Source organism: Onychomys torridus, chromosome 2 (genome assembly GCF_903995425.1).
Source record: "Onychomys torridus chromosome 2, mOncTor1.1, whole genome shotgun sequence".
In the NCBI taxonomy this organism is placed as follows: Eukaryota; Metazoa; Chordata; class Mammalia; order Rodentia; family Cricetidae; genus Onychomys; species Onychomys torridus.
Window position 1 is genome coordinate 161,554,292 of NC_050444.1, and position 71,768 is coordinate 161,626,059.

At 46.6% G+C, this 71,768-nt stretch overlaps 2 protein-coding genes and 1 pseudogene across 3 annotated transcripts in view; 2 read left to right on the top strand and 1 right to left on the bottom strand.

The window, feature by feature from the left end:
• Slc2a7 (solute carrier family 2 member 7) overlaps positions 1–595 on the top strand; it is a 22,762-nt gene extending 22,167 nt beyond the window's left edge. For both annotated transcript variants that reach the window (XM_036179440.1, XM_036179443.1), the window contains exon 12: positions 377–595. In XM_036179440.1, coding sequence (XP_036035333.1) covers positions 377–595 — 219 coding nt within the window. The remainder of the gene's footprint in view (positions 1–376) is intronic.
• Positions 596–17,235: 16,640 nt separating this feature from the next.
• LOC118578031 lies at positions 17,236–20,192 on the top strand (annotated as a pseudogene).
• Positions 20,193–20,346: 154 nt separating this feature from the next.
• Ca6 (carbonic anhydrase 6) lies at positions 20,347–34,447 on the bottom strand. The gene is made up of 7 exons (XM_036178642.1): positions 34,381–34,447; positions 31,701–31,880; positions 27,690–27,838; positions 26,600–26,692; positions 24,687–24,756; positions 23,525–23,682; positions 20,347–20,475 (listed from the first exon to the last, which is right to left on the bottom strand). The coding sequence occupies exons 1-7, from the start codon at positions 34,445–34,447 to the stop codon at positions 20,347–20,349; spliced, it is 846 nt and encodes a 281-aa protein (XP_036034535.1).
• Between the last annotated feature and the right edge of the window lie 37,321 nt (positions 34,448–71,768).

Sequence of the window (71,768 nt, forward strand, 5' to 3'; positions counted from 1 at the left end):
GGCACACAATCTGAAATTCTTTAGTATGCCATGCCCTGCTTATAGAGGAGGTTGCACCTCTGAGTTGTTGGGAAACGGCTCTTGGTTGAAGATCAAAACTGATAGCGCCCAAAGAGGAGCACACCCCTGCTGCCTCCCTCCTCCGAGTCAGCCAGACCCCAGACTTCCAGTGTGGAAAGGACCCAGAGCCTGTGACATTCCTATGAGCCAAACACTAAAGCTGCCTTTTGGAGATTAGGGATGGGCCCAGTTTTCCTGCTGTCTTTTTCCTCTGGGAGTGGGATAAAGTTGACTATGAAGAAAATCCCTGTGACTCACAGAGGCACCGAGTACGTTGTCTGAAGGGTCTCTCTGCCTCTTGTCCCCTCTGCTCTAGGTGGCCATCGGGGCTTACAGTTTTCTCATTTTCACTGTTCTCTGCATCCTCACTGCTGCTTATATCTACGTGGTAATTCCTGAAACCAAGGGCAAGACATTTGTGGAGATAAACTGCGCTTTTGCCAAGAGAAATGGGGTGGAGTTTCCAGAAGAGAAAGAAGTAACGGTGGCCGAGCCTCACACACCCTCTCTGCCTGGCACACAAACATCCTTTTGATGGCTCTGTGGACCCACATGTACTCGGGCTTCCTTCTTTGAGAAAGACACTTGGGGACCAAGCCTTCAGAGAGAGTAACAGCTCTGAGACTTTGGTGTCCCCATGGCAACTGGAAGACTTTGAAAACACAGCACTGACTTTCTTGTCAAGTGGTTAGCTTCCTAACCAAGAGAGGGACGATGTAGGTGGATAGGACCTGATTCTCTGGTTCTACATTAATTCCAAAACTTACATGAGATATACATGCATTTTTTTAAGCTAAAGCTTTACAAGTTCAAGAGAGTCTTAGCTTCATGTTACTATAACAAAATAACTGAGGCAACTAGCTGATAAAATGGAGAAAAAAGATGATTTGGGCTCCTGTTCCTCAGGTTCCAGTCCAAGACAGGGCAGACCCCACGTCTTTAGGCCTCTGACAAATATGACTATCGTGGTGAAAGGGAGTGGGAGAGCAGACTGCTTACATCATGATCCAGGAAGTGGAGAGATGCAAAGTCCCCTTCAGAACACTCCACGATAATCTAGAGACCCTACTGCATCTCCCCCACCTCTCAAGAGTTCTGCCACCTCCCAGCAGCCAGTGGGTTGAAGACCAAGCTTTCCACACTTAAACCTTTGGGGACACTCATCCGACCCATAATATTCAATGTGCTATGGAGGGGTGGGAGATGGCCCAATCAGCTAAGTGCATGCCATACAAGCCTAGGCATCCTATGCCTACATAAACGGCCATGTGTGGTATGTGCTTGTGACCTCAGCACTGGGGAAGCAGAGTTGGCTCCAGAAGCTCGCTGGTCAGTCAGCCTAGCCTAATCAGGGAGCCTGGGGTCCCAATGGCAGACCCTGTCTCCAAAGTCAAGGTAGACCATGTCTGAGGAAAAATGACATCTGAGGTCATATTCTGGCTTCCACATGTGTGCACACACAAATGCAGGTCCACTTGCCCCCACATGAACCACACACACATTAAAAATCCCGATGATTGATGTAGAGATCTGAATTCCAGTGTTTGGTTAGCAAATGAAAGGAACTGAAAGTCAAGATTATAGATGTCACCACCTTCCCCACAAGGTGGCTCCCTGTCCCATCTGTGACTGGAGATCACATCACTATCCTAGTCAGGGTTAGTGGTAGCTGGCAACAGAGCAACACCTACAGCCAATGTTTAGTGTGTGTGTGTGTGTGTGTGTGTGTGTGTGTGTGTGTGTGTGTGTGTGTTTGCCCGCCCACAAGTCTGCAGGGGCCGGAAGAGGGCATCAGATCCCCCTGGAGCTGGAGCTATAGGTGGTGGTAGACTGCCCAACATGGGTGCTGGGAACAAATAGCAATTTCTGTTCCTCACTGATGAGCCGTCTCTCCAGCGTCCCTCCCCCAAGACACCACACACACACACACACACACACACACACACACACACACACACACACACACAAAGCATAGACACAATCATGCACAGAGAGACACACACAGCCAATTTTAGAAAACCATCGGTCCGAGGAGATGTTCTCCCCACAGTAAACCAGCTGATGTCTTCCTTAAGAACAAGATGAGCCCAAACACATGTAAACAACTAAATTTTTAGAATCATAAATGACAGAAGACAGACTTTCCAATAATGTCCTGGGACAATTATATCAAGTTGAAAAAAAAAAAAAAGAACTTTTAAAAATCTTTAAAATTCTGATTTATTATGAGTGGGGTGGGAGTGTGTGTATGTAGAGGTCAAAGAACACTTCTGTGGGTCAGTTCTCTCCTTCCACCTTAATGTGGGTTTTGAGAATTGAACTCATTTTCCCAGACCTTCACAGCAAGCCCCTCTATCTGCTGAGCCATCTCACTGCCCCAGAAGATTAACTTTTTCCCCCCAGGGTCTCACTACGTAGCTCTGGCTGGCCTAGAACTCACTCTGTAGACCAGGCTGGACTCAAAGCCATAGAGATTCACCTGCCTCTGCCTCTCAAGTGCTAGGATTAAAGACGTGTACCACAGTGCCCAGCAGAAGGTGAATTTTTTTTTTTTTTTTTTTTTTGTGGAGCTGGGGATCAAACCCAGGGCCTTGCGCTTGCTAGGCGAGCACCCTGCCACTGAGCTAAATCCCCAGCCCCAAAGGTGAACATTTTTATCTAACCCCATATCACATGTTCACATCAACTCAAGCTGGATCACAGACATAGATTAAAACTTTTCTATTGCTTTTTTAAGATGGTCCAGACTGGGCTGCAGAGTAAGTCCAGGCTAGCCAGGGCTGCACAGAAAGAAGCTGTTTAGAACAATGCTGGGTGGTGGTGGTGGCGCACCTTTAATCCCAGCACCCAGGCAGAGGCAGGAGATCAGCCAGGACCGTCACACAGAAACCCTGTCTCAAAGAAACAAAAGTCAGGAACGGTGTCACACGCCTTTTATCTCAGCACTCTGGAGGCAGAAGCAGGTAGATCTCTAAGCTCAGGGCCACTCAAAACAAAAATTAAAATAAACTAAATATACATACTATATTATTTCAGTTACATAAAGTTCCCAAACATGTAAGATAATCTGTGCTGACAGAAAACAGATGTGTAGTTCCCAGGGGACCTTTTGGGGTGACAGAAACATTCATTATTGAGGCCATCAAGGTGACTCAGCTGGTAACAGCACTTGCCATGCAAGCCTGACAACCTGAGTTTGGCCCCCAAAGCCACTTTAAGGTGGAAGGAGATAAGCTACTCCACAAAGTTGACCCTCCCACCACCTGCCCCAGAGGTGCTGCCCACTCTGAGGTCAAGGTTCCAATGGTACTTAGCTCAGTGCCTTGTAAGCACCCTCTGAGGTCAAGGTTCTAATGGTACTTAGCTTGGTGCCTCATAAGCACTTCTAGCAGGTGTTCCCTAAGTGTCACTCAAGGGGTTTCTGGGGCCACCTGGCTCCATGTTCTAATAGCTGCAACCTTTCCTCATGTAGGCTCAACAAGCACACTGTCCTGGGGTTGGGGCCTAAGCCGGGTCACCATCCACATCTCCCTTGGAAGTAAAGCCTAGGTCTTTGCACTTTGCTCTGAAACTCGGACTCTCTGTCCTTCTGCCCAAGCCAGAGTCTACCAGAGATGTGACTGTGGGTACAGAGCTTCCACAGGTCAGAGGACCCACAGCCTGGGCCTCCCTGAAGCCTGCAGATCTCCTGAGGGTCAAGAAGGATACAGGGCTGGGAGTCGGGGCCGGCTGGCTGGCTGCAATGTCAGCAAGGTCTGGGGTCTAGTAGCTGCCTGCCGAGGATGCATGATAGCCCCTGGGTCTGTGTGAGGCCCCGAGTCCTCCAGAAAGGCTCTCACTGCAGAGTTAGTGACGGGCCACTCCCAGAGCCAGTCTGCATGACAGGGTGTTGGCCAGTGGGTGTTTAGTGCGTTGCACATTAGGATCGTTGCAGGCAGTTCCATTCGGTAAAATGCTCTTTGGGTGGTACCCCAAAACTCCTTATTAGTGTCCTTTCCTGATGCTATTATAAAATACCCTAGCGAAAGCAACTTAAGGGGAGGGTTTTGCTTTGGCTCACGGTGTGAGCGTGCAGTTTGTGCTACTGGTGAAGTCCCAGCAGCAGGAGCAGGGGCTGGTATGGAGCGTCCACAGTCAGGAAGCAGGCTGGAGTCAGGCAGCAGTCAGGAGGCTGCTGGTGCCTCATTAGGCTGGCAGTTAGGTGGGTCTTCCCACCTCAGCTAACCTAATCTAGACAATCTCTCAGACAGGCTCCAAGGTGTGTCTCCTAGGGGGATTCTGGATCCAACCAGATCCTAGCTGACAGTCAATATTAGTCACCACAACTCCCTTCTTAGGGGCAGAGGAGACCTTGTCCAGGTGTCTCGCTTGGGGTTGGGGTGGGGATACCCAGCTGGAGGGAGTTCTGCCCCAACAGGCAGCTAAGATAAACGGCAGTTAGCTGCAGGATGGTCTGCACAACCAGTGTAACAAAGGCTAAGACAGGTTAGCTAGGACAACCTGACCTTTGGTTCCTATAACAGAGTTGGTAATTCTCTACAGGATTCTCCATCAAGGAGATCAGAGTCTATTTCAGCAGTTCTCAACCTGTGGGTCTTGACCCCTCTGGGGGTCAAATGACCCTTTCACGGGGTCGGATATCAGATATCCAGATATTTACATTTGATTCATAACAGTGGCAAAATTGTGGTTATGAAGTAGCAATGAAAATAATTTTGTGGTTGGGGGTCGCCACATGAGGATCTGTACAAAAAGGTGGCAGCCTTAGGGAGGTTGAGAACCACTGGCTAGTTAAACCTGAATTGGCCTCAGCAAGAACACAATGGAGGAACCTTGGCACTGTCTTGCCTTGTCATCTTTGCACCCTTCCCTTCCAGAAATCTCACTGTGTCTCTGAGACATACTCCCCACTGCCACCCAGTGATACATACCCATTATCCCAGCACTCAGGAGGTAGAGGCAGCAGGACCAGGAGTTCAAAGCTGGCCTGAGCAGCATAGCAAGACTGTCTCAAAACACATGTTCCTCATTGTCGTTCAGTTTGTGTGACATCCAGAGAGATTCCACCACCTCTGTCATCACCAGTGCCTAAGGTCCCATCCTCAGCTGTGCCCTGGGACTTGCTCATCAATGGCATCTTCACAGTCAACCTCGCTTTTTGGCATTTGACTGGAATTCTTCTCACTGGCAATGTGACCATTTACACCTGTGCACTGGTGAATGGACAGAATCATGACTGCATAAAAGAGGCCATGGCCTTCTGTCTCGGAGGGACATGTCCCACACCATCAGCCACAGTGGGAAGAGCAGAATAGATGGGGTCCTGGACCCTGTTTCTCACTCCCTTTCTTGCTTGTTCCCATCCCTAGTTTCCATCCTCAAACCAAAAAGCTCCAGTCTCCTTCTGGTGGGCTTGCCTTTTCAGGGGCCTGGGGACATGACTCAGTCAACAAAGTGCTTGTCCTGAGAGCCTGAGTTCTGTCCCCAGTACCTATATAAACAGCCAGGCACGGGCTGGAGGTGCGGCTCAGTGGGTAAAACCTCCAGCTACCAAGCCTAACAGCTTTAGTTCAAGCCTCCCCCACTCCCCACCACACCAGCCCCACCTCCCCACCCACATTCACATGATGAATGGGAAGAACTGACTCCCAAAAGTTGTCCTCTGACCTGCACACACACACATACACACACACACACACACACACACACACACACACACCAAAACGTAATAAAGTATTTTTAAAAGCCAGGGACTATGAGCATCTGTACTCGCTGAGGAGGCAGACACAAGAGATTCTGGGAGTCGCTGGTCAGGAAGCCTAAGCCTAGTTAGTGAGCTCAGGTTCAGTGAGAGAGCCTGTCTCAAAAATTAGGGTGGAGAGTGACTGAGGAAGGGACCCAGTGTCGACCTAAGGCCCCCACATGCATGTGTGAAAACATACACATGGGGGAATCTAAGGCCCCACATGCACATGTGCAAACATACACAGGGAACCTAAGGTTCCCCACATACACATGTGCAAACACACACCCAGTGGGGGGGTGACCTAATACCCCCATATGCACATGTGCAAACACACACATGGCAGGAAGCACATGCTGCTTTCAGTGACAAATCTTTAGGGGGTAATGTTTGCATGTTTATTGGATTTCTTTTCCTCCTCCTCCATTTTCTTTTCTTTTTTTTCTAGCTGACGATTGAACCCAGGGCCTTGTGCTTGCCAGGCAAGCGCTCTACCACTGAGCTAAATTCCCAACCCCCTCCTCCATTTTCTTAGGTGATTTGTGTGTATGTGAGAGAGAGACAGGGTCTCATTGCAGTCCAGACTAGCCTAGAACTCACTGTGTAGCCAAGGATGTCCTCGGGCTCTGATCCTCAAATCGTCTATCCCCCAAGTGCTGGGATCACAGAAATGATTCACCATCCTCAGGATTTGCTGGAATAGTTTAAGCAACAGACATGATTTTTCATGATTAAGTTTCTTATGATGGGTATTTTAAATAATAATGTTTTATATATTAACAGTGCCTGTATTAAACATCTTAAAAATTTTTGGTTATTTCTAATGTTACCTGCCTTATCTATTTATTCAGAGATCCACGTGGCTCCCAAGGAGTGTTGTGATTGCACCTGTCAGACACCTGGAGGGGCTATTGAGCTTAGTTTTTCCTTTCCTGGACAGAGAGAGACAGAGACAGACAGAGACAGAGAGATAGACAGACAGAGACAGAGAGACGGAGAGAGTTATGTAATTATATGAGTTCGAAGCCAGAAGCTAGAAGCCAGAGGAGGGCCAGTTGGTGCTTATGAATGTCCACCTTGTCCCTCCTCTGGGGTCCGAATCCTGACTCAGTCTACCATAAAGATGGATGGATGGTCCTGATGGAGGCTGAGGGTGTATGAAGGTCAATAATAGAATGTGTGCTTAGCATGCGTGATACTCTTGATCCCATTCCCAGCACACATATTAAAACAAAATCAAACCAAGTCAAAATATCAAAAAGCAGCACCCATATAAAACAGCTTTTAGCAAGGCAGGGCCTCCACTGTGGGGCCAGGCCATCTTATTCCATGAACCCATGCTTCAGGGTTCCCCAGCAGGCAGAAGTTTCTATGCCAATCTTTTCTTCCATTCTGAGCTGAGCCCTCCATCAGAGAGAAGGGGACATTGGAGGAAGGTGACCTCGGCTCTGATGATAGGCTAGGGCACTGGGATCAGCTGTCCTGAGGCCAGACCTCATGGGGTTTTCAGCTATGGCCATCAGTGGGTTCTCTATATTGTATACCATGTCACATACAGGAGATTTGTTTGGGTTGATTTGGCTTGATGGGGGTGGGGTATATTCCTACTCTCCAGCATGCTGACGCAGCACCTGGGGGCAGCGTATTATTGTTTACTAGAGACTCATGAGTTGTGGGTCTCCATCTCTCAGCTGCACAGCCTAGCTTTGACTTGCTGTGTTCTTTAAGGCAATATTTTATCTGAATCTTTTGCACCCCTAATCCCAGCTCTCAGGAGGCTAAAATAGGAGAGTCACTGGAGATCAAGTAAAATTTCATCTGAGCTAGGTAGTTGTGGTGCATGCCTTTAATCCCAGCACTCGGAGACAGAGGCAGCAGATGTCTGCAAGTTCAAGGCCAGCCTGATCTACAAAGTGAGTTCTGGGACAGCTAGGGTTATACAGAGGAACCCTGTCTTGAAAAACAAAATAAAACAAGAAAAGGCTGGTGCTGGAGACGGACCTCGGCAATTAGCACTGGCTGCTCTTCCAGAGGACCTAGGTTTGAGTCCCACCACCCACAGCTCACAACTTGTCTGTAACTCCAGTTCCAGGAGATCTGATGCCCTCTTCTGGCCTCAGCAGGCACTGAACACATGTGGTACACAGACCAAAGCACCCACACACATGCAATAAAAATAAATCTCAAAATACATATACATATACATATATGTGTGTGTGTGTGTGTGTGTGTGTGTGTGTGTGTGTGTGTGTGTATTTAATGTCTGTCTGTTTATAGAAACATAAAACCTTGATCAAGGCCAAGGTATAGTCAGTGGTGGAGCATGTGATGAGCATAAGGCCCTGGGTTCTATCCTCTGCACCAAATCATCAACAACATTTGTTGGTTTGTTTGCCTCAGGGTGATGGTTAATTGTAGTTGGAGAGCTTCTCTCCAGGTGCCATCAAGCCCCCGTGGTCCCATAACCCATGTATAAAATAATCACTCAGATGCTTATATTACTTATAAACTGTATGGCCATGGCAGGCTTCTTGTTATCTAGTTCTTCTATCTTAAATTAACCCATTTTTATTAATCTATACTTTGCCACATGGCTTGTGGCTTACCAGTACCTTACATCTTTCTTGTCATGGCAGTGGATGGTGGTATCTTTCTGCCCCAGCCTTCACTTCCCAGCAATCTCCTCCTCCTTGTCCCGCCTACCCTATCTTTCCTGCCTGGCTACTGGCCAATCAGCACTTTATTTTAACCAATCAGAGCAACACATTTGACATATAGACCATCCCACAGCAGTTAATATCACTGTGATTGTTAATCACACAGTCTTGGTGGTCAACTCAACACACCTGCAAAGAGGGAGCCTCGTTTAAAGATTGCCTCTCTCTCTTTGGCTATGGGCACGTCTGTGGGGCATGTTCTTGATTAGTAATTGGTGGAGGAGGACCTAGCCCACTGTGGCAGGTGGGTTGTATAAAGACTCTAAGTGAGCAGCAGCAGGAAGTTAAGCCTTAAGCATGTTCCTCTGCACTTTCTGCTTCAAGCCCCTGCCTTGGTTTCTCTCGATGAACTATAAATTGTAAGCTAAATAAACCCTTTCCTCCCATGGCTGATTTTGGTCCTAACGTTTAACCCAGCAACAGAAAGCTAAGCAGGACAGGGAACGAGCCTTTGGAGATGGAGGCAGGAAGCACGGCTTCCCACTCTTGCATGCAGCACCCTAAGTAATTCCCCTGGACTTTCAGGGACCTCAACTCAGGCCGAACTAGTATTCATGGTTTCAATACAGAAAAGAAGGTTAGGTCTAGCCACTTTATGAAGCAGAGTTGGGCCCCAATTCTGATACCTTAATATAAGCTTAGGTGTGCAGGTTAAGAGAAAGAAAGGGAAACATGGGTGTGGGCTCCCTAAGAGGTGATCTTCAGCCATCTGTGGTGTACAGTGGTCATGTGTAGGATTTGGTGCAATGTGAGGACATTATGTGGCTAAGAAGCCTGAGGTCACCGTGTGGTGCTTGAGGGGCACCTGGCAGGCCTACAGTTGATGGATAAGAGTCTAGCCATGGGGTTATTAGAAGGTAGGATATTTTTATTAAAAGTTTTGCCTGAGATTCTGAGGCCACGTCTGGGGAAGTCAACAAGACCCAAGACCCTAAACATCTGGGCCTTCAACACAGTCATTGTTACTTTAACATGATTTATCTATAGATGAGAATATTAACTCTATGTTTGTAGCAAATGCTGGGTTGTTTTAAATTTTATTTGTTTCCTCTCTGTGTCTGAGTGTATCACAGTTCAAGTGTGGAGGTCAGAGGAGAATTTATAGAAACCAATTCTCTCCTTCCACCACATACAGGATCAAACTCGGGTCCTCAGGCTTGCTGGTAATGCCCTTATATGCTGAGCCATCTCTGTGCTGGAATTCCAGCTTCTCTGTTTGCAAGAGACTTCAACCAGACTCCGGTGAGGGCTTTTCCTTCCCATGGACCCACAATTCCCCTGTCTACCCCACCTCAGTTAATATTAATTGATAACTTGACAGGAATGACAATCATGCAGTAGACAAATTTCTGGGAGAATTTCTAAACTGAGTTAACCGGTGTGACCCATCACGAATGTGGATCGCACTCTAGGAAATCTGTTCAGTGTGTCCTCCACACCCGTGCACCCTCAAAGATGTGCATGCTTGCACTGTGGGTGGGGCTACCTAGGCCTGAAAAGTCCTGTGTGCACAGACTGGAGGGCAGCACCTTCTCCGCAAGGGCGGCTGGGCTGGCTGCCCCTCCCCTCCAGCCATAGGCAGGACCCTCTTGTTTTTACAAATGGCAGGTACACTGAAGGCCTTTCAGAGATTCTGGCATTGGTGAGGGGAACACGCACCGGGTGTGCCCTGGAAGAGCCCTGGCTATTTCTGAAGGATGGCCAGTTGCTCAAGGGCCCTAATGCCCATTCTGAGCTTCCTGCAGCTAGCTCTGAACACTGACACCTCAGGGCCTGCCTTGGGTCCTCCTGGCTCCTATCCCTGAGGCTGTGCCCTCCTGAAGGAGGAAGTCTGCCTGGTAACTTAGTTTCCTCTGACTGAAACTGGCTTCCATTAAAGAACATGACTCCCAGGCACCCCTTTGAGAACATTTTTCAGAAAACAAAGTTGACCTCAGAAATTTGGTTTAAAAAGCGTTACCCTCAAATTATCAACAGAAGTCCCCGTCCCCACCCTGGCTGGTGTTTGGGTTGTTTTGAAACAATTTCTACTATGATGTTTGTAGCAGGAAAAGTGGGAATCGTAAATTAACAGTTATAACACCATTATGTCCACAGTCAGTTTGCCTAGAAGTCACAAAAATATTATTGATGATTATGCTGAGCCATCTCGCCAGCCCCTTTAAAAAAATTTTTAACATGTATTTAGTGGGGGTGGGGAGGAGTGCCAGATAAGTGTGGGTGTCATGCCACAGCACATGTGTGGAAGTCAGAGGACAACTTTTGTGGAGTCAGGCTCTCTCCTTCCATCATGTGGGTTCTGGGATTGAATTCAGGTTGTCAGGCTTAGCCAAAAGTGCCCCTACCCACTGAGCCATCTCACCAGCCCAGAAATTTTAAATATTGAAAACTTTTAGGTGATTTTATTTGAGCTTATTACTTGCTTCTTATTGTTAAAGAATTGGTGCTATTTGTGGGAGACATTATAATCTAATCCAACCATAAGGAGGACAGTTATTTAAACTCTTGCTATGCCCCCTCAAGTACCACACGGTGACCTCAGGCTTCTTAGCCACATAATCCTACATACTGAAAGGATCAAGCAGATGCCATAATAGGCTGCTCAGTCTTCTCTCAGAGATCAGGCCTCAATTTCAGTTTCCTGAGACTTGAGCAAGCAGTTTCTGGGAGGGCCATGAACAAGAGACACAGTCCTTGCAGTAGCTCCCTTTCTGCATGTACTCTGACTGCTCAAGGTTCAGCCACCAACTTAGAGCTGTGTGCATCAGTCAAGAACAGAGCCTGGACCACTGAGCCAGCCCCCACAGTATGTGCAAGGCCAGCCAGCCCCCGTAGCAGCTGAAGGACAAAGCCTGGGACTTGTCCCAGACAGGCTCCAAAATGATAATTGTAACTCCCAACCAGTAAATTCAAAGGTTACATACCCTCACCCAATTAAAAGAGAACAGAGATAAAAAAAATAAATAAATAAACCAATCCTGGGCTAGAGAGATGGCTCAGAGGTTAAGAGCACTGACTGATCTACCAGAGGTCCTGAGTTCAATTCCCAGCAACCACATGGTGGCTCACAACCATCTGTAATGAGATCTGGTGCCCTCTTCTGGCCTGCAGTCATACATGCTGTATACATAATAAATAAATCTTAAAAAATAAAATAGAATAAAAAAATAAACCAATCCGGATTGCACCCGTGCCAAAGCCCCAACTGCCCTGAAGAACTTGCAGTTTTTGCCTTTAAAAAGCTAACCTCACAAAGAAAGATCAAGCTCCTCCCAGTGTCACTGCTATGTTTTAGAATGAGCTTTCCTGCCATGACTTGTAAACTTAAACAAAATAAACCTTGCTGTTGCATTCTGGACATCCACAGTCTTTTGTGGTCTCTTTGGGGTCGTGATCTGGGCATAACACACATGACCACTGTACACCACAGACAGCTGGAGATCTCCTTTTGGGGAGCCCACACCCATGTCTCCCTTTTTGTCTCTTAAATGTTAAAATAGTCTTTATGCTGGCCTGGCTAGAGAAGCATTGCAGGAAAGAATATCCTTCAGGGCTTGGGCAATGGCTCTGAGGTAAACCAATTACCATACCTAAGTGGATTTTTCTGACCCTCCTGCCAGCTTCCAAATCACAACACAAAAACTTATTATTAATTACAAAATCTCAGCTGATAGCTTAGGCTTGTTTCTAACTAGCTCTTATAACTTAAATTAACCATTTCTATTAATTTACTTTCTGCTCCATGGCTATTACCTTTACTCTGTACTGCCCATTCTGCTTTCCTGTTTCCTCAGTCTCTGGCTGGCTCTGAGTCTCCTCCCTTCTTCTTCCCAGCATCCTCTCTGCCCTGAAAATCCTGTCTAGCTATTGGCCATTCAGCTTTTCATTCAACCAATCCAAGTGATAAATCTTCACAGTGTACAAAAAGATTATTCTGCAACAACCATACAAGAATGAGGACCTGAGTTCAAATCCCAAGACCCATGCACTCTCTGACAGGGAGATGGGAGGCAGGAGAATCCCCAGAAGCTCATAGGCCAGCTAACAATGACAAACAACAAAGAGAGCCTGTCTCAAACAAGGTGGAAGGCAAGGACCAACACCTGAGATTGTCCTCTGACCTCCAGGTGTCCTCTGACCTCTGTCTCGGACACCTGCTGTGGCAGGCCCCTACACACACACACACACACACACACACACACACACACACACACACACATGTTCCAAGTGCCTGAGATTGGAACACCATGGCCCAGAGTTCAGTGAGCAAAAGGAACTTAGTAAAAGATGACAGTCTAGAATACAACCAGGGGCCAAATGACATAACCCACAAGTAAGGCTTTGGAATTAATTCCTTATAGTGGAAAACCACTGGAGGGTTTTCAGTAGGAAAATGACATGATTAGGTCTGTATTTCAAGGGAATAAATAGCAATAAAGAATAATGAATACCCACCAATCCACTATCCATTCTCAGCAACAGCTCATTACAAGCACAAAAGTCCTGTGTTTTCTCCAACCACCCTTCCTTTTAATGGATATAACCACTGTTCTGCCTCAGGCATTTTTTTTCTATTATCTTGCTATGTATTTTGCTACCTTAAAATTCCATGGAGATCATGTTGTATTGTTGAACTTTTTATAAATAATATTATGCTGTTTTTCTTGCTGTGTTTGTGGTTCAACATTGTGAGTTTTTACCCTGTTGCTGTGTCTAATTCCATTCCTTCATTACTTGCCACTATGATCTATATGATCATTATTTTATATTAGTCTCTTGACAAACATTAGGTTTTCCCCATTAATATTCAATTATAAGAAATACTGCGTTGAGGGTTGGAGAGTTGGCTCAGATGGTAAAGTGTTTGCTCAAGTTTGAAAACCTAACTTCTAGCCCCAGGACCCACATAAAAAGCCAAGTGTGGTGGCACACTTGAAACCCCAGCACTGAAAAGGCAGAGATAGGTGGGTCCCTGGGACTCCTTGACTGACCAGCATAGACTAATCATCAAGTCTCAGATCAGTGAGAAACTTTGTCCCAAAAACCAAGGTAAGAGGCTGGAGAGATGGCTCAGTGGTAAAGATCTCTTGCAGAGGATCTGGGTTCAAGGTTCCCAACTCCCACATGTCAGATCACAAACACCTGTAACTCCAGTTGCAGGAGATCTAACACCCTCTTCTGACTTCCAAGGGCTTCTACATGGGGTGCACATTCAGGCACACACACATAAGATAAAATAAAATAATAAAATACAAGATGGACAGTTCTGAGGAAGGACACCCTAAGACCTAGGTTGACTACTGACCTCCATCCACATGCATGTGCACACACAGGCACCTGAACACATACACACAGTTGCATGTATATACACACACACACACACACACACACACACACACACACACACACACACACTGGGGAGCTTGGTAAAGTGCTTGATACACAGCAATGAGGACCTAAATTTGGGTCTCCAGCACTCATGTAAAGGCTGGGTGTAAAGGCTGTGCACATCTGTGATCCCAGCACTGGAAGGGAGCCAAGGAGACAGGTAAATCCCCAGGGCTCATTGGCCAATCAGTCTAGCCAACTGGCTCCATGAGAACTCCAGGTTCAATGAGGAAACACTGTCTCAAAAAATAAAGTGAGGAGTTGTTGTAGAACAGTATTTTACTTTTGTTACTTTTGTTTATGTTACATTTGTTTAACTCCTGCAGAAGCTGTGTTACTTTGCATGTCTAATAAAGAACTGAACAGCCAATAGCAAGGCAGGAGAAAGGACAGGACAGGCTGGCAGGCAGAGAGAATATGTAGAAGGAGAAATCTGGGAAAGCAGAAGGAGCCAGAGAAGGAGGACTCCAGTGGCCAGCCACCCAGCTACACAGCAAGCCACATAGTAAGATTTACAGAAGTAAGAGAACGGGGGCTGGAGAGATGGCTCAGAGGTTAAGAGCACTGACTGCTCTACCAGAAGTCCTGAGTTCAATTCCCAGCAACCACATGGTGGCTCACAACCATCTGTAATGAGATCTGGCGCCCTCTTCTGTATACATAATAAATAAATAAATCTTAGAAAGAGAGAGAGAGAGAGAGAAAGAGAGAGAGAGAAAGAGAGAGAGAGAAAGAGAGAGAGAGAAAGAGAGAGAGAGAAAGAGAGAGAGAGAGAGAGAGAGAGAGAGAGAGAGAGAGAAAGAGAGAGAGAGAAAGAGAGAACGGGAAAAGCCCAGAGGCAAAAGGTAGTTGGGATAATATTTAAAATTAAGGAAAGCTGGCAAGAAACAAGCCAAGACAAGGCCAGGCATTTATAATTAAGTATTTATATATTAAGTATTTATATGTGCATAGCACATATAAATAAGCCTCCATGTGTGATTTATTTGGGATCTGGGTGGCGGGCCCCCCAAAAGATCAAAGACCAACCAACAACACAGAGTGACTGATGAAGGTACAAATATCCACCTCTGTTCTTCAAAAGAGAGAGCACAGAAACATGCACATACATATACAGAAATAATAGGAACTCAAGCAGAGAAAACAGTTGATGTAGAAGCCACGGAGAAGCCAGGCGGTGGTGGTGCACACCTTTAATCCCAGCACTTGGGAGGGAGAGCCAGGCGGATCTCCGTGAGTTCGAGGCCAGCCTGGACTACAGAGTAGGTTCTAGGAAAGACGCAAAGCTACACAGAGAAACCCTGTCTCAAAAAACCAAGAAGGAGGAAGGAGGAGGAAGGAGGAGGAAGGAGGAGGAAATAGGAGGAAGGAGGAGGAAGGAGGAGGAAGGAGGAGGAAGGAGGAGGAGAAAGAGGAGGAGAAAGAGGAGGAGAAAGAGGAGGAGAAAGAGGAGGAGAAAGAGGAGGAGAAAGAGGAGGAGGAGGAGAAGCTGCCATGAAGGAGTGCTGCTTATTGGCTTGCTTCTCATGGCTTGCTCAGTCTGATTTCTTTTTGTTTTGTTTTGTTTATAACAATGCCTAGAGGGGGACAAAAGACACCCCCCCGCCCTTGCTAGTTACAGCCAAATGTAGACCCTTCCAAACACCTGGTACTTGGGCCTGTGATCCAATCAACTTCTTATGCAGTCCTGGGTACAGCCACTAGGAAACCTAGTGGGCTTCAACATTCCTGGAACTGAGTACAGCAGATGGTCTAAGATGGTGGCCCTACCCTAAGACGGAGTTTGTACTACCTTCACAAAATCCTACTTCATATTATTGCAGCTTGCAACACCTTAATTTTTAAAAAATAAAGTGGTACAAATGAATAGAAACAGAATTTAAAGATGAAAATTTCCAAAATCACTTTATTACATCTGAATTCTAAAGGGAAGTTTGGCTGATTTATAACTTAGATCAAAGTAAATAATTTTCTTTTTGCCATACTGGGGAATCAAAACCAGGGTTATGGCAAGCACTCTATCACTGAACTGCATCCCAGACCCAAAATATAAATGAATGATTGACAGGAGGTTGTGGAAGGTTTGATTCCTTTGCATGTCCATCCAGATCTGTTCCCATCAGTGATGTTTCACCACATCACTTCTCTTCCATCTGATGTGACTCACTTCCTCTCATGGATGATAATCCCACTGAGTTGACCAGAGACTCACTGGAGGCAGCAAGGATTCCAGAGACAGGACAGGGTGAGCCCACAGGGCCAGCGTGCCTATTCCGGTTCATTAATCATGCTTTCTCTTCTTAATTTTCTTCGGTCCAACATAGTGTGCCAAGTTTTCAAGCTTCTGGTCACTCTTTTTTAGGTACAAATAGGACAGACCAGCTAGAACACATTCAATAAAAAGAAGAATTAAGCCAGGCATAGTGGCGCAACCCTCAGAAGACGGGCTGGTGGGTCTCAGAGTTTGAGGCCAGCCTAGTGTACATAGCAAATTCCAGTCCAGACAGAAGTACATAGTGAGAGCCTATCTGAAAAATAAATAAATATAAGATGAAGAGTAACTGAAGAAGACATTCAGAGTTGACCTCAGGCTTTCACACTCACTCACATGTGTATACACCACACACTCACACTCACACACACTCACATTTGTATATACCACCCACACCCACACACTCTCTCATGTATATATACCACACACACACTCACACTCGCATGTGTATAGCCCACACAACTCACACATTTGCATATACCACCCACACCCACACACTCACATACACTCGCACTCACGTGTGTACACACCACACACTCACACATGCATATACCACATGCACATACTCACACGCATATATAGCACCCACACACACACACACACACACACACACACACACACTCATGTATACACCACCCTCACACACACAGTCACATGTGTATACACCACACTCACACATACACACTCACATGTTTATATACTACTCTCACCCACACGCTCACACACATGCGTATACACATACACACACTCACATGTGTGTACATCACCCTCACATACACACATACTCATGTGTACATATACCACACACACACACACACACACACACACACACACATTTTTTTAAATTAGATTTAAATGATCAAACTTAAAAGGATCTCATGGAAACGGAGAACGCAGAGTGGCTGGTCATAATCTTCCCTGTATGTGTTTGTGTGTGTGTGTTGCTGGAGAAGCAAAGCCAGAGCCTCAGGCATGCACTAGCACTAAGTCACATCCCAAGTCCTCTGTATTCCTTGGTTTCTCCTGTATGGTTAGTTGATACAGTCAGTTACGAAATGATCTTGAGTCTGCCAAAGACAGCAGAGGGGCAGGTTCTATTATTGGATGGCTGAAACCATCTTCTGGGCCACCGGGTGGCCATTCTGGCCAAGCAGGTTCTACTGCGCCAGAAAGTGGTGGTTGTGCACTGTGAGAGCATCAACATTTCTGGAAATTTCTACAGAAACAATTAAAGTACCTGGCCTTTCTCCCAAAGCAGATGAACACCAACCCCTCTCGAGGCCCCTATCACTTCGGAGCCCCGAGCCTCATTTTTTGACAGACTGTACAAAGCATGCTGTCCCACAAGACCAGGCGAGGCCAGGCTGCCCTGGAACACCTCAAGGTGTTGGATGGGATCCCTCCACCCTGTGACAAGAAAAAATGGATGGTGGTCCCTGCTGCCCTCAAGGTTGTGCGGCTGAAGCCCCCCAGAAAGTTTGCTTACAGGGCGTCTAGCTCATGAAGTCAGGAAGAAGAACCAGGCAACAACAGCTGCTCTAGAGGAGAAACGGAAGGAAAAGACCAAAATCCACTATCAGAAGAACAGCTCCTGAGGCTATGGAAACAAGCAGAAAAAAAGTGGAGAAGAAAATCAGCAAGTCCACAGAGGTCCTCAAGACCAAGGGACTCCTGTGTGAGCCCAATAAAGACTGTTTGTGCCTCAAAAAAAGGAAAGGAAGAAAAGGAGGGAGGGAGAGAGGGAGAAGGGAGGGAGGGAGGAAAGAAGGATATGAAATGTTATTATCAGTTAATATGAGCAAGCAGGATGGAATTCTACAGAACTGCAATATTGTGGGCCATGGAACATGGCTGAATGGAGCAGCCCATGGCTATATAAAAGTCTGGGCCTGAAGGAAAAACAAAATGATATATGTTCTCTGCACTTTTATCAGCATGAGGCACAATTCTTGAGACCCCATGGGTGGGTATGAGGAACGAGGCCACACACACACACACACACACACACACACACACACACACACACACACCCTGGGAGGGGAAGCAGTCACCCGGCAGAGTGGGTGCAGATGGAGGACCTCTAGACACCAGGAGGCATCCTAGTCTGGGTATCTAGGATGTGTACTCTCTCCTGAGGGTAAGTTGGAGTCTCTCATGGAAAGCATTCCAGATGTGGGATACAGAACGCCAAATGGTCTCTTGGTATATGTTGCAAGAGTAGTTAAAAAAAATAGTAAGGAAATTTAGCAAGGAAAATGGAAACCTGGAAAATCATGGAACACAAAGATGGATCAGTGAATAAGTCCAAACATTCTTTGTTTAGCCTACATTCACGTGAATCACATGACAGACATCACACTAGGAATAGGGATCGCAGGGTCAATGCTGTATGTGGACTGGCTGGTTTTGTGTGTCAACTTGACACAAGCTAGAGTCATCAGAGGAAGGAGCCTTAGTTGAGAAAAAGCCTCAATGAGATCCAGCTGTAAGGTGTTTTCTCATTTAGCAATCAATGTAGGAGGGCCCAGTCCATGGTGGGTGGTGCCATCCTTGGGCTACTGGTCCTGGGTTCTATAAGAAGGTGGGCTCTGCAAGCCATGGGAAGCATGCCAGTAAGCAGCACCCCTCCATGGCCTCTGCGTCAGCTCCTGCGTCCAGGATGCTGCCATGTTTGAGTTTCTGTCCTGACTTCCTTCAGTGATAAACAGCAATTCTGAAATGTAAGCCAAGTAAACCCTTTTCTCCCCAACTTGCCTTTTGGTCAGCGAAAGCAACAGAAACTCTAACTAAGACAAATTGTTACTGGTGTAGTGGGGTGTTGCTGTGACAGACTTGACCATGTTTTGGGGAGGATTGTAGAAGGACTTTAGAACTTTGGGCTAGAAGAGCCACTGAGTGTTGAGGCCTCAGTGGGATGTTCTGTGGAAACTTGGAAAATAAGAATATCGAGAGAAGTGAAGAGCATGGAGGCCTGGCTTGCAAAGTTTCTGAAGGAAGTTTGAAGAGACTATTGGGGCCATTTGTTATTTTGAATTAAGATCCTGAGTTTCCTGTTGGCTGGGGCTGAAGAATCAGCTGTGATTAACAAGATACCAGAGCTATTAAAGCAAAATTTTGCTTTGCTGGGATACTTGATGCTGGTTGGCTGGAGCCAAGATACTAGCGGTGATTAAGAAGAGACCAGCATCACTGAAGTGAAATCTTCTGGGAAATGTTTCCTGAGAGCACAGAGAAGCTATGTTCCAGAGGTGACCAAGATTGTACCTATGCTTGCAGCTGGGCTTAGTAATGTGTAAGTTGCCCAGGTGATGAAGGTATGAGGGGGTCATGGAGAGCAGCTGAGACTTGGCACGGTGAGAGGCCAGGAGAGGCCATTGGTGAAGGTCCAGCCTCAGTGGTAGTTGAAGGCCCAGGAGTGAAAGGTCATGTAAAGAAGTTGAGGCTTGGCACCATGAGAGAGCCTATGAGAGGCTATTGGTGAAAGCACAGCCCAGTTGCAACTGGAGAGGCTATTGGTGAAAGCACAGCCCAGTTGCAGCTAGAGATTCCAGAGTTTTGCAGATGCCAGTACCGTGGGTTTTCCACCATCAATAGCATCCTCAGCAGTAATAGTGAGGAACCAGTCAGCACCTGGAAGACAAGCCATGTGTGCTGTACAGGGCGGAGCTGGAGAAGTGGCCCACGTCCTCTGAGGAGTCCAGAAGATCATGAGTGGATCCCAGACATCGGGTGGTTGTAGTTGTTTGGCTTTGATGGGGGTGGTGAAAATGGGTCTTAATTTGTATGTGGGCAGATAGAGGTGTGATTTTTAAAGTGGACCGGGAGTGGGTTTGTAATACAGGAGAAGGGAGGTGAGGCTCTTGAGAAATAATCTCACTTGGGCTCAGTAAAGCTTGAGGCTACATGCAGACAAGAGTTTGTGGATTCTCTTTGTCGCCTGGTTCTCCCTCCAACTACAGTGAAGATCAGGGAGACCGCACACCATGTGGTGTCTCCTCTGTGTTCTCACTGAGATGGGAGAAACAGGTGTCTACCGTCTTCTCCTGCCCTGTCCATGTTGGTCCATGTGAATAGCATTCCTTCCTTCTCTATTGCTATAAGAGATCAACCAGAGAAGGAAAGAACGTTGAGGTCCATAAGTCAAACAAAAGAAGTAAGAGTTGATGTCACTTACACTTATCAGGAAATGGGAAGTTGACCTCCACTACTCTGTGGTTGAGGGGCTGGGTCTTTCGGTAGCCATCATGAAGGGTCTCATTGTGGTGATTCTGAATAGCATTCTCTATCCTCTCAACCTGCAGACAACATAAAGTTACCGATGCGGCAGCAGGGAGCACTGGGAAACTTAAAAGTGTTTGGTTAGTGATTGGATAGATGCTGCCATCTCGGTGATGCTGGCAGTCTCAGACAACCTCAAGCTCAGTGGTCCTGAGTGGTCTGCCAGCCTCTACTCCGGATCTTACCCATCCATCCGTTCATCTTCCCAGCAGGATCTCCCACACTCCTGCCTCATCTTCTTATATGAGTATTTGGTTAACAGAACAAAAGCAATAAGTAACAGAAGCCTATCAAGTGTTAGGCTCAGTGTTCATTTTTCTAAAAATATATTCCATCTACATCCTTGAAGTTTGTTTTTGTTGTTTTTTTTCTGCATGCAAAAGTCTGGGTTCTCCATTCATTTCCCTTCTAGGAGTCTGAGTCTCCTGCCCTCTCTCTGTGGCTAACTCTCTCTATATATTGTTCATTTATTTGTTTATCTATTTTGATTTTTCAAGACCAGGTTTCTCTGTGTAGCCCTGGCTGTCCTGGAACTCGGTCTGTAGATCAGGCTGGCCTCAAACTCAGAGATCTGTCTGCCTCTGCCTTCCAAGTACTGGGATTAAAGGTGGGTAGGGTTTTTATATTTTTAGACGGGGTCTCACTATGTAGCCCTCCTGGCCTGGAACTCACTCTGTAAAGCAGGCTAACCTCAAACTCGGAGATCTGCCTCCCAGGTGTGGATCTACAGCCATGCACCCCACACCAGGCTGAGTCTTTTCTGGAACTTAAGTGAGCCATCTGCTAGATCCCTCTACTCCAGCCTCCATCTCTCTTCGCCACTTTGCACATTTCCACCTCCGTTCCTCTTTGTACCATGGTTAGACTACTTTCCTACCTCTGTCTTCCAATTTACTGTCTCTTGAATTAAATCCAACATGCTATTAAACTCATTCATTCGTTAATTGTGGTTAATATAGTTTCATCCCAAAAATCCTGTTTGTTTTTATCCCCAAATCTGCTGATCATTTTGTACTTTTGTTCTTTCCCTATATTTAAATCTCTTATTTCTTTATGTACATCAGATACTCTTACATTATTTGTCTGGTAATTCCCCTGTCTGAAATCTTTGTAACTCTGACTCAGGTGACCCTCATTCCCACTGTCTTTTCCCTTGTGTTTTGGGATTTGCCCCCACAGTGCTGGAGATCAAATCTAAGGCCTTGTTATGCTAGGCAATTATCCTTAAAATCAAGCTATAATCTGAGTTTGGCTATTTGAACGAATATCTTACTTTGTAGCCCAGGCTGGCTTGAAGCTTACTGTGTCCAAGGCTAGCCTAGAGCTCTCTACCCTCTTACCTCACAGGCAAATGAACCCGTGTGGTCTCTGAGGAGCTAAGCAAGCTTCTTTCTAATAATGTGACTTGTTGAATCCTTCTAGATCTGGATGTAAGTTTCATTTTTCCAGAGATAATAGGCCTATGCTATGTCCCTTCTCTGGGGACACTTCCAGCCTACTGAGTAAATTTTGTGTGGAGGGTCCTTGCCTAGCCTAGTAGAAGCCTTTTCCATCTTCCGCTGGAAAAGAGAATTGAAGTTTAGGGGAAGGACTATTTGTTTCTGAGGGGAAATAAAGTCTAAAGAAATATTAGATTTGCCCTGTAGCTTCAGTAGTATATTCAGCAGATGTATATTATGTACCCATATGGTGTTCACTAAAGTCGAACATTCAGAGCTAGCTGTGATGGCTCATGCCTCAACATTCAGGAGGTTGGGGCAGGAGGACTGCCATGACAGAGTTACAGAGTGAGACCCTGTCAGGAGAAGGAGGTGGGAGTGGGAGGAGAATGGCAGTGAGGGAGTGGGGGAGACAAGGAGAGAGGGAGTTTGGTAGGTAGGTTGGTAGGTTGGTAGGTTGGTAGGTTGGTAGGTTGGTAGGTTGGTAGGTTGGTAGGTTGGTAGGTTGGTAGGTTGGTAGGTTGGTAGGTTGGTAGGTTGGTAGGTTGGTAGGTAGATAGGTTGGCTGACTCACTCATGTACCTGGACTACTATTTTGAACAATAGAGCAATTCTCCTCAAAAGACTGAGTACATGGCTGGGGAAATGGCTCAGTGGTTAAGAGCACTTGTTGCTCTTACAGAGGACCTAAGTTTGGTTCTCAGCACCAAGTTCCTATAACTCCAATTCCTGCAGCTCTGATGGTCTCCTGCATGCACATGGTACACAAAGATGCACTCCCGTGTGACAGGCATACACTGGGGGCACACACATACAAATGAAATTAACCAATCTTTTAAAAGACCAAATATAACGCTGTGTTTTAACACAACAAAGAGCTGAAGCAGTCCTTGGCCTGAGACATGGAAGATGTTAAAATGTAAGCTGTACAAGGATCTAGGATGGGGCATGGCCAAGTCTGCCCGAGAACATTCCTCTTCTTCACCGTGCACTTTTTTCACACGGCCTGGACACCAGACCTTTCAATGCATCGATTCTAAGCTACCAGATCAGCTGGTGCCTCCAACACCCATCCCCGCCTCAGTGGCCGAAGGTTACCTGCAGTTCCATGGGGGTGGGGAGGGGGAGGGGTATTTGTCCTGGCTAGTTTATGTCAGCATGACAGAAGCTAGAGTCATCTGAAAGGAGGGAACCTCAACTGAGGAGAAGCCTCCATAAGAAACAGCTGTGGGGCCTTTTCTTAATTAGTGATTGATGGGAGAGGGCCCAACCCATGGTGGGTGGTGCTATCCCTTGGCTGCTGTCCCGGGTTGTATAAGAAAGCAGGCTGAGGAAGCCATAAGAAGCAGCCCCTCCGTGGCCTCTGCATCAGCTCCTGCCTCCAGGTTCCTGTCCTGTTTGAGTTCCTGTCCTGACTTCCTTCAGTGATGAGGAAGTGTAAGCTGAATAAACCCCTTCCTCCCCAAGTTGCTTTGGTCACGGTGTCTCATCACAGAAATAGTCACCCTGACTAAGACCATGTCAGAGCCTCTGGGTGGCCAATACCAAAGAATCAGGTGGGCCTCTGGAAGTGTCCTTGCTAGCCAGACAGTTAAAGGGAGGCTTTGACAAAGTGGTGCTGTGTTACCTGGGTCTTAGAGAGCTTGACAGAGTCTTGAAACACAAACCACTTGACATTCTCTGTGCAGGGTGGAGTGGTGAGCGAGCCTTCGTAGGTGTAATAGTTGTGCGTGTCTCTAGGCAACATTTTCTGAATGGTAGTGTCTTTCAGAGTTGTGGTTTGTCCTAAGAAAGAAGACACAGTATGGAGTGGGAAGGAGCAGGGCTGCTCCGGGAGGGGCAGCTTGGGCTCTGCCTCGGCATGTGGAATCTTCCAGTCCTCTGCCAAAGCCAAAGAATAAAGAAGCTGGTGACCGAAAAGCTGTCCCCCAGTTCACTGCTCCATGGATGGGTGCAGAGCTGAGCGCTGGGCCTGGGAATGCACACGTGTAATCTTAGCATTTGGGAGACTGAGGCAGGAAGATGTCCATGAATTCCAAGCCAGCCTGGGTTTTAAAATGACTTCTAGAGGCTAAAGAGGCTCAGCAGTTAAGAGGGCCTTCTCCCAGAAGTCCCTCATTCTGCTCTCAGCACCCATGCCCAATGACTTACACTGCCTGTAACTCCAGCTCCCAGGGATCAGAGCTAAAGTTCCAGGATTTGTGGGACATCCGGCTTGTTAGATGGGTCTGGGATCTGATCCCTTGTCCTGATGACTGTGGAACAAGCACTCTTAACTGCTGAGCCAGCTCGTCACCCTCTATACAGAATACTTTTTTAAAGTTTATTTTTATTTTATGCCTATGAGTGTCTTGCCTGCATGTATGTATGTATGTACACCATGTGCATGTCTGGTTCCCAGAGAGGTCAGAAGAGGGCTTCAGATCCCCTGAAACAGGTGTTAGTTATGAGCCAGTGTGCAGGTGCTGGGAATCAAACCTAGGTCTTCTGCAAGAGCAGCAAGTGCTCTTAACCACTAAATGTAGATTTCTGGCCTCTGGGGGCGTGCCTGAGCACACAAGCACTCATACACATAAATGATTTAAAAATCCATATTTAAAGCCTGGAAAGAAGACAATGGCCAAGAACTTATATGCAGCTTTCTCAGAGGTATGTTTTCCTCTTAAACCTATGGCAGAAAGGGCTGGGACAAGGTTCCCTCAGCCAAAGAGACCCAACCTCCCTCCAAAGGGCTGTGGCTTCTACTCACCCCACACTCAAACTTCTTCCCTACTGTGGGTGTTCCTTACCTGGATGCTTGATGTTGGACAACTCAAAAATGAAGGAGCTGTAGTAAGTATTTTCGGCATACTGATCAATCTGGAGAGAAGCATACACTCAGTATGAGAACTACCCACCCACCCCACCTCACTTCACCCCACCTCACCCCTCCCCCACCAGCTCCTTGGTTTCCTAGCTGGGAAGGCTGAGTGGAGAACAAGGAGGCAGTGAGGCTCAGCTGGGCTGGGGGACAAGATGACTATTCCTTGCTACTAACTACCTGGGCTCTGTCCTCAGAGTTCTGACAGACAAGATGTCCCAGGCAAAACTGTTCCTGTAGCCCTATTGCTAGGACACTCTTTCATATGAATGTTGATTTCATTGACTTATTTTAATGTGTATCAGAGTTTGCCTGTGTGTGTGTGTGTGTGTGTGTGTGTGTGTGTGTGTGTGTGTATACACCATCTGCATGCAGTGCCTAGGGAGCCCAGAAGAGGGCACCAGACTCACTGGAACTGGAGTCACAGTAGGTTGTGAACTGTCATGTGGGTGCTGGGAACTGAACTCTTGTCCTCTGCAAGAGCAGCAAGTACTCTTAACCACTAAGCCATCTCTCTAGCCCTGTTGTTTTGTTTTTGTTTGTTTTAAGATAAAAATATCTAGCCAGGCAGTGGTGGCGCACGCCTTTAATCCTAGCACTCGGGAGGCAGAGGCAGGCGGATCTCTGTGAGTTCGAGGCCAGCCTGGTCTACAGGAAAGGCGCAAAGCCACACAGAGAAACCCTGTCTCGAAAAACCAAAAAAAATTTAAATAGAAGTTGCTTTTGGTGTAAAAGGCATTTTGTTGTTGTTGTTGTTGTATTTGTTTTCTGTTGATTTGGTTGGTTTGGGTTTGATTTTACTTGTTTTGTTTCCACAGAGTTTTTCTGTGTAGCCCTGGCTGTTCTGGAACTCGCTCTATAGACCAGGATAGCCTCCAACTTGGAGATCATGCCTCTGTCTCCTGAGTGCTAGGATTAAAGGTATGTGCCACCACCACCCAGCTTGATTTTGTTTTTTTGAGGCAAGGTCTCATTGTGTAGGCTGGGCTGGTCTAGAACTCCCTACACAGACTATGATGGCCTCAGACTTGCAGCAATCTACTCCTGCTTCCCGAGCACTGAGATTACAGTCATGTACCACAACAGACAACTTCGATTATTCTGTTGACTTTTTCTCCTAGGATTACAGGCTTATACCATCACAACCAGCATTGTTTTTATGTTTTGAGATACTATAGAACCAGTTGGGTATTTCATTTTGTTTGTAAATTTTTTCCAGTTTAATATTAAGATTTTTGCAAATTCGATTCCTGTCTACTTTTAAATTTTTTTTAGATTTATTTATTTTCATTTTATATGTATAGGTATTTTACCTGCATGTGTGTCTGTGTACCATGTGCATGCCTGGTGCCCTCAGGGGCCAAAAGAAGACATTCAGTCTCCTGGAACAGGTTGTGAAATGTCATGTGAGTGCTGAGACTGGAACCTGGGTCCTCTAGTGCTCTTAATCACTGAGCTACCTCTCCAGCCCAGATTCCTACCTCCTTCTAACCACCCATCTCTCAGTCCATCACGTGGGCTTTCTTAGAAATGTAGCACAGGTGCCTTAATCTGGCTGCATGGGAGGCTTCACATAGCCCATTAGACCAGCTTGTGTCCAGTCAACCCTTCTGGGATTCCAGGTCTTCTAAGTCATCTTTTTACCCAGGGTCCCACGGTTCATAACACAGGAGTGAGCAAGGCCTGGGTAAGGTCAACCCTCCACAGAGGGAGCTTCCCCACGAAAGCTTAGGAAGGGGCTGAGAGAGAACCAAGATGACATGTCATTCAGACAGCACACCTCATTTGGACACAAGGGCATAGCAGCCTGAATGCAGACACACATCACAGTCCCAGCCCTACCTCAACAAAGATTGCAATTACAGCCAAACCATCGGGTTGACTCTGAGCTTCCTTGAAGCTTCCGTACTTGTCATTGTAGTTAACAAAGTGAATCTGTGAGTAAGGAAAAGCAGGTCACTGGGCAGTTCATGGGGACTTCAAACTCTTAAGGACTCCAAGGGGGAAGGGAAAGAAGATAAGGTGCTCCCGCTGAGCCCTCTACCCCACACAAACAGCTCTCGCCTCCCTCCTCCTGTGCAGACTAAGCACCCCAACTGCCAAGACCAGAAACTTCTCTGAGAATGGAAAGAGTTAGGTAAGTGGAGTTCTGGAAGGTGGTGATTCTGGTTTGCTTGATCCAACCTCCTTCCTGGCAGAGGCTGAAGCCACTATGTCCTCCTCAGACCTCTAGAGGGCTTGAGGAGAGAGTGAGCAATGCACTCCCCTCTCTCAGGAAGCCACTGTAAGCCTGAAATCAGCCCAAGGATGGATGCAGGCCAAAGAGGTACTCTAAAATTCTAACACACAAATCCAGCTGAAACAGAGGAAGGCCTGCCACCATGCGGGCAAGAGACTCCCGCTGTGCTGTGAGTTCTCTGAAGAGAGATCCCATTCATGTTCCCTCACAAAGCAGTGGCCAGTAATTTCTCAATGAACTGAAAATAAATTCAACACGGGTGACTGAACCGTCACCATACCACCACCATTACCTAAATTAGCTATTTCAGTAAGAAAGGGAGAGCCAGAGGGATGGCTCAGTCGGTGAGCACTTATTGTATGAGCATGAGGACATGAGTTCAATCCCAGCACCCATAAAGAGGAACTGGGCACAGTTGTGCATGCCTGCAACCTCAATGCTCAAGCAGCGGTAATGATCCGTGGAGTTCAGTGGCCAGCTAGTAGATAGAATCTAGACTCAGTGAGACAGCCTGCTTCAAAAACCAAGTAAGAGTGTGATAGAGGAAGACGATGTCAACCCCTGGCCTCCACACACGTGTACATGCACCCTCACATGCATGTGCACATACATGACACCTGTGTAACAGTCATAAAAAAGCAAAGTGACTATGGAGATTGAAGGAAAGGGGACCCTGTTGGGGTTGTCACATACCTCCATCACACGCCTGATCCCATCAACAGTGTGCTCGGAGCCGCTGATTCCTGAGGGGCCTCCACCCCAGTGAAAGTGCAATTGCTCTGATCTGTACAGATTGCCCTCAGAGTCTGTCATGTACATGGTGTGAGGCAGGGTGATCTGCACTGCAAGAGAACAGCACAGAGAGGCTCCCCTGGGTTATCTCCCACCTCACACCCAAGGCAACCCAAGGTGTTACTGGTGGATTAGACTGCTGTCCCCAAAGGAAAGGTGGAAGTGGCATGCAGAACACCTCTCTGTCCAGAACTACCAGGTCAAGGGAAGGACTACAGTACAGCAGATCTGCCTTGTTGGTCTTAGAAAATGGGAAAGCTCAGAAAACATATTGCCCAAAGTACATTCCTATACTCCCAGCCCTTAGAGGCTGAGGCAGGAGGATTGCTAGTTTGAGGCATGGCTTCATGGCTTTCCCATGCAGACTCTTAGCTAGCCCATAGAAGTGTCAGCTCTGCTGGGACCTGAGGCAGTACTGAGTTCCAACACTCCCGTTTTGTGGACAAAGAAACTGACCCTGGTTGGGGAAGACTCGGTATCACACTGTGCCTTGGGCGGGGGCAGAGCTGGGCTAAGAACCCAGTACCTAGATCCCCATCTCTTAACTACACATCATCATAATGTGGCCCAACTTGTCCTCAGCAGACAAGAAACCAAATTACCCAGCCAGCCAGGACCATGCAAGCTCTTGCTCAGTTTAGAACTTCATTTGAATGGGATTCTAACACTAAAATGTGAGCCTATTACTGTAGGGAAAATGAATGAGTCCTCCCACCCCATGCCCTACAGACCTCCTCCAGGGACAGTACTTGGGTCAAATGACTGCATTCATCTCACTGGCACAGACCTTAAAGTTTTGTCAGCCAGGCAGTGGTGGCACATGCTTTTAATCCCAGCACGCAAGAGGCAGAGGCAGGCAGATCTCTGTGAGTTCAAGGCCAGCCTGGTCTACAGAGTGAGTTCCAGGACAGCCAGGGCTACACAGAAAAACCCTATCTTGAAAAACAAACAAACCAATAAAATAAATAAAAAATAAGTTAAAAAGCACAGGAATCCAGCCTCAAGGATGTGAACGGTCCCTTTGGGTTTTTTCTTTGCAAAAGACACTGGCCAGAGAATGAAAAGGACAAACGAAAGGCTGTAAGAAGGGATTTGTAAATATCTGAGAAAAGCCCACTGTAGGACTAACGCCGGCTGTTCTTCCAGAGAAACTGGTTCAATTCCCAGCAACCACATGACAGCATACAACACCAGTTCCGGGGGAACAACACCCTCTCCTGGCCTCTACAGGCACTGCACACACATGGTGCACATAACACACAGGTAAACATTCATACACATAGAAAATGTTTACAAAGCCAGGCGGTGGTAGCACATGCCTTTAATCCCAGCACTAGGGAGGCAAAGTCAGGCAGATCTTCGTGAGTTTGAGGCCAGCCTGGTCTACAGAGTGAGATCCAGGAAAGGCGCAAAGCTACACAGAGAAACTCTGTCTCAAAAAACAAAAACAAAACAAAAAAAAGTTTACAAAAAATGACTCTTAAAATTGAACAATAAAACCAGGTATGCAGCACATGCCTTTAATCTCAGCACTCATGAGGCAGAGGCAGATGGATCTCTGTAAATTTGAGGCCAGCCTGGTCTGCAGAGAGAGTTGCTGGACAGCCAGGGCTGCACAGAGAAACCCTGTCTCAGGGGGAAAAAACTCAACAAAAAGAAAATGAGCATGCTGATTTTGAAAATCAACAAAACTGCCGGGTGGTGGCGGCGGCGCAGCCTTTAATCCCAGCACTCGGGAGGTAGAGGCAGGTGGATCTTTGTGAGTTCGAGGCCAGCCTGGTCTACAGAGTGAGTTCCAGGAAAGGCACAAAACTACACCACAGAGAAACCCTGTCTCAAAAACCAAAAAGAAAAGAAAGAAAGGAAGGAAGGAAGAAAGGAAGAAAAGAAAGGAAGAAAAGAAAGGAAGGAAGGAAGAAAGGAAGAAAAGAAAGGAAGAAAAGAAAGGAAGGAAGAAAGAAATCAACAAAACACCTTCTTTATCATAGAAGATCCTATGAGCTGGACATGTTTATAGTCCTATCACTCAAGAGGTTGAGGCAGAAGAATCACTTGACATAGTTTTAAATTAGCCTGGACAACATGGAGACCTCTTCCCCATCTGTTACAGAAACAGATTGTGGCTTAAGAGATAACTTAGTAGTTAACATGCACTGCTCTTGCAGAGGACCCAAATTCAACTCCCAGCACCCATGTTAAGTGGCTCCCAAATGCCTGTAACTCTGGCTCCAGGAGTATCTGGGCCCCTGGCATCTGAGGGCACCTGCACTCATGTGCACAGACCCACACACAGAGGCACATATACACATAGTTGAAAATGATTAAATAAACCTTTAAAAATAGATTATAAATTAAGCCCAAAGGTAGAATACAGATTTAGCATGCACAGAGCCCCCCAGTACCTCAGAAAGAGAGAGGGTTATTAGTAGTTGTGGATCTCAATAGACCTAGGCACAGGTACCTGAGGCCACTCACAGACATGGCTCTGTTCCTCCTCTTACTATCCACCCAACCCAGAACTGGAATTTGGTTTTGTTGTCTCAATGGGGCAATACGCACCTGGGCACAGATAGCAAACTGACCCCCCAGGAACCATGTGTGACACTGAGGTACCAGGAGGGGCTGAGAACCAAACATCTGGGCCTGTGTCACTGAGCTGTTAGTGACTGTGATCTTGAGGGAGCCTGTGGCCTCTTGAGACCTCAGGCTTCCTGCCTGAGAATGGCCCTTCTTAGCCAAGCTTGGGGGTGCAGGCCCCCAATCCCAGAATTTGGGAAGTAGAGACAGGAGGTCAAGAGTTCAAAGGCACTCTGGACTCAGAGTTTGGGACCAGCCTCGGTTACATGAACTCAGAAAATCAAAGATGGGCTAAAGGGGCTGCTCTGTGGATGAAGTGCTTGCCACGTACGCATGAGGTCCTCAGTTTGGGACCCCAAACACCTTCATACAAAGCCCGACACAGAGCCCCACACATGTAAACCCAGCCCCAGGGAAGGTGACAGGCAAATCCAGCAGCCAGTCTAGCAAAATCAATGAATGACTGTCTCAGAAAAGAAGATAGAGGGGCTGGAGGGCTGCTCATGGGTAAAGGCACTTGCTACCAAGCCTGATGGCCTGTGTTTGAGCTCCGTGACCAATATAGAAGGAGAAGGCACATTGCACACACACACAAATAAATAAATAAATGTAATAATAACTTAGAAACTAAGAGGTATTGAGCAAGACACTGGATGTTAATCTCTGGCTTTCATCTACATGTGCACATATGTACCTGTGCACCTAGACTCACATCCACACTAACATGCCCCATACAATGCCCCTCCTGAGATTGCTATGAGGCTCACAGACAAAGCTAATGGAGAATCAGGAGGACACACTATGTAGATGTCATAGTGGCAGCTTTCCCATCTGACACACATGCATATTCTCTCTCTCTCCTCTCTCTCTCTCTCTTTCTCCCCTCCCCCCTCCCCTGCTGGATAAACCAAGGGGAATTCTTTTTGAACCTTTGAGAAACTTAGTTACCTCTCAGGTGCTTGTAACTAATCAGACTCCATACAGAAAATATGAAAACAGGGGCCCACCTGCATCAAAACAGTAGGGAATGTAACCCTGAGTCACTCTGTCCTCTGTCTGAAGGCCCTGCTGGGTGTGTCAGAGCAGACTCAGGTAAGGGTCTTTTGGTGTATTGTTCAGGTTTTGGTTTTGAGAGAAGGTCAAACTACATAGTCCAGGCTAGCCTCAGACTCAAAGAGATCCAATTGCCTCTGCCTTCCAAATGCTGTAGGTCCCAGGAACACAGATTTTCAGGTTTCCAAACAGGTGCCTTGGAGGAGCCCACAGGGGTTGAGTTTAGAGCGGAGGTACTACCTGCATTGCATGCAGACTGCCAGGCCCACAGAGCCCTCTTACCTGTGTGGCCATTGTTAGTCATGGAGAACTCCAGCCCCTCCTCCCCGTAGCCAGTCAGGTTCAGCCTCTTCAAGGACGGGTTGAACTTCACCTCCTCCCTCACCAGGTCGATAGGCGACTGCTTCCGCCCCCCACAGGCCGGGTACTCCTGATACCATTGGTCTTCTGTTAGCCCTTCCCCTGGAACAGAAGAGTAGGGCCCAGCTCAGAGCTACTCAGCTGAGCCTAGTCTAAGGCTTCTTAGCAGACCAGGGTCAGGCTCTTCTGGGTGGAAGACCCACAGGGAAAACTTGTGGAAACAGAAGCAGAGCTTCCAGAGGGCAGGGCAGGAGAGTCTACACTAAGCCAAGGACTTGGCTTGGGGTGTGGCCATGGTGCTATCTTCCGATTCATCCTTGCGGCCACGGGACCCAGGGGTCTCCTCTGGAGAGTAGCTAGTTGACCCTCTTCCTTGAAGTTTTCACAGCTGATGAATGCCCTGTAGGGAGCCTGGGCCTACCAACAACCCCTGACCTCATTTTCAGAGAATATAGTTTTCCTTCCAAGCCCTGTTTGAGCTCCCGGCCAAAACCTTCCCCCAGCAGCAGCTGTTTCTTGCTCCAGCATCTTCTTTGGGCCGACAGAAAGGTCAAGACCACCTAGGTGACAACCTGAGGGTGCAGGGCACTTGAAGAAGCATCCTGTTAAAAGGGTGGTACAGGCCTGTAACCCCGGCCCTGGGGAGGTGGAGGCAGAAGGGTCAAAAGTACAAGGTCATCTTCAGCTACAAACCAAGTTCAAGGCCAGCCTGGGCTACATTAGATCCTGTCTTAGAAAGCAACACAAAAGCAATAAAATAAACTTTGGACATATCCATAGTTCCAGCTTCTTGGGGGATTGAGTGAGATTTTTTTTTTTTTTTTTTTTTTTTTTTTTTAAGGCAGGAGGCTCTTTAGAATCCAGGAGTTAACCTGCTTTATGAGGCTTCTTATTATGTAGTCCTGGCTGGCCTTGAATTTGTGGCATCCTCCTATCTCAGTCCTTGGGGGATTGGGATTATAATCCTGTGATACCAGAGATAACTGAGCCCAGAGATTCAAGGTCAGTCTGGGCAAAGTAATGAGATTCTCTCTCTCTCTCTCTCTCTCTCTCTCTCTCTCTCTCTCTCTCTCTCTCTCTGGAGGAGGAGAAGAGAGAAAAGGAAGGAAAGGGGGGGAATAGAGGGAGAGAAGAAGCTGTAAAGTTTATCTTTTTGGAGATGGTTAATAATCCTGGGGCCAGAGTAATGATGGCCAGTCACCGCAGATGACAGAGGCTTCACCTCACTGAGGGTTTGGGTTTTGAGACAAGGCCTCTCACTCTGTAGACCAGGCTGGCCTAGAACTCACTGAGATCTACCTGCCTCTGCTTCCTGAGTGCTGGGATTAAAGGGGTTCATTACTATGCCCAGCTCTGTTCAGCCATTTCCGATCAAGGACACTTCAAGATTACCTTTCCATGAGTGCATGGCTCCTTCTAGGTAAGAATGGAGCTCCGGCTGGGGCTTCTTAGTTTGCAAGTTGATTCTCTTCTCGTCCTACTCAATAATTCAAACCAAGTTTTAAACAATTCTTTCTTAGAGGCAAAATGCCAAGATCAAGGAAAGAGGCCTGAGACGCACCGCTCTGTGACCCAGGTGCTTTGGGTCTGGGTCTTAGAGACATGGGAGGCAGTCGAGGGTACAGCTCAACAGCAGAGCTTGCCTAGCACGCACATGGCTGGGCCCTAGGCCTAGTGCTAGGGCAGCAAAAACATGGAGCAGCTCACACATCTTCCTACTGGGCACTTAACAAAAGTCACCCTGTGTTCTCCAGCCTCTGGGGGCCATGTGGGAGGGAGACCTTCAGTGTGGGAGTCTCTGATACCATAAGGAAAACAAGAATTTGCCATCAGAATCCTCCGTCTTTCATCACCAGTAAGACTGCTGGATGTCAAAGAGTCCCTATTTTCCCGGGCAGGGTATGGATGGACTCCTTTTCTGGACAGGATGATTGACGCAGTTGCCCTATGAATTGGATTATCTGAGCCTCTACAATGTCCCTGACTCTGTCACCTTGGTTTAGGACTTACAGTCCACTCTGAATGAGCAGGCCATGCAGGGTAGACTTTGTCCTGTGTCACTCTGGTCTCCTGCACTATCCAGCAGCCTCTAGCCTCCCCACCCAAGGCACCCCCATCCCCGACCTGGTTCTGTGGGGACAGAAGTTCTGTGGGAAGATTTCAAGTTCTCCTTTTGAAGTCTGACTAGGCATCTCCAGGTAAGGTCAATGGGTTCTGATGAAGGCAAGGTGTCCTCCACCAGATCCTCAACTATGAGGATGCACATTTCTGAGGGGGTGCTATCTGTGGTCCGGGAGCCTCTTCTGTGAGGCCATAGGTTTCCTTCCTAGAAGTCTCATTTGTCACACATTCGGATAACAATAAACAGCTTCCCAAGCAGACATGGCTTCTCGAGACAGCCAATACTGGGTAGAAAAGATTTTAAAGCAGTCAAGTGAAGCTGGATTAAGGGAGGGGAACTCCCTCATTGGGGGTTTAAAGTCTATTTGTTCATTCAGAGATAGCAAAACACATGTGAGCCCAAAGAGCAGGTGGACCCCAACAGAGGACCCACACCCAGCACAGGTGGGCTGCCTGTCTGGAGTACCAGGTGGCTGCTTACCTGAGTAGGTCCAATGAGCCTGGACGCCCAGGAAGAACAGAGATACCACAGTCACCAGAGCCCACATGACAGATGCTGAAGGCCTGAGAGCAGCACAGGCTCTGGGCAGCACTTCTTTTAAAAGCTCAGAAACTGTAAATAACAATTTGCCAGGTCCAGCTGCCTGATCCGCCCCTGCTGCACCCACTGAACAATAACACCCTCCCCACAATGGCCCTTCTGACTTGGTGCCTTGTGCACGCGCCTCACCTCCTCCCAAGGCATTACCATAGCCAATTAACCCATGTCTGGTTGTTCAACATCTTTGGAAACTCAGTCCAGAGGCCACACAGTGCAGCCATTGTGGACCTTGAGTGATGACTGATCTGTAGGGATGTGAATAGCCTGGAGGCACAGTGCACCCGGAAACAGGGGCTTCCTGGAGGATGGCATTTCCTCTGCCCTTTCTCCTGGCTGTTGAAGGGAATCACCAGAGTCTGAAGACCTTGCCAGAGTCCAGTTGGCATTCCCTGCCTGTCCCAGAGTGGACAGAAGAACATCCCTAATAATTCAGGGTTGCTCCCCCCCCCCCCCCCCCGCCGCCCCACTCCCAGCCAGCTAGGCAACTGGGAAGATAGTCTGGTACTCCAGCTTTGGGCAAGAAATGGAGGAACCCAGTTGAAGGCAGAGATAGGTTTCTCCTCAACCTAAATCAGCCCTGGACCTTGGAGCCTGGCTCTTGAATTACATATGCACACATGCCTTGGGGTCATTGAGGTTGAGGAGGAGGAGGAGGAGGAGGAGGAGGAGGAGGAGGAGGAGGAGGTGAGAAGGAGGAGGAGGAGGAGGAGGTGGTGGAGGAGGTGGAGGAGGAGGTGAGAAGGAGGAGAAGGAGGAGGTGGAGGAGGAGGTGAGAAGGAGGAGGAGGAGGAGAAGGAGGTAGAGGAGGAGGTGGAGGAGGTGGAGGAGGAAGTAGAGGAGGTGGTGAGCAGGAGGAGGAGGTAGAGGAGGAGGTGGAGGAGGTGGTAGAGGTGGAGGAGGTGGTAGAAGTGGAGAAGGTGGAGGAGGTGGTGAAGGTGGAGGAGGTAGAGAAGGTGGAGGAGGTGGAGGAGGTGGTGGTGGAGGAGGTGGTAGAGGTGGAGGAGGTGGTGGAGGAGGTGGAGGAGGTGGAGGAGGTAGAGGAGGTGGAGGAGGTAGTGGAGGTGGAGGAGGTGGTGGAGGTGGTGGAGGTATAGATAGATTGTCACGTTTCTCCTGAGATTTGTCCTGACAGTGCAGTACACTTGGGCACATCCAGGCCAAACCAATGAGTTACCAATAAGTTGTCTAATCCTTGTACATCCACGTGGCTAGTGCTGAAGAAACTATCATTTATGCCTGCTGACAAGCCTTCAGAGAGGCAAAGGCATAAGACATGTGGGGCTCCCAGAGGGCATCTGTCATGCTGGCCACATGCAAAGACTTGGTTGCTCTGACGACAAACGGCAAATCCCCTGGCCAGTTTCCTTTATCTCCCTGCTCACTTGTCCCCAGTCTGGGAGATGCTGGAATGTCAAAATTGCAGCATATAGTCGCATCAGATGTCTGAGAGGTGGCGAGGTTGCATACTTCAAAGAGTTCCTGCTGCCGTTTAATCTGGGAACATCCCATTAAAATATTAGACCCACAGAGCTCAAAAACTCTCAAGGAAACAGTGACCAACTACTCTGTGCCTCAATTTCCCCATCTTCAATAGGAGTTCTCAACAGTGCTGCCCCCCGACACACACACACACACACAGGAATTCAGCAATAAATTTATGTGCAGTGTTCACAGCAGGGCCTGATACATAGCAACTGGCATCATTTTTGGACTCCTCATTGTATGATAAGGAAGTGACTTACCATTGTCACCCACTAGTTACTGATGGACCAGAGGTTTCAAAGCACTTGCTCTACAGCTCATGTGGTGTCTCAAAATTCAAAACCCACTCTGCTGTCTTGGCTAAGTCAATCTTGCCTGCTCTGCTGAGCCCATAGCCCTGCATAAAGGGCCACCTTGTTGGGTTTGTTTTTGGTTTTGTTGGTTTTTTGGTTTTTAGAGACAAGGTTTCTCTGTGTAGCTTTGGAGCCTGTCCTGGAATTCATTCTGTAGAGCAGGCTGGCCTCAAACTCACAGAGATTCACCTGCCTCTGCCTCCCAAATGCTGGGATTAAAGGCATGTGATGCCACCACTACTACCTGACAGGGCCATCTTGTTGACCCCATGTTCCTGTTAACCCCATGAGCTCCAATCTCTGCTGAAGAGTTTGATACCATCACAATTGGAAGACTGAGGCAGAAAGAGTACCTTGAGTTTAAGACAAGGTGACTGCCAGGAGTTTGCAGCCAGCCTGGGCTACAGAATGAAACCCTGTCACAAAGTGGATGAGGGGCACTGGCTGGAGAGATGGCTCAGCAGTTCAGTTCCCTTTTGCAATTTTTTTTTTCCGGAGCTGAGGACCGAACCCAGGGCCTTGTGCTTGTTAGGCAAGTGCTCTACCACTGAGCTAAATCCCCAACCCCCAGTTCCCAACCCCCACATTAGGCAGATCACAACCCCCTATAACTCCAGATCCAGGGGATCTGATACTCTTTCAGTCTCTGTGGACATCAGCACTGGCACACACATACACACACACACACACACTAAACTAGCCAGGCAGTGGTGGCACATGCCTTTAATCCTAGCACTCAGGAGGCAGAGGCAGGCAGATCTCTGTGAGTTCGAGGTTAGCCTGGTCTCCAAAGCAAGTTCCAGGAAGAGAGCTCAAAGCTACACAGAAAAACCCTGTCTTGAAAAACCAAAAAATTAATTAATTAATTAACTAATTAAGAAAAAGAAACAAGCATGCTATTGAGAGCTGGGGATGTCGCTCAGTTGGTAGTTCTTGCCCAAGGTGCACAAGTTCCTGGTTCAATCCCCACCATTACATAAACTTGGTGTAGTAGCATATGGTCATATTCAGAACTTCAAAATTATCCTTTTATGTATTGAGTTTGAGGCCAACCTGAACAATATGAGACACTATTTCTACCAAAAAAGAAAAGCAGATTCCCACCAGCTCCAGACAAGAGAGCTGAGCAGAAACCACAAAACCCAGCCAGCGTCTTAGTCTGTATTTCAGGCTGGCCCTGAACTCAGACCTCCCTGCTTCTGCCTGCGTTGCTGGCATTTAAGTTGTGCAGCTTTTCCTTGGGAATCTGCACTGGAAAACAGCGTGTAGCTGAGAGTCAGGAGACAGTTGATGTGAGGGGAGGGGCTGGAGCAGAGGCGTCTCAGAGTAAGCTGAGCTTTGGGTGGCGACGGCGGGGGGGGGGGGGGCAAGTTTCCACAGGGAGGAGAGGTGGCAGAGGAGAGGGGAGAATGTGTCTGAGGCAGGTGGACTCTAGGAAGTGGCAAAACGAATCACGTTCCCCACTCCCAGCAGCTCCCAGCCTCATCTCACGTGGGGTTCTGCAACCCTGAGATTAGCATTTTGAGGTTCCAGGATAGACAGCTGTTGTGCTTCTATGGCCCCATGAGCCTTTTTGCAGGCTGTACATGGCTACAGTGGTTGAGTCTACCTTCAGGCCCCACTGCCACCTACCATGCCTCAGTCTGAGACTCCGCTGCCCACTCCCATGCACAGCTGGCCAATGGCTGGCCTGTGTTAAAGGGGAACAGTTAAGTTAATAAAGAGTAGATCAGATGAGCTCCTGAAATCAAGAGCCACCTGCTAACAAGGGCACATTACTAGATATGGGGTCCCCTCCCTCTTCCGGGTGGCATACTCCCCATGACTTACTTAGCACAGAATAAGATAATGTCAATTTTGTTGCCTAATCTCTGACTCATTGTCTTCTTTGACCTTAAAATTTTCCATCCATCAACTTTGAACAACATGAGATATCTTGCTTCTTGTGTTTATGGGACGTACTTGTGTGTGTGTGTGTGTGTGTGTGTGTGTGTGTGTGTGTGTGTGTGTGAATTCCACCTGCCTTGATCCTACCATACTCCCAGCTCACTGAAGCTTACTTTTATTCTAAATTCCTGTTTTCCACCGCTCATCACTTAATTGACTGTTTGAGATGAGCTGACAGGTGTATCCTTCTCATCACAATGGAAAGTCAAGAGTGAGAAAGGAGCCTTTGTGTTTCTCGGGTTTACGACTGACTGCTCCATGGAAAGAGGTGAAGGAAAGGAAGAGAGGGAGGCATAGTCATCCCAGGTGAGCACGGAAGTAACAGCAGTCCAAACAAACAGGCTCCACCTGCCCAGGCGAAAGGGTGACGTGCTCAACCCACGTCCATCCAGATCAGGGAGACAAGATCAAGGAAGGTGAGCACAGGTGAGCACAGGTGAGCACAGGTGAGCTGGAAGATAGCCCGGTGAGCCAAGGCTCAGGTTCATACAGGGTTGACATTGAAGAGTGGTTCTGGTTGTACAAGAACATGCCTCTGGTGGCTGTGTCCAACACAGAGAGGCCATTATCTGCTCCACACAGGACTGTGAGCAGCACACGGGAATCCTAAAAGCAGAGCCATTCTGCACAGCGAGTTCTCTGCATCACTTGGTCCTATCTCAGCACCAAGGTGCTTAATCTGGCACAACTGAAGGCCACTGCTTGCTTTGTTGCTGTTTCTTCCTTTGAGATAGGATCTCACCTGGATCCCCCTGTTCTGGAACTCACCATGGAGCCTTAGCTGTCCTCAAACTCGCTGTGGTAGACCAGGCTAGGCTCAAACTCAGAAGTCCACCCACCTCTGCCTCCCAAATGCTGGGACTAAAATTGTGGGCTACTGCACCTGGTGAAGCCTGCTTTCTTAACCCTCTTAATGGGAACATTTCTAAGCGTTTCCTGAGCTGGAGGTATAGCTCAGTGGCAGTGAGTTTACCTAGAGCACAAGATTCTAGTTGGAGACCCAAGAGAAAAATTAACAATTTTCTTCCTTTTAAGATAGGGTCTCTTGCATCCATGGGTGGCCTCAAACTCACTATGTAGCCAAGGATAACCTTGAACTTCTGATCTTCTTGTCTCTACTCCCAAGTGCTGATTCTAAGCATGCCTGTGCCTCCGTGCTATTTTATGCAGTGCTGGGGATTGAATTTAAGGCATGCTGGGTAAGAACTCTACCAACTGAGCTACATCCGGAGGCCTAGCATAATTTCCTTCCTTCCTCCCTCCCTCCCTCCCTCCCTTCCTCCCTTCCTTTCATTTGTTTGTTTGAAAACATGCATCTCTGGCTGATCTGGAACTCACTCTGTAGACCAGGCTGGCCTTGAACTCACTCGCAGAGATTCACCTGCCTTTGCCTCCCGAGTGCTGGGATTAAAGGCATGGCCATTGACATTCCCAACACAAGCCACCAACTATTGTCTCTCAGAGCTGCCTGTCAGTCTGCCCTCCTTTCCTGTCTTCATCCTTACTGATTCTGACCTGTTTGGCCAGACATCTGGCAGGTGACCACACTTCTCAGAACTGCTCATAGATAAATGAACAGAGCTGACCACATTAGAGATTCCTACAGAATGTCTAGCCATGCCCAGGGCCAGTACCTCAGGATTACCTTTGCCTGTCTTCCCCAGAATCTGTGATGATGGACTTGCCCAGTTTTAGAGACCACTGGTCGGTCTCATGTGTTCTAGAACTCAGCACCTATCATAGGCATATCCTCCATCAGATCACCCTGCTTCCTGGGCATGGTGACATATACCTGGAATCTAGCAATAAGGAGATGGAGGCAGGGGGAGCAAGAGTTTAAGGTTGGGGTTGGGGATTTAGCTCAGTGGTAGAGCGCTTGCCTAGCAAGCACAAGGCCCTGGGTTTGATCCTCAGCTAAAAAAAAAAAAAAAAAAAGAGAGAGTTTAAGGTCATCTTCAACTAAAGCGTGATTTGAGGCCAGGCTGGACTACATGAGACTCTCTTTAAAAACAAAACAGAGCCCAGCAGTGGTGGCTCACACCTTTAATCCCAGAACTTGGGAGGCAGAGCCAGGCAAATCTCTGTGAGTTCAAGGCCAGCCTGGTCTACAGAGTGAGATCCAGGACAGGCTCCAAAACTACACTGAGAAACCCTGTCTTGAAAAACAAAACAAAAACAAAAAACAAAACAGAGCCAGGCATAGTGGCACACAACCTTAATCCCAGCACTCGAGAGGCAGAGTTAGGAGGATATTTGTGAGTTCAAGGCCAGCCTGGTCTATGTAGTGAGTTCCAGGATAACCTGGGCTATACAGTGAGATACCGTCTCAAGAAAACCAAACACAGAACAGGGTCGAGAAGGTGGCTAAGGGGATAAGAGCACTTACTGAACAAATATGGAAACATGAGTTTGAATCCCCAGTACCCATTTAAAAAAGCTGTGCAAGGCCATATGCACCCCCAGAATAAGAGGCGGAGACAGGGTGTCATTGGGGTTTGTTAGCTGCCATCCCAGCTCAAAGTTCAGTGAAGGCCCCTGTGCTGTGGGGTGTTCCGTATGTTACATGTGTTGCTCTGATTGGTTAATAAATAAAACACTGACTGGCAGTAGCCAGGCAGGAAGTATAGGCGGGACAAGGAGAGAGGAGAATTCTGGGAAGTGGAAGACTGAGGCAGAGAGACACTGCCAGCTGCTGCCATGAGAAGATGTTAAGATACCGGAAACCACAAGCCATGTGGCAACTTATAGATTAATAGAAATGGGTTAATTTAAGATATAAGAACAGCTAGCAAGAAACCTGCCACGGCCATACAGTTTGTAAGCAATATAAGTCTCTGTGTGTTTACTCAGTTGGGTCTGAGCGGCTGTGGGACTGGCGGGCGAGAGAGATTTGTCCTGACTGTGGGCCAGGCAGGAAAACTCTATCTATACCCCTGTCTCAAGGGAATAAGGCAGACTGGTAGACCAGACACCTGACATCCTCCTCTGGCTTCCAAATGCGTGTGAGTATATACCACAAACAGAGGTCCACATGTACCACACTCACACAGACATATACACATTAATCCACGATTCTCCTGTGTGGGTATCAGGAACCCACATCAAAAAGCTATCCCAAAATGTCTTCTCTACTAGTAATTTAGGTATATGTAACATATACCCCAAATGTGAGTAGCTTTGCCCTACCCACACCCTTATGGGTACAAACCTAGCACAGTCCTGGCCACTGGGATGGGCTGCCCCAGGGCCAACTGCTACTTGGAGCTGCTGCTTGCTGATGGAGCCTGGATCCTGCTGTGTTCATTTAGTGACTCTCTTCTCAGTCTACTGCTGCAGAATAAGTTTGTGTCTCTCTAGTGACCCTTCATTCATCCAATGGTCCATTTCAAATGTATGGCAAGTGCTAACCTTTCCCTCACAGCTCACTTCTGCTGGCTCCTTGGTGCCACTGAGACAAATGTCCACAAACTCAGTGCTTTAAAAAAAAATGAAACTCTGCCCAGGGCCAGGGCTTGATCAGGAGAGGACTGGCCTCACAAACGTGAGGACCTGAGTTTGGACTCCCAGAACCCATATAAAGGATTGACATGGTGATGGGCATTTGTAAGTCCAGCAACAGCAAGATGGGAGGCAGGGACAGGTGGGTCCAGGGAAACTTACTAGGCCAATAGTCTAGCTTGCTTGGTGATGATAAGGGACTCTTGTTGTTATTGTTGTTGTTGTTTAAATGTGCACTAGTGTGAAGGTGTCAGATCCCCTGGAACAGGAGTTACAGACAGTTGTGAGCCGCCATATGGGTGCTGGGAATTAAACTCAGGTCTTCTGGAAGAACAGCCAGTGCTCTTAACCACTCCAGCCCCCAGTAAGGGACACTTAAATAAAAGATGAAAGGCTCCTGGGGAATGATACCGGAAGTGGTCCTCTGATCTACACACACACACACAAGAGAAACGGGGACACAGACATCATTCTCTAACACATCAGGAGTTCAAGTGTAGGTGTTAGCTGCACTCATTCCTTAGAGTCTTCAATTAGAAAATACGTTCCTAGCTGGGCGGTGGTGGAGCACGCCTTTTATCCCAGCACTCGGGAGGCAGAAGCAGGTGGATCTCTGTGAGTTTGAGGCCAGCCTGGTCTACAGAGTGAGATCTAGAATTGTCAGGACTGTTTCACAGAGAAACACTGTCTTGGGAAAAAAAAAGAAAGAAAGAAAAGAAAAGAAAATACATTCCTTAGCCTCTGGTGGGTTGTGCCCTCACCCTCCCCTTAAATCACTCAGATCTCGGGCCTCTGTCACCCCTACTCCTGGTCCCTCCTTAATTCCCTGCCTCCATATGACAAAGGTTGCTAAGGGTTACAATCTTCACCCTCCTTGTAACCCCAATAATCTCATCCCAGATTCCAACTCACTCCTATCTTCAAGTCTTGCCTTAGTAGATGCTACAGAGTGTTTTTCCCTCTGGCCTTAACCTGATGCCATCTTGGAGTAGAAAATGTTGTGGCCTGGTAGCCATGGCAACTAGAACAGGAAAAACACAGTGATACCCAGGTTTATGGTAATGGTCATGGAGTCACTGACAGAATTGGGTGGAGGAAGAGAGGGTCAAAAGACCCTAACCTGGGGTTTCAGCTCTTGCACCTACACCTACTTCAGGTGATCTCGGAAGAGACTAGACTATATAGAAAGTGATAAATTGATGATTCTGTGGTGTGGCCTCCATGATGGATCGGGACTTTGCAATGATGTAGCTGTTTGGGGGTCACCCATGCTTCTGTAAGTAAACACAGTAAACCCACTGGTCTCACCAAGTTGAACTTAGGTGAAGATGCACTTTGGTCTGCCGCTGATTCCCATCAGAGTAAACAAATGTTGGTTTAAAGTTCCTGGGAAAAGTTAACAGGACAGCAGAAAACAACCACAGTTTCCAAGGCAATCAGACAAGTATTTAGCCTGCCACAATGATGGAAGGAACCACCATTAAATTAAGTTATGAGTGGGGGAGGGGTAGCTCATTTGGTGAACTGCTTACTGTGTAAGCATAAGAACCCGAGCTTGATTCCCAGAACCCATGTAAAAAGCTGGCCGTTTTTGTTTGTTTGTTTGTTTGTTTATTTGAGCTGAGGATCGAACCCAGGGCCTTGTGCTTGCTAGGCAAGCGCTCTACCACTGAGCTAAATCCCCAACCCAAAGCTGGCCATTTGTGCTGTGGACCTGAAATCTTAGCATAGGGCAGAGACAGGCAGATCTGAGGCTCCCTGACCAGCCAGCCTAGCCTAATTGGCAAGCCTTGGGTGCCATGAAAGACTTTCTCTCAAAAAACAAGATGGACAGCTGGGCATTGGTGGTACACACCTTTCATCCCAGCACTTGGAAGGCAGAGGCAGGTGGATCTCTGTGAGTTCCAGGCCAGTCTGATCTACAGAATAGCCAGGGCTACACAGAGAAACCCTGTCTGGGCAAGGAAAAAAAACAAAAAACAAAAAACAAAAACAGCTCCTGAGAAATAACACCCAAGATTGACCTCTGGCCTCAACATGTACCTACCTACATACATACACATGTGCACCTGCACACACATACAAAACCAGGGTTTTCTGAAAATTGGATTCAAACTTCGGAGGATAGAAAGACAAATTTTAATATCTTTGAGGCACACAGACATGGAGGGGCTACAGAGGAGCAAAATGAATCACAGGATGCACAATTGCTGGAACTTTACTGAGCTTTTGATGACCACTGTGCTGTGCTAGTCCGCCAACAGGGCCGGAACTGCCTTGAGACCTGGAAGATGGAGGAGGTACCAAGGAGAGGGCTCGTGGCCCAATGCGTCCTTCTTCCAGGAGCGTCTGTCCCAGTCTGCTCCTCTGTTGCTGTGATAAATGCCATGACCAAAAGCATGGAGAGAAAAGAGTTAATTTGGCTTACAGATCCCAGCCCATCATGAAGGAAAGCCGGATTGGAGCTCAGGGCAGGAGCCTGGAGGCAGGAAGTGAGCAGAGGAAGGGGCTTGCCGGCTTGCTGTTTTAGACAAGATGGATCAGTGAGTAAAGTCACTTGTCCTGAGCTTAATCCCCAGAACCCACATGGAACAGGAAATGAACCAACTGTCACACGTTGTCCTCTGATCTCTACACGTACTCGGTGATACATGTTCTCTCTCCCTCTCTCTCTCTCTCTCTCTCTCTCTCTCTCTCTCTCTCTCACACACACACACACACACACACACACACACACACACACACACACACGACTAAAATTTTTAATATTAAAAAATTAGATCAAAAATATAAATATATTCTCATGAATAAAAAACAAACCCAGGATGTATTAGAGTCAAATTTTCCCAAAGATTTAAAAAAAAAAAAAAAAAAAAAAGGCAAAGAAAAACCATAGACTAGACAGGGCTTGATAAACCGCAGCATGTGAGCCAAAGTTGGGCAGCCTGTCCTTTACATACTGTCTGTGGCTGAGGGGGAGCCTTGGAACCCACATGTTTACCAACATGGCCTGTCTAGAGACGCTTGTTGACCTGTTTTATGAAACCAATATATTTTTGATGTCTAAATCTACTTATAAAGTGAGCTTAGATTCTTAAAAATTCAAAACAAGCCATGAATGAATGGAGTGGTCAATCCTAGCCCTTTCCTCTACTTGTTAGGAGTTTTGGGCCATTTTACATGACTGTAATGTTTTTGGTACGCAATGTCTTCAAATTCTTTTACTCAGCATCAACGGGAGCCGAAGCTGGTCAAGCTGCCTGATTCCCAAGTGCCTTTCCTGGCTGACATTAGCCTCGATGCTCATTTTCAGCCAGCCAGACACATAGAAATCTGGGGCCAAGACTCCAGGCATTTTGCTTTCTTTTTTTATTTTATTATTTCCAGCATATCAGAGTTTTGTCTGCATGGTTTTTTTGTTTGGTTTGGTTTTGTTTGGTTTGGTTTTTTTGTTTTTTGTTTTTTGTTTTCTTTGAGACAGGATCTCACTATGTAGCACTGGCTATCCTGGAACTCACTAAGTAGACTAGGGTAGCCTTAAACTTACATTGATCCACCAGCCTCTGCTTCTCAAGTGCTGGGAGTAAAGGTGCGTCCCAACACACTTGGTTCCCAAGGCCTTTTAAAAAATTGTCTGTGCACCACATATGTGCAATACCCTTGGGATGGGTGTTAGAATTGTGTATCCTATGGGTGCTGGAAATCAAGTTCCAGTCCTCTGGAAGAGCAGCCACTGCTTTTAACCACTGAGCCATCTCTCCAGCTCACCCCTACCCGCTGCTTTTGTGACAGGGTCTCAGTGTAGCCCTGGATGGCCTGGATCTTGCTATGTAGATCAGACTGGCCTTGAACTCACAGAAATCCTCCTGCTCCACTCTTGGCCCCTAGTTTTGCATTCTTGTAAAAACAAAAGTAGAGGCTGGGAATAGAGTTCAGTTGGCAGAGTTCAAGGTCATCCTCCACTCCACAGTGAATTCAAGGCCAGTGCCAGCCTGGAGGATCATGAAACCATATCTCAATAATAATAGTAATAAAATTAATAAAATAAAATTTGAGGCCATGGTCAGGTGTGGTTGCACATATCATTAATCCCAGAATTCAGAGGCAGGCAATCCTCTGTGAGTTCCAGGCTGGGGGGCAGGCTACATAATGAGATCCTGTCTCAAAAAAAAAAAAAAAAAATGAGAACGGTTTTGCTACATAGCCCAGACTGGCCTTGAATTTGAGATCCTTCTGCCTCAGTCTCCCAAGTGCCAGGACTACAACCCTATGCCACCAGACCTGGACTAAGACAATTTTTTAAAAGGCCATGGGAGCCAAGTGTGTGGGACACACCTTTCCTCCCAGCACTTGAGAAGCAGAGGCTGGTGGATCAATGTAAGTTCAAGGCTACCCTAGTCTACTTAGTGAGTTCCAGGCTAGCCAGTGCTACATAGTGAGATCCTGACTAAAGAGAGACAGAGAGAGAAGTCTTGGGTGGGCCTGGAGCTAGAGTACTCACTGCTTTTGCAGAGGACCTGAGTTTGGTTTCAAATACACATAGCAGCTCACAAACATATGCAACTCAGTTTCCAGGGGCTCCAACACCCTCTTTTGACCTCACAGGCACTATATGCATGTGGTGCACACACATATGTACAGACAAATGCATGCACATAAATTCTCTCTAAAGTTAAAATAGAAGAAGAATCTTACCCAAATGTGTAGGTATTCTTTTCTCAGCCTCCTGGTTCCCATCCCCCCATGCTCAGATTCCAGCCCCTTCATCCTCATGAGCATGACTATGCTCTGAAAAGCCAGCTTCAACCCTGCACAAAGGCAAGCTGGGGGTGGGAGAGATGGTCCCCCTTAGGGAAGAGCACATCAACTGGTTGTCCACTGCCAGATGGTCAGCCCTGAAAACATATATACAAGTAACATTATATGGACTGAACAGGTTATACTCAGGAATCTGTATGTATATCACACACACACACACACACACACACACACACACACACACACACACAAACACACACACACCCATATGCATGCAATTATAATCAATGAACAAAGAGGTCATGAATCTGAAAGCAGAGGAGTGCAGAGATGGGTATATAGGAGGGTTTTGAGGACCCAAAGAGAAGGGGGATATGTAATTACATTAATCTCAAAACAAAAACAAAAACCAGTAGAGCCTGGTGCGGTGGCACATACTTTCGATTCTGTCAGTATACCTACATACCCACCACACAGACAAACATATGCAAAAGTTAAACAAAGATGTATTTTATTTTTTAGGTGCCTATGTGAATGTATGCCATGGTGGGGATAGTGTGTGTCTGTGGAGCCCAGAAAAGTGCTGGAGTTCCAAGCAGTTGTGCGCTGCCGGACGTGGATGCTGGGAACCAAACTCAGGTCCTCTGAAAGAGGAGCCATCTCTCCAGCCCCAATAAAATAAATCTTATAAAGTTAGCTAGGCTAGATGACAGTGTTGGCACACAGAACTGCCCGTCCACCAGCTACTGGATGGCCAAGACAAAAGGTGTTTGCTACCAGCCTGAAGAGCAAAGTGAGAGACCATCTCAAAATAAAGTAAAACGTACAATAAATACTAATGTGTCATCGTTCCTCAAGTCCAGCTGGCAGTCATCCCTCTCTGAACAGCCCTCAGCAAAGATCAAGCCAGGAAAGCTTTCATCAGTGAGGAACCACTCCTGCCCAGCTGTGGCCCTAAATCCTGCCATCACACAAATCTAAAGCAGAACAGACCACATTCAGGATGATAACAAGGACATTGCTCTCCTGCCAAATTAAGGACTAGATGTTGGGGAAAAAAGATAATGATAATGAGTATTTAATTAGTTATTTTTGAGACAAGGTTACATATAGACCACCCTGGCCTTGAACTCCTGATTCTTAGGCCTCTAAGTGCTGGGATTCTGGGCATGCCTCACCATACCTGGTTTGTGTGGTGCTAAAGTGCTTCACTGATGCTGGACGAGCACCCTGCTGAGCGTGTGTTCTCCAGGTGACTGAAGCTGCCAGCTGTCTGAGGCCCAAGAGTCACAGGCCATTTCCCTCTCTCGGTCAAAACCATTGTGATGTATCTGAAGAACATTTTGTCTTAGGTTTTTGTTTTTCTCACATAACTAACACTCCCCTGAACTACTCAGGAAAACACAAGGAGAACTATTGGTCAATGTCACACTTCCAAAAAGAAGACAGTGTCTGAGGGGCCCATCACTCCTCAGTGCCCTCTGCAGAGACAAGGAGAGCCACTGCCAGATGGCATGAAGCCACTTCCCCTAAGGCAATGGCTCTGTCCCAAGTATAGATTGTATACTCATGACATCCAGTGGCCAGAAAGCACACATGCAGAGATGGTGAGTGGTTTTGTTTTATAACAGACCCAGGGTCTGACTACAGACAGCTGGTCTCTAGAGATCAGAAGGATTGACAGATGGGGGTACCACAAGGAGACAGGCCTGACCTTGGTGGCTCTATAATCCCAAAGTGACCTTGGGTTGACTAGCTGATAAATGGGAAGATATCTAGAAAAGAGTGTGTGGAAATGTCAGAAATTTGCATTCCAAACAATTAAACACCTCTTTATAGAGAAAGCAATAAAAAAAAGTGTTTGGTTGGGGTTGGGAGTGGGGTGGATTGCCTGCTGAACACAATGGAAGCCCTGGACTCTGGCCATCCAGCACCTGCCTCAATTTGTTTGATTGAAGTGAAATTAGCATTGTGTAACACAACATTAACCTTTTGTTGTCGTTGTTTTGATGGTACTGGAGACAGGTATGGGGGTGGAGAGTCTGCCTCCGCCATGTGTGTGTGAGGTTCAGAGGACAACTTTGTAGAGTTAGGTCTCTCCTTCTATCTTTATGTGGGTTCCAGAGAGTAGAACTAAGACTGTCAGGCTTCCTGTACTTCATGAGGCCTCCTGTTTGTTTTTGAGACAGGATCTTGCAATAAAACCCAGATTGGCTTTGAATTTACTAAGTATCACAGACTAGGCTCAAACGATAATCCTCCTGCCTCAGGTTCCAGAGAGCTGAGATCAGGACATATGCCACCACACTAGGCTGGTATTAACATTCTTAAAGAGTACAGTTCAGAGGCTGGAGTGATAGCTCAGAGGTTAAGAGCACTGGCTGCCTTTCTGGAGGGGCAGAGTTCAATTCCCAGCAACTACATGGTGGCTCACAAACATCTATAATGAGATCTAGTGCTCTGGTACACTCTTCTGGCCTGCAGGCATACATGCAGGCAGGCAGAACACTGTATAATAAATAAATAAATAAATAAATAAATAAATAAATAAATAAATCTTTAAAAAAAAAAAGGAGTACAGTTCAGAGGCTGAGGGTGTACATCGGTTGGTAGAGCTCTTGCCTGGCGTGCAAGAACTTTGGATCAGATCCTTGGCACTATGGAAATTATGTGTGGTGTTGCACACTTGTAATCCCGGAATGAAGGAGGTAAGAGGATCAGAAGTTCAAAGTCACCCTCAGACACAGCAGGTTTGAGGCTGGGCTACAAGGGATCTATAGAATAGAGCTCAGAGGGGATGTCTAGGTGGCTTCAAACACTTACCCGGGGCTGCAGATGACGTGGACCTCCTGTTCTTACCTCAGCCTTTCTTCCTCCCTGACTTCTCTATCCTCCTTTCTTCTCCACCCTGTCACTTGTTTTAGGAATCACCCAAGTCTTGGCTTCCATTCTGATTTGGGGGAACCCAAATTAAGAAAATAACATTGGGTGCTGGAGAGATGTCTCTGAGTTTACAGGCACTGGTTGCTCTTGCAGATGACCCAGGTTTGGTCCCCAGCACCCATGCGGTAGCTCACAGCCATGTGTAACTCCAGTTCCACAGGATCAGATGCCCTTTTCTGACTATGGGCACTGAATACCTACTGTGTACACACATACATGCAGGCCCTCACACATACACATAAAATGAAAATGAATACATTTTTTATTGTTTTTTTGTTTGTTTGTTTGTTTTTGTTTTTTGAGACAGGGTTTCTCTGTGTAGCTTTGCACCTTTCCTGGAACTCATTTGGTAGTGCAGGCTAGCCTCGAACTCACAGAGATCCGCCTGGCTCTGCCTCCTGAGTGCTGGGATTTAAGGTGTGCGCCACCACCGCCCGAATGAATAAATATTTTTTTAAAAGCATATCATTGACTGGGCGTGGTGGTGCACAGCTTTAATCCCAGCACTCAGCAGAGACAGGTGGACTTATGTGAGTTCCAAGGCAGCCAAAGAGACATAATGAGACCCTATCTTATAGAAGGAAGAAAAGAAGAATCTGCAACTGTTTTATGATGTGCAGTGTAACCTGGTGTTGGGAGCATAGCACAAAGGTCCTTGAGCCCACAGATCTCCAGAGAAACCAGGAATGTTAAGCATACAAGATTGTCTAGTTGGAAAGATGAAAAACCTGTTTTTCCCTCCAGAAAGCTGATAATTGCAAGTGATTAACAGCCTGGTGATTTGTGTCTCTGTTGAGCTAGGCCATGTCAAGCTCTTACAGCCAGGACTGGTGGTGGCTAGTAATCTAAATCTTATAGCCAGAGGCTCTCCCAAGCTCCCACAACCAGGACCAGAGACGGCTAACAGCCCAAATGACCTCTATGCTATCTGTATAACTAGAGACCAGACCAGACCCTAAGGTCCTTAAGCTAGTATAGGTATCATATCTCTAGAACCCATCTTCTTGGAGGAAATGGCATGTGCCCTGAGCTGAGTTTCAATGTAATTACATTTCCTTGTGCACTGGGGACTGTATTACACCAGGAAACTTTTGCCAAACTATACTATGTGTCTTAGTTAGGGTTTACTATTGCTGTGAAGAGACATCATGACTACACAACCCTTATAAAGAAAACATTTAATTGAGAGGGCTCGCTTAGAGTTTCAGAGGTTCAGTCAATTATTATCATGGCAGGGAGCATGGCAGCATGCAGGCAGAGATGGTGCTGGAATGCTACATCTTACAGGCAACAGGAAGTCAACTGAAAGTCACACTGAGGGAAGCCTGAGCAAAATAGACCTCAAAGCCCTCCCCACAGTGACACACTTCCTCCAACAAGGCCACACCTCCTAATAATGCCGCTCCCTATGAGTTTATGGAAGCCAAATACATTCAAACTACCACACTGTGTTTAAATACATTGGGAATAAACAGCCTGTCATTAGACTCCCTGAATCTGATCAAGGTTGACAAAGTCAATCTGCACCAGGTTTTCATTCTTTTTTTTTTTTTTTTTTTAAGATTTATTTATTGCCAGGCGGTGGCGGCACATGCCTTTAATCCCAGCACTTGGGAGGCAGAGGCAGGCGGATCTCTGTGAGTTCAAGGACAGCCTGGTCTACTAGTGAAATCCAGGAGAGGCAGAGAAACCCCTGTCTCGAAAAAAAAAAAAAAAAGATTTATTTATTATGTATACAGTGCTCTGTCTGCATGTGTCCCTGCAGGCCAGAAGAGGGCACCAGATCTCATTACAGAAGTTTGTGAGCCACCATGTGATTGCTGGGAATTGAACTCAGGACCTATGGAAGAGCAGCCAGTGCTCTTAACCTCTGAGCCATCTCTCCAAACCCAGAGGTTTTCATTCTTATCTTTTCACAGGGTTCACTTCCCTGTATGACACCTTCAGGGACCCTCTCAACCTAGAACAGGGTACAGCCTAACATCCATAGTTTGCTTGATATACTTGGAACCACACACCAGCCTTTATATCAGGCTTCTTTTGCTCAGAGTGTTTTTGAAGCCCATCTGCATTCTATCATGTGTCCATACTCCATTGTTTTATGACAGGGTAATGTGCTGTGATGTGTATTATCCACATGTAAAATTACAATTTCATTAAAAATCTGTAATTGGCTTTGTTTTCATTTCCAGAAGTGGACGAAGCTGCATTCCATACTGTAGGGTCAAGGGTTCTGATGAGCTGAGCAGAGGGCTCTCTTCAGAGAGAAATAAGAGCTGAAGAAAACAGAGCAGAAGCCGCAGAGATGACTCAGTGGGTACCTGCTGCCAAGCCAAAGGATCTTAGTTCAACCCCCAAGCCCCATGTGGTGGTAGGAAGGAAACAACTCCCTAAAGTGGTCCTCTGATCCCAGCTTGAGTTCCAAAAGTGCACGTGACTGCACACGACACTCTGGTGCACAAAGTAAATAATAGAACAAAGAGCAGGAAGTGGATTGATAGCCCAAAGGCTTGTTAGGCAGAGTCAGGGAGACTGGAAGAGAAGCACTGTGGACGGATTAGCAGCAGGTTGCTTCAAGTCAATTTTGTGGAAGGATTAAGGCAGGAGGAACTTTGCCCAATTGAAGCTGTCCATTTTGGGAATTGGGACTGTGATCTCTCTTTAATCTTGATTTCTTTGCTAAGGCAAAGAGTTCATTTTGCTTGGTGGTGTGGCACTGGAGTATGATTCCATGTTGATTTTTAGCCTGGTCTTATCGGTCTTAGAGGAACAGCTCAGTGCAAAACAGTGGTTTTCTTGCAGTTTTAATTAACAGTATGAGCCAAGCACGGAGGTGTGAACTAGTGGCCCTGGTTTCAGGGGAGGCCCAGGAGAACCACCTGGCTCAGGAGCTGGAGGCCAGCCTGAGTGACACAAAACCCCATTTGTGGACTGGAGGAAGTAACGGTAAATAGCATGTTTTGGCTTAACTTCATTCAGCTGTAATTTCCATCTTTTGTTATTAAGAACATGCTGTTATGAAAACTTTGTGTATTTATTTATATCTTTAAAACTTTTTCTATTACATTTTATTTGTGTGTGTGCCACATGCATGCACACGTGTGGAGGTCAGAAGATACACTGAGGGAGTTGGTTCTCTCCTTCCACGATATGAGTACCAGGGATTAAACTCAGGCCCTCGGGCCTGACAGCAGGTGCCATTGCCCTTGGAAGCCATACCACCAGCCCATTTCTAACCTGTTTTGATGGCCATTTTCTCTTCTTTTGGGTACATGCCTATAAATGGAATCACTGGGTCATATGATAATTTTGTGTTTAACTTTTTCTACAAACTGTTGACAGATTTTCTTTCTTCTGGGGCCTCACTATGTAAATTAGGCTAGTCTCAAACTCACAGAAATCCATCTGCCTCTGCCTCCTCAAAGACATGCATTACCACAAATAACCCATTGATAGATTTTGCTGTTTTGTTCTGTTGTTTTTTGAGACAGGGCTTTGTTACAGGCTTTCTTTCGGCCACCAGCTACCTCCCAAACCATGACACAGAGACTTATTATTGGTTATGACTGCTCGGCCTTAGCTTAGGCGTGTCCCACTAGTGCTTATAACTTAAACTAACCTGTTTCTCTTCATCTACATTTTACCTTGGGCTTTTTACCTTCCCTTCATTCTGTATGTCCTACTCTGTGTCTTGATGGCTGGCATCTGCCTGGCTGGCCCCGGGCACCTCCCTCTCTTTCTCCCTCTTTCTCTTCTTTCTCATTCTCTCAAGCCTAGATTTCTCTTACTTATTCTCTCTGCCTGCCAGCCTTGCCTGTCCCTCTACTGCCTAGCTATTGACCATTCAGCTTTTTTTTTTTTTTATTAGACCGATCAGGTGCCTTAGGCAGGCAAGGTGAAACAGCAACACATCTTTACATAATTGAACAGACGCAGCATAAACAAAAGCAACACATCTTTACATAGTTAAAGTAATATTCCACGTCTGGCAGTGGTGGCGCATGCCTTTAATCCCAGCAATCGGGAGGCAGAGGCAGGCAGATCTCTGTGAGTTCAAGGCCAGCCTGGTCTCCAAAGCAAGTTCCAGGAAAGGTGCAAAGCTACACAGAGAAACCCTGTCTCAAAAACTATTAAAAAAAAAAAAAAAGTAATATTCCACAACAGGGTTTCTCTGTATAGTCCTGGCTATCCCAAAACTCACTTTGTAGACCAGGCTGGCCTTGAATTCACAGAGATCTGCCTGCCTTTGCCTCCAGAGTGCTGGGATTATAAATGTGTGCCACCATCTCCCAGCAACTTTTATGTTTTTTAAGTCAGGATCTAACATACCCAGGCTGGCTTCAAACTCACTGTTGTAGAATACTGACAGACCAAAAGTAATAGACATTGCTATCTTCTAGGCCTACAAGATGTAAGACGGCCAACACTGGGCCTGGTGTGCAAAGAGAGCTGGCTCTGCACTTAACACACCTGCTGCTCTTGCAGAGAACCTGGGTCCAGTTCCCAGCACACACAACCATCTGTAACTCCAGTTCCTGGGGATCCAACACCCACTTCTGACTCCACAGGCATTAGACAGGCATGGTGCACATACATGCAGGCAAAATGCTCATACATATAAGTAAGTAAAAAGAAAAAAAAAAGGACCTGTTGACATTCCTTCATGGAAGGAGAGGTGAGGACTTACAGCCTCACCTGAGATTCCAACCACTATAACCTATACCTTCCACCCATACCCGAGCTGTGTGTAATTCTGTCTACTTATACATGGTCTCATGCTCTCAGGAGGTGATGAAAGATTAACTGAAGGGATACTCCATCTATGCAGCTACAGGGACATTTTCATCCACACTGGAGTGAGACTCTCCAGTTACGTGGCTGTTTGGGGGTCATCCACACTCCTGTAAGTAACTGATCACCCATGCTCTGTAACAATAACCTTGAAATTCTCATGTTTCTGCCTCTATCTTCTGAGCAGCGAAATTTCAGGATATATTCCAGAAATACCTGATCTCTGTGGTGCTGGGGACCAAATGCTGGACCTCGTTGGATGGTAGGCAAACATTCTACCAATCAAACTACACGTCTACTCTTGCTTTCTTTATTTTTGGTACCAAATCTCTGTAGGTAGGCCAGGCTGACCTCAGTCTCTCTGTTTTTCATACCAGTTCTTTTCATGCGTGTGTGTATGACTGGTCAGTTATGCAAATGAAGGCAGAGACAGCGGAGATAAAAGACCCACTGAGAGGAAGTTAATTTGCCTGTAGATTCCCACTGACATTTGCTTAGCCTGAGTAACAGCTCTGCAAACAGAACAGCTTGTCCCAGATCTTTGGAATGACCTCTGTCATAACATTATGCTTGAAAATCGCCTCCAGCCTAAGATGAAGCTGGATGGCAAATGGGAATTAATTCAGCTGGAGTGAGCCCTCCAAACAAGCATTCCTCTGATGTGCTGCTATTCAAACCTTCCAGGTCACTAATTGGTCATGTTTTCTTTAAAAGGAAAATGTAATGAGGGGAAATATTGGGTGCAGTGTACAGTAAATATCCCTGATTTGACATCCACAGAGAAAGAGCCACTTGGCATAAATGAATGTTCTAGAAAAGCTGAACTGACTCCCGGAAGCTACCAGTATGAATACATTAAAAGTTTCAGAAAAAGCTTTCCCCCACCAAAGACAGGGTCTCATTATGTAGCTGTGGCTGTTATGGAACTTGCTCTGACCAGGCTAGCCTTGAATTCACAAAGATCTGCCTGCCTCTGCTGAGTGCTGAAACTACCATGCCTGGTTTTAGGAAAAGCTTTCTAGCCGGGCAGTGGTGGTGGTGGTGGTGGTGGCGGTGGCGGTGGCGGTGGCGGCGGCGGCGGCGGCGGCGGCGGCGGCGGCGGCGGCGGCGGCGGCGGCGGCGGCGGCGGCGGCGGCGGCGGCGGCGGCGGCGCACGCCTTAAATCCCAGCCAGGCGGATCTCTGTGAGTTCGAGGCCAGCCTGGGCTACCAAATGAGTTCCAGGAAAAGGCGCAAAGCTACACAGAGAAACCCTGTCTCGAAAAACAAAAACAAAAACAAAAAAGAAAGAAAAAGCAAAAGCTTTCTATAACAGTATTCTGTCTGTCTCTCTCTGTCTCTGTGTGTGTGTGTGTGTGTGTGTGTGTGTGTGTGTGTGTGTGTGTTCATGAATGCTCACATGCCCACATTTGTAGACCAGGTGTCACTGTTGGGTGTCTTCCTTCATCCTTCTCCACCTTCAGTTTTGAACAGGGTTTCTCACTGAACCTAGAGCTGGCTGATTTGACTAGACAGGCTGGCCCGAAATCCCCAGGTATCTTCCTATCTCCATACAATTGGCCCTAGGGTTAAGGTGCACACTCCTCACACTGAGCACTTTACTGATGGAGGCATCCCCAGCCGTCCAGACTTCTGAACAGTGAGGAGGAGGGCTGTCCACTGGGCCCTGCTTGCACCACACTCCTGTATTGAAAGTTTGAGAAGGGGCACCACCGCCTGCCGTGCCTCCAGAAACTGCCAGTGTGACTTCCACTCAGTCTGCTTCCTAGAGGCAGTCAGCTGTCCCAAACTGGGAATGCAGAACCCTGGGGTGATTACAGTCCATGTCTGAAAGAATGGGTGAAAACCTACTCTTGATCATGGCTTTTTAATTAGCACTGTGAGAGCTGAGAACTGTTTTCCAATGATGAAATGAGTAGTTTTCCAGATCAACAGGCCAGCACAGAACAAGTTAAAGACGCTCCCACACTCTGTATGAGTAAGAACCCAGTGAGCCCCAGTGTAATTAATTTAATTTCATTTTTTAAAATTTATTTATTTTTATGTGCATTGGTATTTTGCCTGCATGTATGTCTGTGTGAGGATGCCAGATCCTCTGGAACTGGAGTTACAGACAGCTGTGAGCTGCCATGTGGGTGCTGGGAATTGAACCTGGGTCCTCTGGAAGAGCAGCCAGTTTTCTTAACTGTTGAGCCATCTCTCCAGCACACCCCCCCCCCCTTTTAAGATAGGGTCTCATTATGTATCTCTGGTTGTCCTTGAAGTCACAGAGATCCACCTGCCTCTGTTTCTCTAGTGTTAAAATTAAAGGTATGGGCCCTAAGCCCACCTAACAGCTTTCATTTTTGAGTAGCCATATTTTAAAAAGTAAACACACACACACACACACACACACACACACACACACACACACACATACACGAGCCAAGTGTGGTGGTGCACACCTATAGTGCCAGCTATTCAGGCGGCTAAATTCAGAGGATTGATAGAGCTTAGGAGTTCAAGACCAGCCTGTGGGAGCCTATGGGAGGCCAGCTCCTACCTATCAAACGGTTCTTAGGTGGAAGAGAGAGAGAATGCCAAGGGGAGGGGCAAAAGACCTCCCCCTTGCAAGATCAAAGCTCACCTAAGGCCAAGTGTAGACCCTTCCAAATACCTGGTAACCACACCTGTGGCCAAATCTTTTCCTTATGCTGCCCTGCTGGGTAAAGCAAGCCCAGATTCTCTAACTCTGAGTAAGTTCTCACAAAAAAGCCTCTGTGGGCTCCCACCAGCCTGGGTAATACAGGGAAATTCTCTTCTCAAATAAAAAGCAAGTCAGACACGATGGTGCACAACATGAGGCTAAGGCCAGAGGATCTTGAGTTCAGAGCCAGCTTGGTCTACACAGCAGGGCTCTGGGCTGGTTTTTGTTTGTGGGGGGTAGGTGATATTTTGTTTGTGTTCTAACAAATAAAGCTTGCCTGGAGATCAGAGTGCAGAGCTAGCCACACCTTTAATTTCAGCACTTGGGAGGAGGAAACAGGAAGTGATATGGCTGGGCAGAGAGAGGAAGTGATAAGGTGGGGTTGAGACAGGAGCTTGGCCTCTTTTGGTCTGAGGATTCGGTAGAGGTAAGAAGTGGCTGTGACTTGCTCCTCTGTCTCTCTGATCTTTCAGCATTTACCCCGATATCTGACTCCAGGTTTTTATTAAGACCAATTAGGATTTATGCTACATGGGGTGGGGGGGGATGCTGCGGGCCACAGGAATATACCATAAGAACTCAGCTGGTTATGGCAGTCACTACATGGAGGAATCAGGGAATTCCTCCAGAGGAAGCCGAATTCCAAGGAGTTTTTGGTGTTACTTGGCTTGTTATATATCAGCTGTATTCTGTTATGAAAATCATGTGTGCCTTCATAGTTTTCCCAATTGACTTTTCCCTAAAAAGGGCTAACAGTGTGGACTGGACATACTCATTCCAGGAATTTGGACAGCAGCCTCAGGAAAGGCTTTCTCTGGAATCAGATATCTCCCTTAGCCACCTTCAAGGACTAAGAGTAATAACAGCCCACATGAAAGTCTCCTGACTTAAGGTGAATCCCACAAGGAGACACAGCCTAGGTCAGGTGGATATTAATAGCTTTATACAATTTAGCTCAGACCCTCCTTTCTTACAGTGTACTAACTTTATAGACCTCTAACTCCTTACCTAACCACTTTTAGGAATATTTAGATAACTTTCTGTGCTGACAGCTATGCTCAGCCAGAACCCCAGTTCCAGCCTCCCTGTAATTATCATCATTGGCAGCATCTGTCCAGGTCCAGATGGAGGAAAGTACCTTATCAGAGATACCTCTGTACTCTCTAAGAACAGACTTAAGCATCCAGGCTACCTGTTAGAGAAGGCCTGGCAGATGTGCCAATTAAGCTTTACTTCCTCCTTTCCCAAACCTTACCTCTAGTTCCAGATCTCCCTTTAACTATCACCAGAGGCATCTAGCTGTACACAGGTTGCCTAGCGACTGAGCACACTTTCCCCTACCCTGCAGAAAAAAAACGGCAGATAGCTTGGACAGATAGGAGCCACAGGAAAAAAGAAGGCAGTTTTATTTTCTCCCATTGACCTAACAACTTATAGATTCTTAACATTTTCTACCAATCACGTTTAAGATTATAGTTGAGCACATGAGATCCCTCTTCTTAGATATTACCCGAATTTAGCCCTTAGTTAATTCATTTCCCCATTGGTCACTTCCCTTTGGGGTTGCAAATGATAATTAAGTTATTGCCCCTCTATGTGAGTCTTATCACCCCTCCGTTTGACCCTGGAAGCCTGGCTTTGCATTGCCAAGGGATTACTGCTTGTAAGTGTACATATATATACTGGGAATTCCAGGGCACAGGACAGAGAAGAGAAAAGAGAACGGAAGAACTAGATGGGTAAGAACTTGAGAGGAACAAACTGAGATGGGGAAGAACTAGATTGAAGGACTAGAAGAGAGTACTAGAGGAACGAGATGGAAGACGAGGAAGAGTCAGATGGGGAAGAACAAGATGAGGAAGAGCCAGGTGAGAGAGGAGAGATGGGAGAGGAGCTGATAGGGGAAAGAACTAGATGGATGAGAACCTAGAAGGGACAGAACTAGATGAAGGAATGAAGATAGAACCTGGAGGGGACAACAGATAAATATAGAGAGAAATCAGGTAAGAAAGGAGCTAGACATGAGAGCAGAATAGAAGCTTGTAACTGACACAGAATAATAAAGTGTATGGACTAAGGAGTTTTGTGTACATAGATTCGTTTCTTTTCATCAAAGATTATCAGCTGGTTGTAGGTTCTTCCCGGACCCTGGGAGGGGACTATGGAGGGCCTGGACCCCATAGTCCCCAATAGGGAGGAGGGTTCTCTATTGTTTGTTTTGCAGGGTTGTTGTTTTTGGTTTTTGGTTTTTGGTTTGGTTTGGTTTGGTTTTGTTTTGTTTTGTTTTGTTTTGTTTTGTTTTGTTTTGTTTTGTTTTGTTGTGACAAGGTTTCTCTGTGTAACCACCTTGGCTGTCCTGGAACTCCTGCCTCTACCTCCCAAATGCTAGGATTAAAGGCCTGCATCACCAAGCCCAGCTAGGTTTTTACCTTTTTTTAAGAAATATTTTGTAGGCTGGAGAGATGGCTCAGCGGTTAAGAGCACTGGCTGTTCTTCCAGAGGTCCTGAGTTCAATTCCCAGCAACCCCATGATAGCATACAACCATCTGTAATGATATCTGGCACCCTCTTCTGGCGTGCGGACAGAACACTGTATACATAATAAATAAACCTTTAAAAAAAAAAAGAATTTACACTGTATCAATCTGATAATAGAAAAATAAATTTAAAAAATATATTTTGTATGTGTGGGTATTTTGCCTGCATATATGCACCAAGCCATGTGAATAATTGGAGTGCAGACAGTTGTGAGCCTCTGTGTGGGCGCCAGGAATCAAACCCTCTAGAAAAGGAAATTGAATACTCTACCAAAGCAGCCACTGCTCCCAACCACCTAGCCATTTCTCCAGTCCCTGTTTGTTTTTGTTTTTTTTTTTTTTTTTGCCTTTTTGAGGTAGGGTCTCATGTAGCTCAGGCTGGCCTTGTGAAGGTCTAGGCTTGACCTTACAGTCTCCATCTTAGGGAAAGGGCCACCATCTCAGACTTGACCTTACAGGCTCTATCCTAGGGAAAGGGCTACTATCTCAGACCACCTGCTGTACTCAGTTCCATGAAGAATCTTAGGAATGTGCCATGACAACTTGAACAAATACAGGGCAGTAAAGTTTAACCAGATCCAGATGTTCCTGCAGACATCCTGTCTGCGATTTATGGCCCTTGAAGGTATCTAGATAATCCTGCTGAGCAGCCCAGACAATCCTGCTCAGCAAATTGTGGTTCCTCACCAACAAGTCTAATCCAGTGGTATCAAAATGTAGGTTCATGCCCAAAATCTGAACCAATAGTTTCAAAAATCACCTTGCCCCATATCCCTTCTACCCAATCCTGCTTGCCAATCCCCAGCTTGCAGGTTTTTCCCTATAAAAACTCTCTACTCCTGGGCCCACAACCACTGAATCTTCCTCTATCCACTATCCACTGCATCGGAGCATAGGTTGGCAGCTCAGGTTCGAATCTGACAATAAAAAGACCCTTGTGTGCTTGCATTGGAAACCAGTTCCTTGGGGTTCTCTGGGGGTACTGCGACACAGGCACAATAGCCTCAGATTCCCTACACAGCTGAGAATGAGTGTAAACATCTGATCCTCCTGCCTCCTTGTCCTCATACTGATTACAAGTGTGCACCACCATGCCTGGTTTATGTGGGTCTGGGGTTGAACCCAGGGCTTCATGCATGCCAGCCAAGCATTCTCCTAACAGCTACATCCCTAATCCCAAGACTATTTAAGAAAGAAAAAAAAAAAAAAAAAAAAAAAGAAGGAAGAAAGAAACAGACAAGCGGGGTGCCACATTCCTGTAATTCCAGCACTTTGGAGGTTAAGGCAGGAGGATCAGGGATTTAATCCTTGGCTAAATATTGTCTTTTATAATTATTGATATTAAAAATGTTACTGAGAGGGACCAGGGATGTAGCTCATTGGCAGAATACTTGCCCAGCATGTGTGAGAAGGCCTTGGGCTCTATGTACAACTTAAAAAAAAAAATATTTTGAAGGGGCTTGAGAGATGGCTCAGCACCTCAGCTATTCTTAAAGAAAATCTAGGTTCAATTCCTAGCAACCACATGGTAGCTCACAACCATCTCTAACTCCATTTCCAGAGGATCCAATGCCCTCATCTGACCTCTGCAGGCACTAGGCCTGCAAGTGACACACATATATATATATGCAAGCAAAATGCCCATACACACCAAATAAAATAAGAATTATTTTAAGTTTGTTTTGTTTAAGATGGAGTTTCAGTTTGTACCCTGGAACTCACTATGTAGACCAGGCTGGCCTTCAACTCACTAACATCCGCCTGCCTCTGCCTCCCCAGAATGCTGAGATTAAAGACATGCATGACCACACCCACCAAGATTTGTTTTATTTTTAATAATATGTGTGTGTGCCTATGTGTCTGTGTGTGTCTATGTGCATGGGTGTGTCTATGTGCATGGGTGTGTCTATGTGCATGGGTGTGTCTATGTGCTTGGGTGCCTCAGAGGACTGAAGATGGAGATCCAAATCTCCAGGAACTGGAGTCGAAGGTGATTGTGAGCCACCAAACATGGGAACTGAATTTGGGCCCTCTGCAAGAGCAGGATGTACTTTTTTTTTTCTTTTTTTTTTTTTAAGATTTCTTTATGTCGGGTGGCAGCGCACACCTGTAATCCCAGCACTTGGGAGGCAGAGGCAGGTGGATCTCTGTGAGTTTGAGATCAGGACAGCCTCCAAAGCTACAGAGAAACCCTGTCTCGGAAAACAAAAACAAAAACAAAAACAAAAACAAAAAAGATTTAATTATGTATCCAATGTTCTATTTGCATGTGTGCCTGCAGGCCAGAAGAGGGCACCAGATCTCATTATAGATGGTTGTGAGCCACCATGTGGTTGCTGGGAAATGAATTCAAAACCTTTGGAAGAGCAGTCAGTACTCTTAACCTCTGAGCCATCTCTCCAGCCACTAAAGGCATTTTTTTTTTTCACATTTACTTAGTGGCCACAGAGGCCAGAAGAAAATGTCAGATTCCCTGAACTGGAGTTATGGACAGTCAAGAATTGCCATGTGAGTGCTGGGAATCAAACCTAGGTCTTATACAAGAGCAGCCAGTGCTCTCAACCACTGAGACACCCTGAAAGGAAGGATATTTTGGACTGATCTTACAGACGAACAAAATAAGGCCCAGAGGCATCGACCTTCTCAAGCAACAGAGAGGTAGCAGCTCCAGAACCAGGCAATATAAGCATCCCAAGGTCTCCTCCTTGGAGGTGTCCCTCCTCCACATGCTGAACCCTCACAGCTGTCCTCTCACCAGGAGCTGCCTGGCCCTAGGTGGCCCCAACTAATCCCTACGGATGCCTGGATGCAATGGTTCAGCCTTGTCTCAGTTTAGAACCAGTGTCCCTGCAGGTTCAGCCTCCTGCCTCAGTTTCTCCTTCTGCCCAGCCCTGCCTTCACCACTGGCTTGAGTGTCTCTTCTAAGGGACATTATGTTCACAAGGACCCAGGACAGCAAGCCTCCACACAGCCTCCAACACTCTGGCATATAGACTCTGCCCTTGCAGGCAGGGAGTGGCTGCAGTCTGCTACTATCTGCCAGGTCAGAGAGAGGAGCCTTCTCTGAGGGAATCCAGACAGGCGTTCCCCACGTGGACAGCACTCCCATTCCACATGCTTGTCAGACACTGAGTGGCTTCTGCCTGCTGACCACAGGAGCCTTTAGAAGCTCAGAAGTGACTTCCAGGGAAACACAGCAGGGGGTGAGCTGCAGAATTTAGAGGAAACACAGAGAAAGAGAGAGACAGAGAGACAGAGAGACAGAGAGAGAGAGTAATCAGTAAGAATAACATTGCCATGACATTTGAGGAGCCCCCTAAGTAACAGGATGTTTTTGGTTTTTTTGTTCATTCCAGAGTCTCCCTATCTAGCCCAGACTGGCCTCAAACTCTCCATCCTCCTGCCTCAGTCTGGAATTACAGGCCTGCACTGTCAAAGCCCATTGAAAAGGTCAAAGATCTTCCAAAAACTTTAGCCACCCTAGGGCTTTGGGACACTTTCAATCAACCTAACCTTGGCAACTGGACACCAAGTCCTCAAGCTACCTCAGCATGCCCAGATGTCCTGGGTCCACTTGGGTCCCGGGGCTGCCACTGTCAGCCTCTCAATGCCTGTGCTGGCCTTGAGGCCCTTCTGAGGCTGATGGCAGAGGCAGCCCAGTCCCTGCTGCTGCCTCCCAGCCTCCTTGGCAGCCTGAGGGGTTAATAGCCAAAACCTACTTACTAAGCCTGACCTCTGTCCTGCACAGCCTGTGGCCACCTGACCCTTGGCTCCCGGATACTTCTGGGTAAATTACGTACAGCTTTTTCTTTCTGAAGAGTCAAAGGAGCTTTTGGGAATCTGCCCAGCTACTGTTTAACTCTTTCCTGGAGAGACAAAACAGAAAGAGGCTGAACAAAGTGAACTGCAGGGGAAATGTGGATTCGGCCTATATCCAGAGCCAGGGTCTTCTCTGTATAGCCAGGGAACAAATCCCAACTCTTGGCAAACTCTTTGCAATAAGGGAGGGCCCTCCTGGACTCCCTTTGGGGGGTCCCCTTGAGTTGCGACTCAGAATCTTTGGGGGTAGAGGAAGCAAGGAGGAAAACCCAACTGGACCTCAACGTTGGCTTCCAGGTGTCACTCCAGTCTTTCTCTCCTCAAAGTTCCCAACTCAAAGCCACCCCAGAGAATAAAACATCCCAGCACTCAGCAGGCAGAGCCAGGCAGATCTCTGTGAGTTCAAGGCCATCCTGGTCTACAGAGCGAGATCCAGGAAAGGCGCAAAACTACACAGAGAAACCCTGTCTTCAAAAACAAAAACAAAACAAAACAAAACAAAAAATCCCTCAATTGTTTCCCATACACACCATTTTATTTATTTATTTTTAATTAGAGGACTCACCGAATGCATTTTTATTCACTTACGTATATGGTACCTAGTACCTACAGAGGCCAGAAGAGAGCATCAGATCCCCTAGAGATGGAACTACAGTGAGTCGTGAGCTCAGCAGAGAACTGAACCCGGGTACTCTGAAAGAGCAGCCAGTGCTCTTAACTGGATAGCCATCTCTCCAGCTGGCCTTCACACCCATTTTATTATACCTGATCCTGACTCTGATTACAGGGGTGCCTGCTGTCAATAGCAGTAGCACGAATCTTGTTTTGTTTTGTTTTGTTTTGTTGTTTTTTCGAGACAGGGTTTCTCTGTAGCTTTGGAGCCTATCCTGGACTTGCTCTGTAGACCAGGCTGGCCTCGAACTCACAGAGATCCACCTGCCTCTGCCTCTCGAGTGCTGGGATTACAGGCGTACACCACCACCAGGCTTAGCACAAGTCTTAAAAGGTCTTATTAATAAAATCAAACCTGAGGCCAGTTATTGGGGTGAATGCTGGAAGATCAGAGAAGCACACCACAGCTATTTCACCTCACTAGTTCCTCAGCTGATCCTGTTTCCTCAGACTGGGAACGTCTCTGAGTCCTCATCCAAATGAATCTCAGTTGAACTGTGCTGCTCAAAGCCTAAAAGCTTAACCAGCCAAATGCTGCTAGTTTCTGGTCTCCACGCCTTATATATCACTCAGCTTTAGGCCATCACTCCCTGAGATTAAAGTCGTGAGTCACCATGCTTGGATGTATCCTTGAACACACAGAGATTCAGGTAAATCTCTGCCTCTGGAATGCTAGGATTAAAGGCGTGTGCTACCACTGCCTATTCTCTATGTTTAATATTGTGGCCATCCTATTTTCTGACCCCAGATAAGTTTATTAGCGTCAATATTTCAGGGAACACAATACCACCACAAATAGCAGTAATAATAATAATAATTAATAATATAATCACAAAAGCTTTGCAGATGGTTGTGAGCCACCATGTGGTTGCTGGAAATTGAACCCAGGTGCTTTGGAAGATCAGCCAGTGCTCTTAACCACTGAGCCATCTCTCCAGCTCTGATTTATTTTTAGGTGTGTGTGTGTGTGTGTGTACGTGCATATAAGTGCAGGTGCATCAGATATCTCTGGAACTGGAGTTATAAGCAGTTGTAAGAACAAACTTGGGTTCTCTGAAAGAGCACTGTGCACTCTTAACCACTGAGCCATTTCCCCAGGCCTGAAAGCAAATCTGTTTATATTTGGTTGGCATATGCAATTGCAACTAACTGTTATGCATCAAACACTTCTGCAAATATTTCTCAGTACCAGGAGTTAAACCCATGGTAGGCATAAGTTCTACCATTGGGCTTACCTCTAGCTCATGAACAGTTTCTCTCTCTCTCTCAGTTTTGGAGTGCTGTGGATGGAGCCTAAGCCATTGTCCATGCTAGGCAAGTGCTTACTACTCAGCCATAGGTCTCACCCCCATTTCTGTGGTTTTTGTTTTTGGTATAAGATGTTGCTATGTAATGCAGGGTGGTCTCAAACTCACCATCCTCCTGCCTCAGTCTCCGGAATACTGAGGTTTACAGGAGCGCACTACCACACTGGACAACTTTAACATTTTGTTTGTTTTTCAAGACAGGGTTTCTCTGTGTAACAGGTCTGCCTGTCCTGGAACTCACTCTATAGACCAGGCTGGCCTCAAACTCAGGAATCTGCCTGCCTTCCTTTGCCTCCCAAGTGCTGAAATTAAAGGCATGTGCCACCACCACCCGACCAGCTTTATAAATTTATATACTGCTTTTTCTCAATCTCCTTTAGCTCAAAATGATCCTTCTGCATTTTGGAGGGGCCACCTTCACTACAGACTCAGCTTTATCTTCTCAGCAAGTTGTGTAGATGAGATTTGGGGAGCTGCTTTGATACCATTTCCATTTCCTTTGAGTAGGGAATACATTTGACTGATTTGTCTGCTCTGTCTGGGCCTTGTAAACTTTTCAGGCAGACAAGACTTGTCTCCCAACTTTGGTCAAGTTACACCTCCTTGTGACTAAAGCTGGTGCTGGAATTCAGAGTACCAACCCTGATCCTGGTGACCACAAGAGGGCGGCTGATTCTATGCGTCTGCGTGTAGAGGTCAGAGGTTGATATGGGGCTTCCTCTATTGCTCTCTGCCTTCATTTCCTTTGTTAAACTTTATTCTATTTGTGTGTGTGTGTGTGTGTGTGTGTGTGTGTGTGTGTGTGTGCATGTGTGTGTGTGAGAGGAGAGATCGAGAGAGAATAGAGATGAATGTGTGGCCGTGCACACGCAGCATGTACGGAGGCCAGAGGAAAGCTTCGCAGGGTCAGTTTTCCCTTCCACCTTTTCATGGACTTCAAGGTTCTGACTTCCTCAGGCTTGCAAAGCAAGTGTCTTCTCCGCTGAGCCTTGTCACTCATCCATCCACCTTTGTCTTCTAAGACAGAATCTCGTACTGAACCTGGAGCATGCCATTTGGGCTTGACTGGCTGACCAGTGGGTCCCCAGGACCTGACTAGATTAGCTGCCCTCCCCCCCATTTGCCACCAGTGCTGGGGTCACAAGAACACACTACAATGTTCAACCCTTATTTTCTCTGACAAGGCCTCATGTATCCCAGGTTGGCATCAAATTCACTATACAGCCAAGAACCTTGAACTGATTCTCCTGCCTCTGCCTCCAGAGTGCTGGGATTACAGGTGTTACCACCGTATCAATTTATGGGGTAGGTGCTGAACCTAGGGCTTCAAGTAGGCCAGACAAGCACTCTAAGACGCATCCAGCCCCGGCATCCACTGCGATCTCCTCTGCTTTGATAATCGAGATTCTTTCTAGAGTAAGGCAATACCCCGTTATGTTTTTAATTTGAAATTCCCTTGTGATCAGTGATAGGGGACATTTTTTTCATCTACATTGTACTAGTAAGATTTCCCTTACTATAACAAATATCTGAGATAATCAACGTAAGAAAGGATTACTATCGACTCACAGTTTAGGAGTTTCAACCCATGATCTGTTGGCTCTCAGAACCAATGAGTTGTTGGGGGCCTGAGGTGAGGCAGCACACCATGGCAAGGGGGGTGCAGCAGAGTGAAATCATATACCTCATGGGCCAGATATAAAACGAGAAGAGGAGTGGGTTCCCACATCCCCTTCAAGACCATCTCCAGTGACCCGAGACCTCCCACTACTAAAAGTTCTATAACCACGCCAGGGAGAGGATTCAGCAAGTGCTTGCCTCCAAATCCGATGACCTGATTTCAATTCCCATAATCCACATGGTAAAAAGAGAGAACAGACTCCCAAAAGTTGTTCTCTGACCTCCACACACACACATCAAAAAACAAATGTAAATATATTTACATTTTTTTTAAAAGATTTATTTATTTAGTATACAGAAGAGAGCGCCAGATCTCATTACAAATGGTTGTGAGCCACCATGTGGTTGCTGGGAATTGAACTCAGGACCTCTGGAAGAATAGCCAGTGCTCTTAACCTCTGAGCCATCTCTCCAGCCCTATATTCACATTTTCTAAGAGAATTTGTACAGGCTGATTTTATGTATCAATTTGACACAAGCTAGAGTCATCAGAGAGGAAGGAGCCTCAGTTGAAGAAATGCCTCCATGAGATGCTGCTGTAAGGTATTTTCTCATTTAGTGATCAATGGTGAGGGCCCAGTCCATTGTAGTTCTGCTGGTGGTCCTACAAGAAAGCAAGTTGAGCAAGCCAGGGCAAGCAAGCCAATAAGCTTGAACATTGGGCTATACTCCAGCCTCTGCTACAGAGTTTTAAAAATTCCCTACATAGTTGGAATGTTAACTCCTAGTCAGATGCTAGTTAGTGTCTAATCTCACCTGCCCTGTCAGTTCTCTGACAGTTGATGCCTTTTGGTGCAGAAAAAGAAAAGCATTTGAGTACGTCCAAACCCCATTTGTCTGTTTTTGCTTTTGTTTCCTGTGTATTGGGATGCGGGTTGAATAGGTATGGCCCCCATAAACTCATAAGTTTAAATGCTTGGCCCATACGGTGTGGCACTATTAGGAGGTGGGGCCTGGTGGGGGGAGTATGTAATTGTGGGAGTGTGCTTTGAGGTCTTATATATAGCTCAAGCTATGCCCAGTGTGACACACAGTTACTTCCTCTTGCCTTCAGATCAAGATGTAAAACTTTGCAGCTCCATCTCTGGCACCATGTCTGCCTGCTTGCACACTTCCATGTCCTGCCATGATCATAATAGACTAAACAGCTGAAACTGTAAGCTAGCCTGGATTAAATGTTTTCCTTTAAGAGTTGCTGTGGTCGACGGACAGTGGTGGCACACGCCTTTAATCCCAGCACTCAGGAGGCAGAGGCAGGTGGATCTCTGTGAGTTCGAGGCCAGCCTGGTCTACAGAGTGAGTTCCAAGACAGGCTCCAAAGCTACAGAGAAACCCTGTCTCAAAACCCACCCCCGCTCCTCAAAAAAAGAGTTACTGTGGTCATGATGTCACTTCACAGCAATAGAAACCCTAAGACTGGGGGTCTTGTCCAAATGCTTCTCACCTGTTCGTGTCTTTCAGTTGTTTCAGAGTTTTAGGTCTTATGTTGAAGACTGTAATCTACACCAAGCTGTCTTCTGTAACAGTGAGAAACAGGGGATGTCCTGGATAGCTTTGTGTCAACTTGACACAAGAGGGATTGGCCTGTGATCAAGCCTGGATATTGTAGAATGTGTGTGTGTGTGTGTGTGTGTGTGTGTGTGTGTGTGTGTGTGTGTGTAGAATATTATTTTAAGGTGGGTTACATTTGTTTATGCTGTGGAGCATTTGTTTAATGATGCAAAGCTGTGTTGCATTCCTTTATGTTGCATTTGTTTAACTCTGTGAAGCTGTGTTACTGTGCCTGTGTAAAACACCTGATGGTCTAATAAAGAACTGAATGGCCAACAGCAAGGCAGGAGAAAAGACAGGTGGGTCTGGCAGGCAGAGAGAATAAACAAAAGGAGAAAAAGAGAAAGAAGAAAGAAAAATTAAGGAGCAAGGAAAGAAGGTGCCAGCCACCCAGTCACCCAGCCACCCAGCCAGCCACTTAGTAAGAGTGAAAGTAAGATTACAGAAGTAAGAAAAGGGAGAGCCCAGAGGCCAAAGGTAGATGGGATAATTAGTTAAGAAAAGCTGGCTAGAAATAAGCCAAGCTAAGATCAGACATTTATAAGTAATAATAAGCCTCTGTGTGTCTATTTGGGAGCAGGTACAAAGAGTAAAAAATTCCCAATTCCTACTTTCCTTCCTTATTTTCTTTCTTTTTTAGATTTTTATTATGTGCATTGGTGTGAAGGTGTCAGATCCCCTAGAACTAGAGTTATAGACATTTGTGAGCTGCCATGTGGGTGCTGAAAATTGAACCTGGGTCCTCTGTAAAACAGCCAGCATTCTTAACCACTGAGCCATCTCTTAGCCCCCAGGACATTTTCTTTTTTAAGTTTTATGTGTATGTGTGTTTTGTCTGTGTGGGAGGCACTGAAGTCCTTGTGCTCACAGAGAAGCACCAGAGGAACTAGAATGTTAGCACACAAGGCTGTTCCTTCAAGGGAAGGAATGCAATACCTGCTATCCACCAAGAAGACACTGAGCAGATATGACCTTTGCACTCTCTGTGACCAGAAATCACACCAGACCCTTCCCCAGCCCCTTATCATAAACTTGTCTTTCTCGGTTGGTCTGTAGAACCCATCTTTACGAAAGGTGTCACATGTACTTTTCAACGAGTTTTGATATAGTCATGTCAAATCTTTATTTAGCTTATTTTGTTCCTCAAAGAGATTTATGTATGCTATGCCTGGCAGTGGCGGCACATGCCTTTAAACGCAGCACAGAAGGCAGAGGCGAGCAGATCTCTGCATTCAAGGCCAGCCTGGTCTACAGAGGGAGTTTCAAGACAGCCAGAGCTACACAGAGAAACCCTGTCTCGAAAAACCAAAGAGAGAGAGAGATGTTTATGTATGCTTTGTTATACACATGAGACTGAGTTAATTATCACCAGAAAAGTTTTCACAAAATTGTGCTGTGTTTAAATATGCCTAAAATCAACCACCATGGGTCAGATTCCCAAAGTTTGAATCATTGCCAGCTACTTAGTCATGCCTTCTTGCCTCCCACGGATCATCACTCTGCTAGCTGTAGAGATCATGGAGACCCCCTGCATATTTGCTTATATGTCTGTGATCTACTTGCATGCCTGGTGCCCATGGAGTCCCAAGAGGGTGTTAGATTCCCTAGAATTGGAATTACAGACAGTTGTAAACTGCCATGTGGGTGCTGGGAATGGAACTAGTGTCCTCTGAAAGAGCAGCCAGTGCTCTTAACTGCTAAGCCATCTCTCCAACCCCCATTTTCTCGATTAATAATTGATATGTGAGGGCCCATCACATTGTGCGTGGTGCTACCCTTGGTCCTTGGATGTATATTTAAAAAAAAAAAAAAATGAAGCAAGCCGGAAGGAGGAAGCCAATAGTTAATATTCCTCCATGATTTCTGCATCAGTTCCTACCTCCAGGTTCCTGGCCCAACTTCCCTCAGTGATAGAGCTTGACCCGAGAATTGTAAGCTGAACTAAAGCCTCTCCTCCCTCAGTTGCTTTTGGTCATTTTATTTTTTCCCCCCACAGTAAGACAGGCAAGGAACCACATTCTTCTGCATGTGGACATCCAAAGATCTCAGGGCCATTGTTGAACAGACAGTTTTTTTTTTTTTCCCACTGCATCTTCTTCACACATTTGTCCAAACTCCTTCTACTGGGCGGGGATGCCTCTTGGTAGAGTATTTGCCTAATGAGCCTGAAGTCCTGGGTTCTCCCCCCAGCAGTGAGTAAACTGGCAGCACATGCCTTTACCCCCAGTGGAAGCAGGATGATCAGGAATTCAAGGTCTTTATATAATGAATTCAAAGCCAGCCTGGGCTACATGAGATCTTGTCTCAAAAAATGAAAAAGAAACAAATGAGAATAACCTTGGTTACTGGTACTGCTGTTCTTCCAAAGGACCCAAGTTCAGTTCCTAGCATTACATTTGGGTGCATAACAACTGCGTATAACTCTAGGTCCAAGGGATTCAGCACCCTCTTTTGGTCTCTGTAGGCACCTGTACTCAGGCATACATACCCATGTGGATACATAATTTAAAAATAAAAATAAATTTTAGGTGAGGTACACACCTTTGATCCCAACAGCAGGGAGGCAGAGGCAGGCAGATCTATGTGACTTCAAGGCCAGCCTGGTCTACATAGAGAGTGCCAGACCAGCAAGGGCTACCTAGAGAGAGCCTGTCTAAAATATAAAATATAGCTGGGCAGTGGTGGTGCATACCTTTAATCCCAGCACTCGAGGCCAGCACTAGTGTACAGAGTGGGTTCTGGGACAGCCAGGACTACACAGAGAAACCCTGTCTCAAACAAAAAAAACAAAACAAAAAAAAAAAAAACAAAATAAGGGGCTGGAGAGATAGCTCAGAGGTTAAGAGCACTGACTGGTCTTCCAGAGGACCCAGGTTCAATTCCCAGCACTCACATGGCAGCTCACAACTGTAACTCCAAGATCTGACACCCTCATACAGACATACATGCAGGCAGAACACCAATGCACATAAAATAAAGTTAAATTATTAAAAATAAATAAAATATGAAATACAATGTAGTAATTTTAAGGTGGAGGTCTCGAGAGATGGCTCAATGGAAAGTGTTGGCCTTGCAAACATGAGGACCTGAGTTTGGATCTCCAGTACCCATATAAAGAGCCAATTGACTCCCGTAACCTCAACGCTAGCTGTCTAGAGATAGGTGGATCCCTGAAGCTCTTTGGATGGCCACCCTAGCCCAGTCAGCAAGCTTCAGGTTCTGTAAGAGATTCTGTCTCAGAAAAT

Excerpts from the sequence above, each read along its gene's own strand:
- Ca6 (XM_036178642.1), bottom strand. The coding sequence starts at position 34,447 with ATGTGGGCTCTGGTGACTGTGGTATCTCTGTTCTTCCTGGGCGTCCAG. Across the intron at positions 31,881-34,380 it reads GGCTCATTGGACCTACTCAG|GGGAAGGGCTAACAGAAGAC; the intron begins GTAAGCAGCCAC and ends CTTCTGTTCCAG. Across the intron at positions 20,476-23,524 it reads TCAAGCTCTCTAAGACCCAG|GTTGAGAGGATAGAGAATGC; the intron begins GTAACACAGCAC and ends TGTTGTCTGCAG.